Genomic DNA, 56,057 nt, shown 5'->3' with positions numbered 1-56,057 from the left:
TTCATTTAAGTAATCTTAAAATACTCTCTTTAACCATCTATTCATCGAGGATTATCACTCTATTGGTATGAATCCAAACCGAAATTTTTGTTTTTAGCTGTTAAAAAAATGTGGTTCAAGTTGGTTTTCCAGAAAATGAGAGCATATTGGCCCGTATATGTTTGGTTTTTCTTTTTTTTTGTCATAGGTATATATTTGTCTACTCCATGCTTTTTGATTATAAAACTAATTGTTTTGTAGAAAACAATATGGATTTCTATATTTCTATTTTTTTAAAAAAATATCTGATTATGAAATATCAAGGTAAAAATGAAAATAAAATATTAATTCGTTCTATTATATTTTCTATTGTTGGGTATATTCAGCTTATTGGGAGATGGAAAACCGGTGATCAACAGAAAAATTAACGGTTGAGATGATTGTTCAATAAACTATCTTGACGACAAAGACTTATCTACAACTTTATATAGGTTAAGGGAATTTGTATATTTAGTTCTAGTCATAATACACTCAAATTGAAATCTTAACAACAAAAGATACTGAATATGAAATATTTTAAAAGTTTGAAAAGATTTTGGATTCTGACTGCCAAAAAAAAGAGGAGTGTGTGAGAACAATGAACCCGATCGTCCTTGCCCGACCATCTTCTTTAGACGCGCACATTGTCATGCTACATCATACACCTAAATACTATTGTTATAATTTTTAACTATTATTGTTCCCCTCTAATATTTATTATATTATTTATTTACGTGTGACTCGGGATAATTAACCAGCATCTTAGGCGGAGAAAAATAAGTAGTAAGTACATTCAATATTGGATTAACTATATATATATATAATCTATTATAATTGCGAAAATGTTTAATGACTATAAGTTTTTTTATATAGAAATATGTTTCATCTATAAAACGATAGTTGTTTGTATTATATATTCATTTACAATACTGCCTTTATGAAAATAGATATATTCTTTTTTATATGAATATATAACTGAGTTTTGATTCAAGTAAATAAAATATGTGATAATTTTCTATATAGTTATATTCAAATTTGAGAGGATTGGTAATTTTCTAACTGATTGATTGAATAGTAATATTAATATTCATTTTTTATGAAGTAAAAATTGATTCTGGAAATAGATTTATGTTTGAGTTATGCTAAAAAAGATAAAAATAGTTAATATAAATGAATTTAAACAAAGCATTATGTCATATTAAGAATGGTCCGCAATTAATATTTTTAATATTTGTAATTTATTATATGATTATTTAAGAAATTTATAGTGTCTTATGAAATGTATTCATAATTTTATCATTTAAAACAAAACAAAAAGAAAGAAATTTAAAAATATAATCATTTACGTATCATATTTGACAACAAGAGAACAAGTTGTAATGATTCATAAAATATACATAAATATGATTGTAAGGTTAATAAGAGCAGAAACGACTGTAGATTGCATTTATTCATTTTTTCAGAAATTAAAAAATATTTACGAAAAGTTACTACGAATAGACACATATAAAATGTTACATTGAAAAGATGCGAACGAAAGGTTACGAATAAAAACGAACGAAATAACACAACTGCAATGTAATCTCATGGCAGTTAATCGTAAACATTTGTTTAATTTGATGTGTGTACTGTGTAGCATTGATTATTTATGTAATCATATGTGAAGTTAAAATTATTTTTTATAGTATATTTTTCAAATAAAATATAAAGAATTTTTTTAAAAATTGTATATTTTTGAAATTTTTATTAAATAGTTTAAAAATCTCAATAATTTAATAAATAAATTTAATTAAAGAATTTTTGTAATAATTATTTTACTAAAATAAGTTCTCCGCGATATCGCGGGGGCTCGATACCTAGTTCAAATAATAAAAAGCTTTATAGTTAAGAGTACTTTAGAGATTTCTCAAGTAGTAGAAAGCATATGAAAATAAACAAGAGATATGGCAAAATCATCTTCTAATTTTCTCCAATTTATATATACGTATTATCAACTATTAGCAAAATTCATATTTAAATGAATAATTATCTTGAAAACATTCTTTTGTTAATGCCAATTGTATTTTGGGTGACGAAAAACAGACATGTTAATATAATGAAGAAAATGGAAATATACATATATCATCAAACTCACTATTAAGTGTTTTACGAGAAAACGAGTATGGACTTCCTCTTTGGTATTTTAAAATAATAATAAATTGTAGAAACTCTTTGTGTATTGTGTACACGGTACACCATAAGAAATATAAGTTGGATAAGATTATTAAACAGGAGAGTAATACTGACTGATATGTGATAACATTGAAGACGACGTCGAACCTGCGCTTCTCGCCGACCAGACGACAAGACAACAGCTCTCACGTTTTTTATTTTCTTGACAAAATCGAAAACGAAGTTTAATTCTTAGAAAGAAAAAAAAAATAGAGCTTTTTTTTTGCCAAGTAGCATTTTTAATAAATTTAATATTTGTACTATATGGTTTCAGTAGCTTTATCTAGTATTTTTAATTTGGAATAATGTCATTGACGAAAATACCTTTGAGTTAACTAAAATGTTCCCAAGTATTATTCAAGGTAGCCTAACTTTTTTTTGTTTTGTTGGTTACAAATATCATAACATAGACACGCCTTGGCCGAGACGAAGATTACACGTCTTCCTACTATCAATTTCCCACTGAGAGATACGTAGATTCAAACATGTAAACGCAGATACAAATGAATAACACTATATCAATAAACTAAGGTCAGGACCGCTAACTATATAATTCATGTAAAACTTTTAAAAAAAAACAATAAAACACTCAATAATTCGATGAAAAGAGTTGACAACTTGTTAATCTAGTTGTATAGAAAGATTCCACAACCGTCACTTAAAAATTTCACACGGAATCCAATTTCAGCATAAAGAAACAAAAAGGTCCAATCATCAACAATGTTTTGTGTTTTTTTTTTTTTTTGATAGAAACATCAATAATATTCTAGAAATGCTTAAAAAAACACTTATGTTATTTTTCTATGATGTCTAGATCTGTGAAACAACACTAAGTTCATTTAGAATAAGGTTTTGCTATTTTGGTATCAATTGTCTTACCTTTGCTACACAGTTGATTATACGTTTTAGTTATGTTTCCATGAGTTTGAACTTTGTGTTTGCACTTCAGTATGATTGTTTTAGTATCCGTATTATTATCAGAACAGAAAAAAATAATCGTTTAGAAATCAACTATATCAGTGTTTGTATCAACTATCAAGATTTTGTGAATGATATCGTAGAATCAAAAAAGTATGGTCTTTATTATATGCTCTTCTTTGCCACTTTAAACAATCATAATGATGGATCGTATTTTAAAGATCGCTGACGGTGGTGATCTCTTATCTAAGTGGTTGCTTCTTACCTAATCAAAAAGATTAATTAGTGAAACATCATGATGCATGAATTATAAAATTTCGTTTTTTAATTACAAGTGATTGATTAATTTCACCCACTGGCCTATAGATTCCAATCAGACATTTATATACTTTCTCTTTTTTTTTTTTTTTTTTTCTTGATCATGTCATCACTTACTTTCTCTGAAAGTTGAAATTTTATATTAGAGATTTAACATTAAGTGAAAGAACACGTATACATTACATTACGTCCCTTCGTTTTGATTCGTTGTTAAAAAGTTGAAGACAAGAAGAATCTTGTAATCTATTTTCTAAGATTCAATCATATGATTGATCAAATGTACATAATTAAACTTAACCTCTCAGGTACCTAAACTTGATCATTTTTTTGTTGTTGTGAACGTTAATAATTTTGCTGTTTTTTTTGGCTATCCTTTGTGATTGTTAACGAGTGGAAATTTGCAGTGAAGATCATACCTTACATCTTATTAATAGAAATGAAGTATACTGAATATGATATTAGTTTATAATATTTTTTTAATACAGTTGTTCAAATTGGTATGTTGTCGTCTAAATATATTAGCTACTTGTGTTTAATATTTTCACATACTACGTGGTTAGATAATTTTTTTTAAAAATTGATCAATATTTTTAAAAGGACTTGGAATAAAAATATTGTAGGCGTGATTAGCAAATCAACATCATAATTAAGATACCTACATATGGGCTATATACTAAATTGAGCCCATGTGTCAGATTAAGAGGGAAAAAACTGAATGTCTAAATTTTACATGGAAGACTCCATACTTGATCGATTCTACAGAGTTTAACTTCTTGAATCATGCTATCATCATTTGTGGGTATTGCTTGATGATCAAACACTTATTTATACCAAATGTGATCTACTGACCTTTACCAATTGCATTGCATCCATGGAAAAGCCACAGCAGATGCAAACAGTGGAAAACAAATTAAAGATGCAATACCATTAATAATAACTCATTACCAGAAGCAAGTCTTTATGCAGTTAATGCATATGAACTTACAATTGTACCAAGTAATATAAAAAGCGGATAACACGAAGAAAAAAAAAAGGCCGGAGATTTATTTACTGAAAGTCATGTTTTAAGAAGGTACATCTCCATCAGGCATCTCCCAGTTGTCTTCTTCTTCATCCTTTTTCTTACTCTTAGTTGCTGCTGCTGCTTCTTCTCTTGATTCTTGAGTAAACCTTGCTTGAGGACGCCTGGAAAAAAAAAAAACCCACCAAGAAACATAAAAACCACATACAAATTTAAGATTCATCTCTTCAATATTTCAAATCCTCTAAAGCTAAGAAAGACAGTGAATGTTCTCAAGAACTAAGTACGAAAAAGTCTTCACAAGCTACAAAAAGACTATCTTTTAAAACTAATCATCAATACCTAATCTATTTCAACACATAAATCAATCACTGGAAAGCAGATATAGCAACGGGATTCTCACAGAACAAACATAACATACATATTTGCGACTAAAAACGTCTCTTTTTCAATCCTCTAAAGCTAAGATATCGTGTATAGTTCCTTTTCAATAAACTAAAGTATCAATCAATATTCTCAGAAGCTAATAAGAAACTATCATTGAAGTCAATCATCAACACTCAATCTCTGTTTCAACATATGAATCAATCACAAAACATGAACCACATTCAACTTTGAGACCATCTCTCTGCTATCTCACTCAATCCACTAAAGCTAGGCGACAGTGATGGTTTTTCAAGAACTGAGCATCAAATCTTCACAAGCTAACCATCAAGACCCTATCTATGTTCCTAACATATGAATCAATCTACTGTAAAGCTTATTCTAACAAAAATGAAGTTGTGAAACCTTTTCTTGTTACGCTTAGCAGCATCACGAGTCCTTCTCTTCTTCTCATCTTGTTTATTCTCAAAGTATCTCCTCCGTTTACATTCCTGTATAACACCAGTTCTCATCACTTCTCTCCTAAAACGATTCACAAGCCTCTCCTCTGACTCATTATCCTCAACAAACACTTGCACGTTGTATCCCGAAGAACTGAAGAAGAGCGTGTTCGAGTAAGCAAGCGAGGGACAAATCACGGAGGCAAGCTCAGAGGAAAGCGAAGATGCGGTGGAAGAAGACTCGTCGACCGCCATTGATTCGATGGCTAGATCATTTCTTCGCCTTTGGGAGATAGTCGGAGAAGGAAGAGTGATGTTCGGTGGCGGAGTAGGTTTGGTTTGTGATTTGAATGGTGAGATGAAGGAGATGAAGCTCGTGAGTGAGAACGAAGCCGCCATGATGATGGGAATTGGAAGAGATTGAATTGTGGATAAGATTCAATTCCCCCCAATTTCTAGGTTAGTGGAGGATCAATTACGGGTAAAGATACGAAAACCGGTTTGATATACGGGTCCGGGTATTTATATCCGAGTGTGATAAATGGACTGTTAATTATCTGGGCTAAATTGGTTTGATAAAGCCCATGATAAAGACCAAAAGTATTTCGAAAGTAAACCGAAACTAAAGGGAATCAAACCAAACTATACATAAAATTAACTGGTATTATCTGATTTTAACCGAGAATATAAAAAATTTGGTTCATTTCGGTAAAATCAAAATAAAATAACTGAATTGATCGAACTGATCTTTGATTCAGTTAATTTTGGTGGTATTGTTTGGTAACCAAAAAACAAAAAACCGAAAAACTGGCTTGGTTCGTGTTCGGTTCCAGTTAAATCAAACTCGCATAGTATTCAATATATATTATTATATTAACGTAAATTTGAGATGTAAAAAAGTAAAATATCAATATCTGCTTATTTTGAATAAAATATTTCATGTGGGAGGATAATGGTGACTATGTGAACTTACTCTCTACTATATCAAAATAAATTGCATTCTTTCAAAATTTATATTTGATTTTAAGGTGAAATAAAGGTGGTTTTGGTTTATTAATATAAGAAATCTACATGTTTTAAAAAAAATTAGATTTGAAAGTCTTAAGATTGACCGATAACGCAGTGGTGCAAAGAGAGTACGGGGTTTAATGGATCTGGAAATCCAAACAAAATTTATGTAGTGTTATTCAATTATTGATTTAAAAATATTTATCAAAAACTATATGTTATTGGTTATATACTTTATAAATACTAGTTAAAATCATATGATATTTGTTTAGTGATTTGTTTTTAGATTGAAAAATCCACAATCTGTTTTAAATAGATTTGAATGTGAAAATTAGAAAAATTCAAATCCAACGATAAAACATATTATTTTAAAATCTATATATTTTGATTTTCATAATAAATAATAATTTTCAAATTCTATGTGAATTTACAAATCAATAAATCAATAACACCCCTTACATGTAATATCTCAAATATAGTTAATAATTTGGTAGAATAACGTTTAAAACACTATTTCTGAAACTCTGATTAGGCAAAAAAAGATAAAAAAAAAACAATTAGATCTACTCTTTGGCGTTTGCTCTATTGATCTAAACACTCTCTCATTTCCTTTTTAATTTGTTCATCAGCCATGTACCATGAGTCTTTACATAATTATCATTAAAAAAAATTACCGCAAATTATCATTACTTCTTTTTTTACTAATATATGGGTATCTTTTAAATACTAGTTTTTGTAAACGTTGTTTAATAGTGCATCAAACCATTTTCACTATTTCTCTAAATCTATCAAAATAAATTGTAGGATTTAATTTTGTTATCTTATCCTTCACATAATTTATAATTAGAATTTTTAACTGTTAAATAATTAGCATTAAACTAGACTTCATATTAACTTAGATTAATCTAAACAACTTTTTTGTAAATATGGACAAAATTTTTTGTTCTTAACATTTTTAATATTTTAAAATTTTGTCTTAGAATTGTAAATAATAACATGTAAGATATGAAATTTTTTTTATTAAATGCAATATTAGCTTTAGCCTATATCAGTCCTGAATGGAAACAGAATATAAAGACATAGATAAAAATCTATTCAATTTTATATGTTATTTAATAATATGCTTATGTTGTATGGATTTTTTGATAAAGCCCGATATAAGTAAAGCGTTATTTTGGTTTTGGAATTTTTTTTTTCTTTTCAATATACACGATAAAGTTTTTCTCTAAACTGATTGGTCCAAACCGAACCGAGAGTTTTGATTCAAAATCAGTTTAAAAATTGGTTCAACTCGACAGGATTTTGAGTTATGTTCGGTTTAAGGTTAGTTCAGTTAGACTAACCAAACCGGTTTACCCATTTTTACCAAAAATATCAAAAATTATACAAAAAGAAACTAAAGGGATATAAACCAAAATATACACAAATCTGAATCAATATTATTCCATTTAACTGGTTTTACCTGATTTTTAACCGAAAAAATCTAAAATCTTGTTAAACTCGAATAATCAAAGTAAACTGAAAATCATATCAAACCGATAATTGAGTTGGTTAATCTTGGTGGTATCGTTTGATAACCAAAGAACCAGAAAAACTGTTCCGCACATAGTACAATAAAACTCGATAAATTAATAATATTAGGACCATGCAAATTTATTAATTTATGGAGGTATTAATTTATCTATAAATTAATAATTTATAGAGAAACTTTTTTAATTTAGTAACTTTTCATAAAAATATATAAAAATAAAATTTAATCATTATAACTAATATTTTAATAAAATCAATAATAAAAAATAACAATTATCATGTTTTGAAGATAACACTTATAGTTTTTGATATAGTAAAAAAAATAGAAATGAACTCTAACAAACAAACAATGTGTATATGTATACATATATTTTGATAATTTTATCTAATTATTAATTTATATGATTGATGGAACCATATATTTATAAAAGATTTTTAAAAAATATATTATTTTATTATATTCTTGAATAGTGTCTAAAATTACATTAACTCTACTTGGAACCGATGAAATATACTAATTTATAAAAATTATATATTTACCGAGTATTAATCTATAGAGATTTTACTATAATTTATAAATATAAAAATTGTTGATAAATGTGTGTCTGTTATAATATTCTGAATAAAATATTGAGTCCATTAGTGTATTAGACACTTTTTGAAAAGTAATTGGAGAAATAGGCACTTTTTGTTAGAAATTTGAAAAATAGGCACTTTTTTGCTTTTGTGAGATGGAGTATTTGTGAGAGAAAGTATAAGACAAAAACAAATAAAAAGACCAATATACCCATGACTATGTGTCATATAAATAGAGTTTTAGTGGTCCCAGTTTTAGAGGAAATGAGAGATAGAATATGACAAAAAAGAGAAAAATTCCAATATATTATATATATCTTCCAATAAGATTTTTTGTGTGTGTGGGATCCGATTTGAGGTATTGTATCAAAAATTAATGTTTCATGTTTCAATAAAATTGAGAAAATTCTCTCAAATAACATTAAATAATTTTTAAATATATTTAGCACCCTAAAAATTCTAAAAACATGGTCTAGTTTTAAAAATTTAATTTTAAAATTTAACCCTAAACGTTAGATACCAAAATCATACCCCTCAAAATTATACATTAAGGATAAAATAAAGAACCCAAACCTAAAACTTTTGAAATAATTTTTAAATATTGTAATGTGTCAAATAATGCTATTTTGGTATACCATTTAGGTTTGGTGTACCATCTAAGTTAAGTGTACAATATGTGTCTGGTGTACCATCTGAGTCTAGTATACCATCTACGTCTGGTGTACCATCTGGGTCTAGTGTACGATGTGGCTATGGTGTACGGTGTACCATCACTCTAGTGTACGATATGAGTTTGGTGTACCATCTAGGTCTAATGTACCGTCCGAATCTGGTGTACCATCTGGATCTGGTGTACCATCTGGATTTGGTTTACCTTTCAAGTTTAGGTTTGATTTACCATTCAAGTTTATGTTTAGTTTACCATTCAAGTTTGGTGTACCATCTGAGTTGGGTGTACCATCTGAGTTGGGTGTACCATCTGAGTTGGATGTACCATTTAGGTTTGGTATACCATCTGGGATTGATGTACCATCTAATTAAAAAAATTCACAATTAAACCATACACTCTAAATACTAAACTCTACCCCTTCAAAACTATATCCTTAATATAAAATATGGAACCCAAACCTAAAAAAATCTAAAAATTAATTTAAAATATTGTAATATGTCAAATAATGCTATTTTGGTGTACCATTTAGGTTTGGTGTACCATCTGCGTTGAGGTGTACCATCTGCGTTGGGGATGTACCAACTGAGTTTAGTATACCATCTGGGTTTGGTGTAAATAAATAAAATTCTACATCCTTAAAAAATATTTTTATGTGTTTGTGTTATTTTTAGAAAATAAAACTTTTGTAGTTTTCTGAAAAAAAAAACTTAAAACCTACCCATGTAGACTATATCCCAAATATAAAATTGGTATTTTTAAAATTAATATCAAAGTGTAGATTAATATTATAAATTAACCATTAAATTCTAAACACTAAACCCTACCCCTAAAGACTATACCCCAAATATAAAATTGTCAACCCAAACCTAACAAAATAAATTTTACATCTTTAAATATAACTTTTTTGTGTTTGTCGTATTTATGAAAAATAAAACTATTAAAACTTTTGTGTTTGTGTTATTTTTGGGAAAAAAAATTTGTGGTTTTTTGGGAAAAAAACTTAAAATGTGGTATTTTTAAGATTAATATCAAAGTGTAAATTAATATTATAAATTAACCATTAAATCCTAAACACTAAACTCTACCCCTAAAGACTATACTCTAAATTTAAAATTGTAAACCCAAACCTAACAAAATAAATTCTACATCCTTAAAAACAATTTTTTGTGTTTTTAATATTTTTGAAAATAAAACTTATGTGGTTTTTTGGAAAAAAAATTAAAATGTGGTATTTTAGAAAAAAAACTTAATTGTGGTATTTTGAGGAATTTCTATAATTATTTTGTATAAATTAATAACAAAATCAAGTTAAAAAGTTAAAGAGGAAAAAAAGAAAGATAAAGAAAAAAGTACGATTGTACAAATACTAATAGAGGGTAACAAATTTGTTTTGTTTTTATTTGTATATATAATTTCACACAAAAAATGGTATAAAAACAAAAAAGAGTATAAAAATATATTAGTAGAGGTCTGTCTAATAGAAATTTGTATTAGAGAAAGAAAGAGAAAAGTGTCTATTTCTCAAATATCTTCCTATAAATGCCTAGTTGTCAAATTATTGAATGAGAAAGTGCTTTCCTTTCTAATATTATCTAAAATATTTCATGTGGGAGGCGATAATGGTGACTGTCTACGTGAACTTCCTCTTTACCTAGTCTTTACTATATCAAAAGAAATTGCATTCTTACAAAATATATATTTTAAGGTTCGTAATAAAGGTGCTTTTGGTTTATTAGTTTAAAAAATTTATACGTGATTAAAAAAAATAGATTTGATGCAACTAACGAAGTCTTAAGATTGGCCGATAACGCAGTTGTCGATCTCCCATGAGTCTTTACATAAAATTATCAACACCTTTTATGATTTAAATGTGGAAATTCGTAAATCAATGTACTTTTTAAATATAAGTCTTTAGTAAAAGTTGTTTAACAGGTGCAGCAAGCCATTTTCATTATTTTCTATTAAATATAATCAAATATAAATTATAGCTGTTTCTTTTATTATTTTATCAGTACAACATATATATATATATATAATATAATATGATTGTATGTTTTTTTAATCGTTATATTAACTAGCTAGGTATACGCTTTTAAATCATTTTCATTTTTTTTGTTTTTTATATGAAATGTAAGTTTAAGTAGATGAGATAAGTGCCGTCGCAATATTTTTATAGTTTTATTTTTAATACTGCCTTCTTGTGTTGGATATCTAGTTATGGAAGAATTAATTTCGTAGACAGTCACCATTATCGCAATTGAGAACAAGATACATCCAACACAATAATATAGTAATTGCTAGTGAGAACAAGTCACGAAATGTATTTAAAACAAATTTTCTTACCAACATCAAATGGTATTGAAATTTTATATATATAACACATTTGGTAGCCTACCTGCACCGGATACGACTTGTGGGCATTTGGGTTGGGTTATTTTACATTTAATTTCTCTAGTGGACTAACTTTCAGAATTAGTTATATGATGATGTCGACTTCTCATTGTCATTATCCAAGTTTTCATGGTTAATAATTTTGTATGTATAATGATTCAGAAAATCATGTTTATGTAAAATATTCCATAGTACTACGTAGTAGGTCCTTTGGCTATCGTTCACGATTTGGGATATATAGTATAAGCAGATTCCTCACGGATCAGGTGTGAGAAAAGGAAAGAATGAGAAGAAGATGAAAGTACATCTTAAATCTATCGAAAAGACTGAGAAAGGAGAAAGGAGTCAGCCAACACGACAAAAGCATTCCAAACAAACGGGTCAAAACAGATCAAGGCCCAATAAGACTGTCAAAGTGATTTACAGACCCAAGTCCATTAGTGAGCCCATCAATACAAAACAAGCTTCTTCCTTCCAGAAGAGATTCCTGCACAAGAAGACTTGTATAAATGAGTGGTCGGACGGAATTGACCAACAGCATGAGTCAGAGAGAATGTTTCGATGAACTTCCATGAACCAATTGGTAGATGGTTGACGTATCGGTTGACCAAGTCTTTCTTTACGGTTCCGTGAATTTTCATTCCCTATAGGTAGATGATTTTTATAAAACTCGATATTGACCGTCTCATCAGCTAATATGAGCTCAAGTGTCTCTCCGGTGATGGCTGTATATTGGCGCCAATTATGCAGGACTTTGACCTGGATTCTCTAGGCGGTCTTGTAAGGACGAATGTCTCTTAGGAAAGCGAAAGATGCTACCATTTTGATTGTATAGTTTTAAGCTTTGTTTGATTTTGGATGTGTTTGGCTGTCGATGTTGTTGGTGAGGCACTATTTATATAGCTTGCCATTGGATTTGTTATGATTGCGTATCGAATTTTGAGAATATATGTGATCTTAGTTGTTTTGGAAGGTTTGATTTTGGTTTGGTAGAATTGAGTTTTTTACGTTCAATATTTATCATGTTTGCCAATTTAAATGTGATGATGAAGATTGTATATGATTGATTGATGATTTCGATTTGCTAATTTTGCAGAAAAATAGGAATGGAGTGGAAGGAAGTTAAAGAAAGTTGTTCCAATATATATTTTTTCGGGTATAGAACGATAGCTTTAGATATAATTAGATTTCAAAGTTTGGTAAGATAATTGACTGGAAAACTAATATGCTAGTTTAGCGGGGAAGAAGTTTATGCGACTTTATTCTCGGATGATTAGATTTCGAATTGGTTAACATAATTAACTGGAAAATTGATATGCGATTATAGTGGGACATACGATTGATTATTTAACATTTATTGATGTTTTAAAAAAAAAATTATTAATGATAATGACATAGCATTGTAAATAGTTATTAACTTGAAGCCTTCTTTCACAAAGTTGCCGTGAAAATGTTAATATAGATACCAGATTGCAAAATAATCATAAAATGCTTTAAAATAGGTTTAGTTAATAAATAGTAAAAGTTTTGATAATTTTCTTAACACGAAACCTAAAAATTTGATGTATATCATGTTGGAAACAATTAAAGAAACTAAATGCGATAGTTTTAAGACTTCAATTTCGGCTTTTGATTTAACCCATAAGAAACATAGGGAAATGTATAATATTTTTTTACCCTCGATATTATGATGTATATATGAATTAATCTTCCTTAGTTTGACAAAAAAAAAAAAAAAAATCATAGGAGGTTGCAAGGTTTGAGCAATAATAACTCTTTTTTTCTTCTTCTAAGAATGCATTAAACACATAGAAATATAGTTTAATGGGATTCGTAAGAACTTGGTTGCAAGTTAGTTCGACTTTTTCATACGAAGACTCTTCATAATGCAGACACATAAGACGAAGCCACTATGGCACTATCTACCTAAAAGCTAAACTAAATGACTCTAATGAAAGATAAACACAAATTACTTACACAAAAGTTTTATTATAGAAAAACAATATAGGGCGGTGTAGAATATTCCAATCTACAGTATATGCCTGCCTAATTTAATATGTTTTCCATACAATTAAAGCTTTTCTTTTTTAGATTAGAAAAATGTGACCACCATTTCTTTCTTTTAAATTTTCAAGAAGAAACTTTATAAGTTTTTGTCTCTTCTTAGATTTGAAAATTACTTTTCTTCGACGCACAGTCACACTTTAAAGATATTATAACCACAGTTGTATATTTATTAATCCTAGCTTTTTTTTGGCCTTTTCGAGTTTTTACCGGCGATTCTTGAAGATGAACCGAACATGGCTTTGTCGTTGCCTCAGAAAAAGAAAAAAGTATATATTAACAAATCGTATCCCTTTATTATTCCAATATATAAAGTAAGTTTTTCTTCTTTCTTTTTTTGATTCTGAAGAATTCTAAATTAAGCTTGAATCTCCCCAGCAACTGAGGGTGGGTACCTTTTCTCTCTTTCGTAAAAAAAAAGCTCTTTGATAATTATAATATTAAATAAAAGATTAATTTCTCTTTTAGGTATTTTAAATTTTAAATCTCTCGTCATCTCTTTTTGTATTTTTTCTGATTTGTTTTCTTATAATTTACAGATGGAGAATAAAAAGAAGAAGATAGCAACACAAGAGAGAAGAGAAGCTTTGGAAAAGAAAAACATTTCTAGGGTTTTTGTTTTACGTCTTCCCCTGTAAGTTTCTTTGATTCTCTCTAATCCTTCTCATCTTTGACTTTTTTCTTCATGTATATACTTTTTCTTTATTTATGTTTAGTGATGTACAAAACATATAACACCTACTCTTATTATCTGGGTTTTGGTATCTCTACTTGTTCTTCAAACATCTGCGTGTGTTTTCATTTTGCAGACCGTTGATTTTAGGGTTTGCAGGCTTTAATCCATAGTTGACTGTTTTAATTTAGTCAAATCTCTCTAATTGCTTGTTTAGAACTCTGATTAGCTAAAATAATTTTTTTTTCTTTTCTTAATTATCCTAGTTGACTGTTTCAATTCTTCTTGATTTGGATTTGATTAGTTAATGATTTCAGTTTCATACAAATCAATTTTTTCCGAACTTAATCCAAGATTATTCTTCTTCTTTTTTTCTGTTCCATCAATTGTTTTTTGGATCTTTGTTACTGAAACTTGGAAAGTGCTTTTACAATTGATTCTCTATCTGAATATGTTGATTCGGTTCTGTTTGATTCTGATTTAGTTTTGGGTTAATATATTCACAGAAGGGGAATTAATGTCAAAAGCGTACTAGCTGCTAGGCCGAGATATTACAAAAACTATGTTGATGCTAGGAGAAGATCATACCGGTATGATTCGGTCAAGTTCAAGCAGGTTTAGGCCGAAGAAGCTTCGGATTCATGGTTACGAGATACCTGATCTAAACGCAGAACCTTGTTTGGATTGGGATGGGGAAGAAACAGGGGAGTCCATCACTCAGGCTACCTGTTTCATCAAACCTCAGGATGCAGATTATTGTTTACTAAATGTTCCTCAGCTCTTTTACGAGCTAGAGGTCGAGATACTCGCGCGCGTGCCTCGTTTCGAGTATTGGAAACTTAAGTTACTTAATAAAGGGTTTTCTACTTTGCTAAAGACCGATGAGGTGTTCAAGGTGAGACGAGAGCGCGGTGTAGTTGAACCGTCTGTCTTTATGCTGTCGAGCGGCGACACGAGCTGGACTATGTTTGATAAGGACTTTGAGAATTTTCAGAAGCTTCCTGAACTTCCTTCTGACATTTGCTTCCTCAACGGCGATAAAGAATCGCTCTGTGCGGGAACTCATTTGATTGTCACTGGACAAGAATTGAGTAGCATTGCGCTGTGGCGGTATGAGTTGGAGACGAGCAGATGGTTCAAAGGTCCCGGGATGATCACGCCGCGGATCTTGTTTGCTTCTGCTACCTGTGGGACAGTTGTGTTTGTAGCTGGCGGGTGGAAAATAGACGGAAACGGGACTATGGAAGTCGTTAACAGTGTGGAGAAGTATGACTCCGAGACCAAAACGTGGACACTACTCCACGGAATGCATAAGCGGCGGAAGTTCTGCTCCGGCTGTTACCTACGCGGCAAGTTTTACGTTCTCGGAGGCCGGGATGAGAACGGTCAAAACCTAACTTGCGGAGAAAGTTACGACGAGAAGACAAACACATGGGAACTGATACCGGACATTCTCAAAGACATGTCTTTCTCTTCTGTTCAATCTCCACCGCTCATCGCCGTGGTTCGTGATGATCTTTACTCGTTGGAAACCTCCACAAACGAGCTTCGTGTTTATGATGCAAAGGCAAACGCATGGAAGAAGCTTGGAGATGTGCCTGTGAGAGCTAATTCTAATGGAGGATGGGGAGTAGCGTTTAAGTCGCTTGGAGACAAGCTGCTTGTGATTGGAGCATCAGCGGGTCCGTCTAGGGCCGAGACAATGTCCGTTTACACGTGTTGCCCGTCCGCTGATCCTGAGAACAAGCTACATTGGGAGGAGTCTAAACGCTGTTGTGGCGTGAGGCTCAATCATTTTATCCGAAACTGCTGTGTTATGATTGCTTAAGGGCTAACTTATGGTTTTTGTGTGTGTGTGTGTGTGTGTATGTGTGCGTGATTGAATAAAACGTTGTGGCATCTCAGACGCTGAAACTCTAATCGCTATTTATGGGGGTTATCATCTGATTCATCTTGAGGTTTTGGTGAACGCTTGTGATTGCTCATCTTGTGATATATCTTAAGACTTAAGCTGCTTTTGTAGGATTGTGTTAAAAATAAGAAAGGTTGTGATATCCGAATAATTCGAAAAAATCTAATCTTATCTAGTTCGACTGAGCTTGTTTATACATCGAAAATTTGGCAGTTATTAGTTCATGAATTTAGTTAATTTGTCGATTTTGAAATCCTCAGTAATTTTCAATTGGTATATGAATTTTAACAAATAAACTTCACATTCTATGAAATGTATCAGTTTTGAAATGGGTTAAATTGAAAAAAGAAAAAAACTCACGTTGAATAAAAAGAGCTTTGGAGAAGAAACTCATATGGTGTTTGGTTTTTTCTTGAAAATGGGTTAAATCTCTTAAAAACTAATTTTCCTAGTTTTAAGGAAATTAATAATCTTGAAAGGCTAAAGAAAAAAAAAATCAAAATCTAAAACTATATACTACCTCAAAAGCTTAATTGGTGTTAAGTTTCGAAAATATAACTTAAAAATTATCTGAGGTGATAAGTGGGAGAAATAAACGGATGTCAAAAAAAAAAAAAAAGGGAGGAATAAAGGATAAAAAAGATTTTTGTTTTTTTTAAATGGCAGAAAATGTGATATTTTTCTAAAAACAAAACTCTTCGTAAAGATGGAGCATTTTACACTATCATTCCCTGGATAGAATTTTTAAGCATTTCCAGTTTTGTGATGCAGAACACTTCTACTACTAATGTGCGATTGTATTGTATGCATTCAATTGTAATGTGAGCCTTAAAATTGGATCTAACAAAGCAAGTCAGCATCATTGTAACAAAACATATATTTAGAATGAATTCGCAAAATAAATCAGTATACATACAAAAAAAATTGAATTGTATATCTAAATATTTCCAAAGTTTATCTTCTTGCTAATGATGGTGATATATATTAAAAATAATAGCTAAATATTTAGAAATGAAGAATAACAAACAGATTTACAGACAATACGTAATCCAATATATGTGGAAAGTCTTGATAATAGATTTTTTATTTTTAAAGAAATATATAATTAAAGTCTATTTTTATTATTTTGCAAGATTTTAGGGATATTGAGGAGTGAATTTACAAACAATTAAACAAAAAAATTACGAAGATAAGTGATTTAAAATAGATTTTCATATTAATATATTTTGTAAAAAAACGTCAATAATATTGAAACATATCTGAGGAAACTACAGGTCGTTTTAAGACACGAATTTTTTTGAAATGACACGGAGTTTTTATAGGAAGACTGAGACAGTAAAATCCAAGATACACACAATGATGGGCCGCCTATGGCCCATTAAATATCTGATTGCTTAAGAAACTTCACGCCGTTTTGTATGTGCGCTATTACACTGTTTGATGTTTATATTAAGCTAGTGAGAGAGAGTAAAGGCGTCTGTGTGGGTCGGTGGTTCAGATAGATACAGAGCGCGAATTTGAATATCGTTTCTGGGTTTTTGGCCATTTTGGGGAAGAAGAAGAAGAAGAAGAAGAGAGGATAATAATGGCGGCAGGAAAGCGTCCGTCGCCGTTTTCTTCTCCGCTGTTGAGACCACCACCGGAGCTTCTGAATGTGAAGGAGGAATTAGAAACGGAGACGTCGTGCTGGAGGAAGGAGGTGGACGGGAACTTGAAGCGTCTCCAATCGCTGCTCTTCGGCGCCGACCAGTTTCTAGAGAAATCTGATTTCTCCTCCGCTCAGATCCTTGGGCTTCGCCTTCTAGGTTTTCTCGATTCTCGCTCCGTTACAGCCGCCGATCGTGATTTCATCGGTCCTATCCGCCGAGAAGTTGCTTCTAAGGTCGATTTAGCTTTGGAAGGCCTCGTTTCAGAGTCGGATTGGTACCTGAGAGTTACCCCATATTAGCTTGTTTAAATTTCGAAGTATTTTGGTTCGAATTTTAGTGTCTGAGCTTACTTGAGTATTATGAGCGTGGCTTGAATTGTTTGATTTTGGAATCTGAACTGTGAATTTGATAAAATCTGGGTAACCTTGTAGCTGAAATGTATATCTTAGTAGTGTTACTGTCCAATTTTTGGACTTTGTTCAATAGTTAGTAACTGAAATCCAAAGTTCTTTTGTATCTGATTGGGACACTTGAGATTTTTGGAGTACCCTTTTATGGTGTGTTTCTTGGTTTATTCAGGAAAGCGTTTGAGCTTGCAAAAACAGCTCCAGGCCCTATTTTTGGCAGCAAAGGTGAATTTGATGTGGAAAAGATTAAGCAGTCAAAACACTTTGGTTATCATCTCAGTCAATATAACGGAAATGGTGTTAAGGAGATGGTAATGTTCTTGTAAATAATTTTTTTCTTGGATGATCTTGCTCTTAGTGATGGAGTTTGGGAATGTAGCCATGTTACATATCCTTGCTTTCTGTTTATAATAGGCTTCTATAAGCCTTACTATGATGCTTTATCTAAGGACCATGTACTCTCTAACATAGAGGATTTCTTGTTTTCAGGAAGAGCGACACGATACAGATAAGTTGGTTTCCAAAGCACCAAAGTCAATGATGCAAGCCAAACTGACATCATTGTATGGAAACAGCATGGCTAAACCAGATAATCAACGCAGAACTTCCATGAACAATTTAGACCGTGCCTCTGATGAATGTGTCATTGTTGAGAGAAGTCATGGATTTGGTTTTGGAACAAAGCGCACTCATGCAGAAACCAGCAGCCTCGCAAATGATGGGGACATAAAGGCAGATGGAGCTGCTAATGGATTTGTATCCGCCAAAATAAAACTGGTAGATTTATCCATGACCATTATTTCTCTTAGAGTCATTTTGACTTTGCAGAGTCTAATCTTTTGAACTATGCTTTAATACCCTTCGCTAATGTTGGCTACTATATCTCTATTTTTAGGAAATGGATGCAAGGCAAAGGCGAGGATCAACCGAGTCACCTCTTTCTCCACAGAGTGACAAAAATGCTTTAGGTAGGGGATATGGTTCAAGATCGGGTGGATTAAGACGTGGATACCGTGGTAATTTTGTCCCTCCTGTTAAATCTAATGGGAATAATGTTGGAAACCTGACGTCTCGTATTGGTGGAAAGACCGACGATGCACTGGATGACTCAACCAGAACATGGTTAGTTGTGTAACTTTTAAAATTTTTGATTTAAGATCCTTATGAAAATGGAAAATACATGCACCCTTTTGATATCCCCACCTTCTACAATTAATAAGCTTATTTTATTTCTTATCACTAGCTCTTGATTTTCATATGTTATGCCTGTCTGTCTCTGCCCTTCTCTCACTAAGTTTCTATATTAAAAATTGCTTTTGAACTTATTTCAAATTGAAACACTATGGAAAGTGAATCAACAATAGTACATGCATGTTAATAGGACTAGAAAATGAATTCGTAAGTCTAGATTCACTTGGTTATGGTTCAACTCTGCTTAGGTGTAGTGTTTAGTTGCATATACGTTTATCAATTCAGATTCTGTGTATAAGCAAATTCCTGATGCCTTCTTTGTAATTGTAAGCATCTGCACTCATCTGATGGTTAGGCTCTAGTTCTTGTTTAGAATGCTACTTTACATAAGTTTCTAAAATTCAGTAGCTTTCTATGCCTGTAAGACTGAAAAGATTAATTTAAATTATGACATAACCTGCATGTTCATTTATTTATTATCCTGTTCTAGTTTGGAGATGCTCTGTGGCCCTGATGGTGAGCTTCCCGAGAAGTTGAGAAATTTGGAACCTCGTCTTATAGAGCATGTCAGCAACGAGATTATGGATGGAGACCCCAATGTCCGCTGGGATGATATTGGTACAGTAAGATGATAAATACATGTTCCAATGCAGATTGTATTATATCCCTGTTGTGTCTAGAGTTTTTCATCATAAGTTATTGGTGTGCAGCTGGTCTGGAGCATGCTAAAAAGTGTGTAACTGAGATGGTCATTTGGCCATTGTTGCGTCCTGACATTTTCAAAGGTTGTCGTTCACCTGGAAAAGGACTTCTTCTCTTTGGCCCACCAGTAGGTACCCTTGTCCAATTTGACATCGAAGATGAATTGTCACTCTGTCTGTGTTTTTAGATCTGTATATACTGCATTCCAGGGAACTGGTAAAACAATGATTGGAAAAGCTATTGCTGGAGAAGCAAAAGCAACTTTTTTCTATATATCAGCCAGTTCATTGACAAGCAAATGGGTTAGTTTCACTTCTTTGCTTACTTTCATAGGGCTATTCGTAAAATTAGGACAGCGATTATGTTCCTTTATGTCAGAACTTCTACATAGCAGGAAAACCCCTATCATTTTCTATATGTCACTGATTTGTTCCTGCTCAAGATGTCTATTGCATGTTTCTTCATTTGCTTATGGTTACCTGCAAATTTAACAATCAAACGACTGTAAATGCAGATTGGCGAAGGTGAAAAGTTAGTGAGGGCCCTTTTTGGAGTCGCAAGTTGCCGCCAGCCTGCAGTAATATTTGTCGATGAAATAGATTCTCTACTGTCTCAGGTTTGTTCTATTCACCTACAACTTTAAATGTCGTTAAACCTCACCGATCAATGTAGAACAAGGCCTTGAAAAAACTTACAAAGGGTGGTTCAGCAAAGGCATTTTCTGGCATGTATTACCATTTTAAGTTTCCTTATGTAACGTTCTATTAAAGAAACGAACTTTCACCCTTTGCCACAGCGTAAGTCAGATGGTGAACATGAATCGAGTAGAAGACTCAAGACACAATTCCTGATTGAAATGGAAGGTTTTGACAGTGGCAGCGAGCAAATTCTCCTTATAGGTAAAAGATGGGAACAGTTGGGTTTGAGTTATGTGGGTTCTGTGAGTTTAAAAACTTTAAGCTGCTTTTTGTAATTGTTTAATCAGGAGCAACAAATAGGCCCCAAGAGCTCGATGAAGCTGCACGAAGACGACTAACCAAGAGACTCTACATTCCTCTTCCTTCATCTGGTAAAAGAAGGATAAGCACACTTTTTCATGTCGTTCTCTGGTTTTCTTTGAATACACTGTCTTGACATGATTCTCTTTTCGAATTGAAGAAGCAAGAGCATGGATTATACAAAATCTCCTAAAGAAAGATGGGTTGTTTACGCTGTCGGATGATGATATGAACATCATATGCAGCCTAACTGAAGGTAATTTATCGTAGGAACTTCAGAAACACTATAAATTGTTGGCAAATCTGTGGAGTTTTGATCTTAAAGTCCGAAGAACACAACCCAAAAATGCAAATACACATTTTTCGGCCATAACCAAGCTAACCTTTCTTTAATTTTCACTGCAGGGTACTCGGGATCAGATATGAAGAACCTGGTGAAAGATGCAACTATGGGTCCACTAAGAGAAGCTCTCAAACGAGGCATAGATATAACTAACCTGACGAAAGATGACATGCGTCTTGTAACTCTTCAGGTAGATAGAATAAATATGCAGATTTTGTGGTATTATCATCCGTGAAACGAAAACTTTTTGTGTCTATCATTGAATCATATATATGGTCATTATGCAGGATTTTAAAGACGCATTGCAAGAAGTAAGGCCTTCTGTTTCTCAGAACGAACTCGGAATCTACGAAAATTGGAACAATCAGTTTGGTAGCTTAAGCCTCTAAGACTGAAATAGGTCAGTTATGCAGGATTTTGTCTTTTGGAATATACATTTGCGTTTATCTATCACAGTTATAAGATATACAACAATGCCTCTATGTAAATACGTTTTACAGTACCTATCTATACCCAAGAGTCCAGTCTCTAGTTTCGTTTTCGCTCCTTCCCCCTATTATTCCTGTCCAAGAATCAAAGAGAAACCTTAAAACGACCAACAAACGCACAAATGTGCGCTTATACGAAACTTACCCATACATGTTTGCTTTGTTTTTTCGTTTCCATTCAAAAATTTAGCAACATCACTAAACCTTTTGCACTGTGCTTATTCGATTTGTCCGTTTCAGGAGACTTCTGTACTCGAGACTCCTGGACCATTCATCAATCTCACGTGCACGGGGACCTGGTAATGGATGTGACAGTTGACTAGTTCGAGCATTTCTGTAGAAAGGAGAATATGTAAACAAACAAGATATGACTCTGAAGGAAGAGTAATCTAATTATTCGCCACCACTTTTAATTGTCTCTCACCTTATGTACCATCCCAAGGGGCTTGAAGAAGCTTTGTCATATGAACGTGCTTGTTCTAGAAATGCGTCAACATTTAGCTGATAAGTGATTGATGGACATCCTCCACCTAACTTCGTCAGAACGGATACAATACAACAACTTCTTGGATGTGCCATGAGAGAGATTATAAGCTGAAGTCATCGAAGAAGTAAAGTGTCAAAAGTTGAAGTAGTGCAGTGGATAAATACGAATTGGGTCTTGATTCACAACAACTACTCGGAGTTCTTTGTCTACTTTTGTGCATCAATGGATCACAAGAACAGAGAAATCAAAAGACTTCGTTTAGAGAATAACACCTCTTTTATTAATTGTCAAAACAACCAAATTGAGTGAGACGTTACAAGATGGATGGAGAGTATTTATTATCCTCTTCTTAAATCGCAAACCCTAGTTGTCGGAGCTTGGAGAACAAGCAACACCAAACCGACTTATTAAAACAATAATCATCGAGAAGTCCAACAATAATAAGAAAAGAAACGAAAACAAAGCCTATTAAGTAGAAAAAGTATTTATGTACAATTTAATTATATGAATGTTCAAATTTCATTGGTGGAAAACTCTTTAAACAAACATTGTTTTATATTACCATATATGTAAAAGTAGTATTTAGGGCATAAAGCGAAACTTCATCGTTTAGGGTTATTAATTTATTCTCAGACGGCTCTTCATTGGTTCTCCTAGCTTGTTGGTTGTTGTGTCGATTTCTCCGCCTCCAAGTCTGTTCGTTCTTCCTTGTCCGCTTCTGCACGACGGTTATCGCGGCGGGGCTGTGTCTTACCGACTGAGGTATCGGTGTTTTCTTATCTCTCTCTCCAAAAAGGCCTGATTAAGTAGTCCTTGGATTTCTATGTTCCTTTTACATATATTTAGGTCAAAACAGAGTTTAATGTTTTTTTATATCTTGTGTGTGGTTTTGTAGGAAAACAAATTAATATGACAAGTTCGACGCAGAATGATTTGCAAAACAAGTCAAGTAAAGCTCTTGTCAAGAAGATGGCACGTTTCTTTGCCAAAAACGGGATGAAGTACGAGAAGAGGTATGCGAACTACAATGCAAGATTCAACTTTCTGAGGAGCCCAGAAGATCCCTTTCACGGATATTACAAGCAGAAGCTTAGTGAATACCTTGCTCAGATACAAGAAACTGGAACTATTGTTGATGATTCTGGTGATGATGATGATGTAGCAACTAATACTAGTAGTACCCAAGTCGTTGTTGAGCCACCTCCCGGTATCACCAGAAACAACATCGAGTCGACGGCGCGTTACATTTCCAAAATGGGTTCGTTCGTTGAGAGCATGATGATGCAATCTTACGTAAAGGATGCAAGTTACAGCTTTCTGTGGATGTGTGATCCCTTTCACTCGTTTTACAAGCAGAAGCTTGCCGAGTACCGTTCTCAGAATCAACAAGACGGAGCTAATCCGTATGATGCTGCTGCTGCTGGTGCTGCTGCTGGTGCTGCTGCTTACCAGAGGATGCTTACCGATCAATCTCACCGCCGTCTCGATTACCCTGAACCCACTGATCTGCCAATTAGTATAGAGTTTAGTCTCCTTAAGGGGATGAATGGCAATGAGTTTAGAACTATGAAGCTCACAGCGCAGTTTGGCGCTTGGTTTGGTAACGATTTCTGGCTGGGGTTCAAGAACAGAGCTGGTTTTGAGTTTACGAACCCAACTCATAGCAGGTTCCCACGTTTCAGTCGGTTTGTTCTGGAGTATTCGCGAGTATTCATTCCCCCCAAAGGTTTGAAAGAAAAGGTGAGCAAGAATGACGCGTATTTGGCGGCCATTCATGATGGCTTCTTCCGTCTTATTCAGTCTGATGATCTCCAAGAGATGGAATGGCAACTTGGAAAGGTCAAGTCTATGATTGCTTGGCATGCTTCTCTCGACCAAGATTTTGATTTTTCTAATTACAACAAGGAAAAGCAAGAGCAGCTGAGACAAAAGAGACAAAAGTTTGACAAGCCTGCAGGCCTTGTTCCAGAAGACCAGTTTCTTGCTCAACACCCGGTAGTGTTTTCTTCTTCTTGCTCTTTACATGTCTTCTTTTTCCCTTTTTTTTTTGAAAACTGTAAATTTTCATTAAACATAAAGTTTACTGAAGCTACAACATCCTTATATCGTAATCATCCCTTGCCTCAAAAAAATAAAAAACAAGGAAGGAGAACAGTGGTAACTATAATGGAAATCCTACGCATATTTAAGCCAAACAAGAAGAAGGTTTTTGAAATTTTTCCTCTTTTGCTTAGCTAAGATAGCATCCCTGATTTGTCTGTCCAGCCCCTTGAAGATAGTCCGAGCATCTAAGGAGGTGTTGATGTGGTACCTGTTGTTACGCTCCATCCAAATGGCATAGAGGGTAGCTTGTGCTGCGAGTCTACGGAGGTGTCTTGGTGCGGTTTTGTCTTTTAAATCGAGCCAAGCCGAGAACGCATCTCATGTGTGGAAGGAGAAGGGCCTTATAACTGAGCCTTCTTGTTACTATCATCCATATGTTTTCACTGACGCCACAACGTAGAAAGATATGGTCACGGGTTTCCTGCATCAATCCACAGATACAACAGTTGGGGTCTACTTGTAGTCCCCAGGACATCAACCTTGATCTTGTTAGTAGTCTATCAAGTTGGATTAGCCAGAAGATGAAAGCATGTCTTGGGATCGCGCCTTTAAACCACACCTGATTGGTCGCAACACTTCCCACATTTTGGTGGTAGAGAACTCTGAGAGATCCTCTGCGCCTATCCGCGAGGAGAAAGAGTCTTGATCAGTGGCAAGAAACGGAGAAGTAACTGTGGTCAGGTAGATTTGAAGAGCCTCTGCTTGATATGATCTTGCAGGTCTGAGAGACCAACCCGTTGGGGAGGCTGCCTGCACCGGTTTGTGATGGTCCCGTTCTGCCAAAGAAATCAATAAGTGGACCAAATGGGGACCAATTATCGTACCAGAAGCTGATTTGGGAACCATTTCCCAAGTGTGATATGAGGAAAGTTCGTGCAATGTGACGGAGGTTGAGCATGGCCTTCCATGTTCCTGAACGTTGATGGTCGCTCTCTAGTCCCCAGAAGCTTCCATCTTTTATTTTATTGTTGCGGAGCCAGAGAGCCCACAGTGAGTCACTTGCATTGAACAGTCTCCATATAAGCTTGAGGCATATCATTTTGTTCCATTGGGATAGACAACGTAGCCCCAGTCCCCCTTCAGCTTTAGGAAGACAGAGATGCCTCCATGCGACCTTAACAGAGCCTCTCTTGTTGATATCACCTGACCAAAGGAAATTCATGCATAGGTTTTCGATTTTCTTGATGCAGCCTTTTGGCAAGATGAATGCTGACATCCAAAAGTTGATAGTTCCATAAATCACAAATGAGATTAATTGAAGTCGACCTGCGTATGAAAGAGCACAGGAGGACCATGAGGAGAACCGCTTGGAGAGATTGTCAAGGAGGGGTCTGTATTCTGCCAGTCGAAGCTTCCAGTGCATTAGAGGTAGACCGAAATATCTTACTGGAAGTGAACCAATGTTGAAGCCAATAGAAGCCATCCGGTCGGTTTCAACTTGGTTCACTCCTGCCAAGAAAAGATCAGTCTTGCTCGTGTTCATTGTTAGGCCAGAGATACGGGAGAATTCCTGGAGAACCGCTGCTATATTGGTGAGAGAGTTAACCTGACCATCGAAGAACACCATGATGTCGTCTCCAAAGGCCAGATGGGTGACTTGGGGGCTTTGAGCGTGTGGGTGGAAGCCAATAGAGTTAGAATTGTAGCTTTTCTTCAGCAGTTGCGAGAGCCCTTCCATTGCCAAGACAAACAAGTATGGCGACAGGGGATCCCCTTGCCTCAAGCCCTTTGCACCTCGAAACAGACCACAAAATTCACCATTTACGCAAGCTGAGAAGTTGGTTGTGGTTATACACTGCTTGATCAAAGAGATGAAGTGAGCAGGAAAGTCCATTACTTTAAGAATACCAATGATGTATCCCCAATGAACCGAGTCAAAACCCTTAGTGAGGTCGATCTTGAGCATGCCTCTCGATGAGAAGTTCTTAAGTTTATATCCTTGGACAAGCTCAATAGCCAACAAAACATTTTCCACCAGAAGTCGTCCCGGAATAAATGCGGATTGATCATTGGAGATCATATCCGGGAGGATTTGCTTCAGCGTGTTGGCCAAGATTTTCGACACAATCTTGTAGAGGGTGTTACAGCAGGCGATAGGACGGAACTCTGTGACCCGTTAAGCATTTGGCACTTTGGGAATGAGAGTGATGATCGTGGCATTCCATTGCTTAAGCATTTTCCCATTGCTAAAGAACTCCAATACTGCTTCTACTACAGACTGGCCAACAGTTTCCCAATGCGCTGTGAAGAACTCGACACAATATCCATCAGGCCAAGGGGCTTTATTTTTTGGCAGCGAGAACACAACTTGTTTGATCTCCAATGGAGTGACAGGATTGTTGAGGATGTCCACTGCAGATTGAGAGCATCGTTGTGGTACCAACTCCACTAGATCAGACAAAGATGTATTGAAAGATTGGTTCTGTTCACCAAGAAGCCGCTTGTAGAAGTCCACCACCATTGTCTGATTGCCCTGAGTAGAATCCACCACCTGATCATTATTATCCAGAAGGAAGATAATTTCATTGAAACCTTGTCTCGTGATAATAGCACGGTGGAAAAATCTTGAGTTTTTGTCACCATCCTCAAGCCAGCAAATACGTGATTTTTGTCTAAGATAGGACTCCTCTGCTGTAGCAAGTAGACACCATTCACTGTGTGCTTCTTTCTCCTCCATGATCGCGTGAGATGATGGATTGCTGAGGAGTTCTTGTTGACATTTAAGCAGATTATCATACGCCACTTGAACCCGCTTCTCAATGCCAGAGTAGTTCTCTTTGCTGAATTCCCTTATCACCGATTTGAGCTCTTTAAGACGTTTGGAAATTCTGAACATTTTGGTCCCATCAAAGGAGAGAGCATTCCACCATAATTTGATAAGAGGGCCGAAGTCTGGATGCTGGTTGAGCAGAGTCAAGAATTTGAATGGTTATTTCCTTTTGGGTTTCTCGGTGTCTAGAAACAAGCAGCATGGACAGTGGTCCGAGAAAGCAGGTTCTCCAAAGACAGCAAGAGAGGAGAGGAAAGCCGAAGCCCACTCATCATTGACTACGATACGGTCCAACTTTTTAGCTACAAGCCCACTGGTGTGCTTGTTTGTCCACGTGAAAGTATTGCCACAGTAGGGAAGATCTGCAAGCGATGAGTTGGTGAGACACTGGTTTAGGTCTCGCATACCACTAGGGAATGAGTTCACGTCCTGCACAGAGTGCTCATGAGGCAGGAGTATTTGGTTGAAATCCCCAAGTACCGTCCAAGGGAGACTTGAGAATGATGAATCAGCTGCCATGTCAATGATCTCGGCCCATAATTCTTTCCTAGCAGAGCTGCAGGTCGAGGAGGCGTAGACCATGGAAACCACTAATTGCTGAGAGACAAAAGGTAATTTTACGAGGCAAGTGATCATCTGCAAGGATTTACTAACGATGGAAACCTGAACCGAAGGATGCCAAACAATCCAGATTTTGCCAAGGTCCGAGAACTCATAGTTATTAGCAAAATGCCATCCAGGAAAAACACGGGATACTATAGCGTGTGATTTCACCGGATTAACGCGGGTCTGTATAACACCACCAAAAATTGGTTGGTTTTTCCTCAACCATTTCCGAAAACTTCTCCGCTTTACTGGGTCATTAAACCCTCTTACATTCCAACAAAAAATATCCATAAAGGATATGGGGTTTTAGAGGTTTAAGGGACCTCCAGCCCGAGCCTTACGCAGTTGTTGCCTCTGCATCCTCTTGGAGACCACCTTCAAAAATCGATCTGACTCGGCTTCTGGATTGTCATCCTCACCTGAGAGGCTATCTGAGCTAGTATCTGAGTGTTCCACTGCGCCTTCAGCGGAATGTGGAGGTGAGTGAGAGAAGAGGTTGTCCATAAGATCAAGGCAGAGTTTACCATCATCGAATCCCATCGTACAAGTGTGAGAGGAATTGGAAGGTATAGAAGAGCTCACTAGTCTGCGAATTGGGGACTGCCATTACTTGACGTGCCAAGCTTTGAGTGGGAACCACTGATTTGTTAACTGGCTTCCAGACTTGAGTAGATGACTGTGGCTTGGTGGGGCCTATAATAGGCAACTGGCTAGCGATCAGCTGTTTTCCTTGAGCTTTGTCTTTTTTAGCCCGAGGGCACTCAACAGTGGGATGCTTAGCGGAGCCACAGGCCGAACATGTAACTGGAGCTTTAGAGCAACGTGAAACCGTGTGTCCCACTTGTTTGCAATGGCTACAAAGTGATGGCAACCAGGGGCTAGATACTTGGATGCGCTTGATTAGGCCCGATTCAAATCTTGCATTGACCGCCTCTGGGAGAGGTTTCCGTGGGTCTATGACTGTGTACACCTTTGCTACCTCTACATTAATTAGCTTCTCAGTGTGCGGATGGAGGCAGACTGGGTGACCAACCAACCCTGCGATATGCTCCAGACCTTCACGGTTGAAGAACTGTAGGGGAACGCCGACAAACTCCAGCCATATTGGGACCATAGAGAGTTCAGGTTTCGAAAGTTGGACCTCGGAGGACCATTTGGCTACAAACATGGACTGCCCATCAATTTGCCAAAGGCATTGGCTCAGGATTCGTCTCCTAGCATTCGGACAAGGAACTCTGAAAAGGAAGGAGTTACCTTCCATCTTCGATACCGTGATGTCTTTCTTTTGCCGACTCCAGATCCCGTTGACAATTGCCTGGACGACACCCCGTGAAGGCGAATCCTCATAGAACTGGCCTAAAATGAAGCTGTCCCACGCCTTTTTGTTCTTTTCGATCACGGAGTTGGGAATGGTCACACAAGCCTCACCGGAGTCTAGAGTGAAAGGGGTTCCCTTCTTTTCGAGTTTAACCAAAGATCCAACAACCAGGTTCCTCCAAGGAGCATCCGGAGTCTTGAGCCTATCGTCAGCTTTTTGGGGAACAACAGTGTTCGCCATTGCGGGGGAAAAAGGGGGCGCATCCCCGACAGTGCTCTCCACTGATTTACCAGGTAATTGTGCCAGGGTGTTGGCAACATTAGCCGGATCTGTTGAATTAAGGTTTCCGATTTCAGCCGCCGCCACCTCAGGGGGAGCTAGACTGCTTACATCGGAGGATTTGGTTTGGTTAGCCAAGGTCTGAGGAACCTCATGTAACATCCCAGAAGTATTTGGTAGCGGCGAAGGACCAGCTGAAATCGAAATAACAGGCGGTGAGGATGGGGTTTCTTTAGGTGGTGGAGGGGCGACACCAGTGGGGTGACCGCGAGGAGGTGTTTTCTTGGGCTTCTTTTTGGCCAAGATGGCCGGAGGGAGCCGACGCCGAGATCGGCAAAGATGAAGGGAGAAGGAAAGGGATCGCGTTTTTGCCTTGGGAGATCTAGGGAGGAGCGCGTGGGACGGTTTTTTACTCAATAGTTCATAACGTCTGAAGTTATTAGTGTCTAATAGTTGTACATTTATTTTTGCAGGGTTGGTGTACAATCATGGTTAAACTTGCCAATATTGATGGTTGTAACCTAGTTGTCATTGAGAAAACAGTGCAGTCTTTATCCGAAAGCGTGGCGAGTTTCAAGGAGAAAATAGCTGAGAAGGTCCGAATCCCACCAGAGAAATAGATGTTATTCAGTAAAGCCGGGTTGTTACTGGAGAACAACAGGTCACTTGCACATTACAATGTAGGAGCAGGAGAAACCCTAACTCTGTCCTTGTGTCGGTGTGGGTTCTATAAGAACAAGCCTTGTACTGGTGGCCCTTGTCGATGCTGGGATAGGCTCGCCGAAGCATTAGTGGAGAGGGAGGCACATGCTCGCCAGCAATTACATTTAGAGCCTCTTAATCCTAGTTTAATTTGATGTTTTGGCTCTGTAAAAGACGTCTTTAATTAATTTATGTGTGATACTTAAAGTTTAGCTTCTCCTCTATGTAATAATAAGCTACTTAACTAAATTATCTCGACTTTGATTGGTTTCTCTTTTATATTCTATGCAACTACTACTATCAAGGTTTTAACAATTTGAGAAGACTCCGCAAGTTCAAGTAGCTGTCGATAACTTACCAAATCTAGTTTAGTTCACCATCTTGATTTACTGTGATGCATAAATGAAGGATAAAACTGGTTGAGCAATGTCATGCAAAGACCGAGGACGGAAGAATTTGATGAACACATTAAAGATTGTATTAAAATGGAAAAACCAGTTTGGTAGCTAAAGCCTCTAAGACTGAGATAGGTGAGTTATACAAACAACTATTTATCTTTGTGCTAAGGCCCTTTTGTTTTTCTGGAATATACATTTGCGTTTATCTATCACACAAGTTATAAGATATACAACAATGCCACTATACAAATACAAGAGTTTTACAGTACCTATTTAGACCCAAGAGTCCCCAGTCTCTAGTTTCTTTTTTTTGCTCCTTCCGTATTGTTCCTGTCCAAGAATTAAAATAGAAACCATAAAACGACTAGCCAAAGCAAAAACTCAGGGTTCATATACAAAAGCGCGCTTATATGAAACTTACCTATACATGTTTGCTTTGTTTTTTCTTTTCCATTCAAAAATTTAGCAACATCACTAAACCTTGTGCACTGTGCTTATTCGATTTGCTCGTTTCAAGAGACTTCTGTACTCGAGACTCCTAGACCATTCATCAATCTCACGTGCACGGAGAACTGGTAATGGATGTGACAGTTGACTAGTCTGAGCATTTCTGTAGAAAGTAAAATATGCAAACAAACAACTAGTGAATCTGAAGGAAGAATAATCTAATTTTTCGCAATCACTTTTGTACATAGTTTTAATTGTCTCTCACCTTATGTACCATCCCAAGGGGCTTGAAGAAGCTTTGTCATATGAACGGGCTTGTTCTAGAAATGCGTCCACATTTAGCTGATCAGCGATTGATGGACATCCTCCAGCTAACTTCATCAGAACGGATACAACAACCTCTTGGATGTGCCATGAGAGAAATTATAAGAAACATCACTAGGTATTTTACATATAACTTGAAACATTCTTATTTGTTTTCTTCTTTGGTTTTTTAGAATTGGTACCTTTGGATCTTGGGCGACAAGAAGTGCTGCACGATCACAAGTCAGCTCTGCTGAACGGAGCCAACGAAGTAACTGCTCTTCCAAGGTTCGAGCTATCGTTTGCCCAAAAGCTACAAACAAGAGAATTCAACTAAGCAACCATAACGTTCTTAACAAACATGCCTGCTGCAAACTGAAATATCTGTGAGTTCCTTTTACTCGGTTAACATAGTTGCAAATGTAGAAGAGTTGTGTTACCACCTACCAGGAACTGTATAAGCCCCAAGAGTAAGAATATTTGCAAATGTAAGCCACACGCCGTGATCACACTTCAGATGGCCTAGTTCATGGGCCAAGACAGCCTAGTATTTAAAGTAAAACTGTCAGATTTTGGTACAATTAACTGATAATGTGACACTAAAGCTCTGTTTTGTCAATATCTAGTGTCTACGGTTAGGTTCAAAACTGTGGTTCCCAATCAAAAAGCATAGAACTTGTAAACAAGAAAAAAGAGTAGGAACCTGTAGCTCCTCGCGTGTCAGAAGCTCGATCAAGCTGGTATGGACGACAATAAACGGCTTCTTACCACTTATTGCCAGTGTATACGCATTAGGAACAGGACTTTGTCGGACATAGAGATCAGGAGCCTCTATGTTCAAAATCTCAGCAGCCTCGACCAACAAACCGTGAAGATCAGAGAGCTGAGACATCAAAACGTTAAGTTGATACACGAATATATAAACATCACAAGACACTGATCCACACACAACCTACTAACCTGATTCTTGGAAACAAGAACAGAAGTCCCAATGTTCTCAAGAAGCATAATCTGTTCAGTCATTGATCCTACAACATTCCCAGAGTCAAATAAAATCAAAAATCATCTCATCATCAAACCCTTTTATGCCAAGTAACAAGAAAGAAGGAGCCACTTGTGACAAAAAAAAAAAAATCACCTAAAAGAGCTTTGCCGAACTCGTTCAACCCAGGTATAGCCCTTAGTAACAACGTGTTCTGCAAAACAAATGACACACAAGAGATTCGTATCACATTCACATCATCATCAAAGATTGATATCAACGAATCACAATTCTAAAGTTTCCACTTTTAAAGGACCTGCTTATCGAGAGGATGCCTGAAATCATCAGCATCGAGATCTTTGAACAAGAGAGGAGGCACAGTTCTGCAAACCGGAACCCTAACCCTAAATCTTCCAACTTTCACCGCACGGGAACCAGTAAAGCTCACTGAACGGCGACCAGAGCTAAATCCCACCTTCTTGGATGGTCTATATCCTAAACGACGAGACAATTCGCCGCTCTGGTTGTTACAGAGGAACAAGACCGGAGCTGACACTGAAACCGCCATGAGAGAAAGAGAGGTGCGTAAGTTAACAGTTTGGGGTGCTATTCTACGCCGGTGAGGAAGAGAGGAGGATAGGAATAATAACAATATAAGTTTTGCGGTTGCGTTTCGGAGACGAAAAGCGTTTGCCGTCCACAACCGTAGTTTTAATGGCTGAGCATTTGACGCGCCTTCGTTGACCGTAGCTTTTTTGAGTTTTTCTCTACATCCTTCTCATACGGCGTCACTTTTGTTTTCACGTTTTTTCACTCCTGGGCCCTAATTTAATGGGCTTTACGTATAGTATATATAAATATTTAATTTTGCATAAAATTCTCGAAAATAGAAGGACCATAAAAAAGTCTGAACTAAATCCAAAAAAATAAAACGGGAAAAATCAATAGTGTATATACGTGCAAATTATATTGACCAAGTTTACTTGAGTTAAGATTTTTTACTGATACAGAAATCTCCACATTTTTTAAGTATATGAGATGGTATTCGTATTGACAAACAAGAATCAGTTGTTGATCAAATGAATGATGATGCAAAATGCTTTTATTAAAATCTATATATATATATATATATATATTAAATAAAAAAAATTAAGAGCTGGTAAAAATGGTGAATTGAAAAAGAAAGTGAATAGAGATAAATGAGCTAGTGGTACAAATGTTGATCTCCTCCTCCATATTTTCAATTATTATTACACTGGTTAATTATATATTTATATGCATGTTCTGCTTGTCAAAAGTGGCAAAGCCCTAATCAATGAAGATCACTTGTGAACCAAACTAACATTAAAAATGTCAAATATCTTACTAGTTGAAATTTAGTATCTTAAAGAAGGTCGTAAATTTTGGACTAGAACTGTATAAACTGTAAAATGAGATTATCAAATTTTATCAACCCATTAGTTTACTCATTTGGATATGGACATATTTTGTGCATCTTATCATGAAAAATGATCCAAGAACACCCATTTTAAGAGAAACCACTCTTTGACTCTTTTTATATATGCTAAAGTAAAACAACATGCATTAAAGATTCAAATTTATTCACGACAGAAGAGAAGCAACTAAGACTTAAAATGGAACAAAGTCACATAAAACACGAAGCAAAACACATTTATTGGAAACACTAGCTAGACACCAGAAGAAAACACACACATCCCCAAACATTATCTTTTAATTAGGAGGAAACACTCCAAATTGCTCCAGTGCAAAACAGATTATGTTACTCGTTATCGTCCTCTTTTTGGATTCGGATATCTCAACGCCATGTATGGTTGGCGCAATATCTGAGACGAACTTCTCCACATCAGTTTCAGTTGTCCCTCCTTTGTAGAAAGTGTCGTCGAGACACTTGTCCCTTGCAGAATTGTAGCTCTTGTAATAAATGTAAAGCTCCGGGTCTTCTGCTGGAGTGATTGGATTATTTGTCTAGAAAGGAAGCATTTCTAGACATTACATATATATATATGTTTTGACTTTGGTACAATATTATTTGAGACCTTGTAGCCCTAGTAGACTTGATTCCAATTGGGACGAACATCAATAGTTTAATATAAATTACAAGCTGCTTCTTTGTTAAGAGAAAATCAAAACTAAACTGAACTAGTACTCATTAAAAAAAAACAATAGCCAATTTAGGCCATATGTATTAGGGGACACCTTGGGTGTTCTAAATCTTTTTAAAATCCAAAATATAGAGAATAGTGGGTGAAAAACATGTTGTTGGTTCTTGATGTAGAACTGATTTTGGGCCAGTTTTTGGGTGACGTGGCAACTCGTGAATGGATACAATTTTTTGCAAATGAAAAAACATTTATTTGTTTGGAGGAAGTTTTGTTTGTTTTTATTTATTTATATCTTTAATGTTTTTTTTGTTTCATAAAAATTTGGTATTGTATTTTGAATTTTAGTATAGGTTTTTTAAGTTTGCAATTTAAATGTTATTTTTTAAAGTTTTTAAAATTGTAGTATGTTTGTTTGTTTTTTTTGATTTATATCTTTAATGTTTTTTTGTTTCATAAAAATTTGGTATTATATTTTGAATTTTAGTATAAGTTTTTTAAGTTTGCAATTTAAATGTTATTTTTTAAAATTGTAATATGTTTAAGATTATTATATTATTAAATCTTATGATCTTAAACATGTTCTTCCAATAACCAACTTTTTAATAAAAAAATCTAAACTAATGATCTTAAATTATTTTCATAATATTTTTACTTTAAGAACATACAAAAATGTTCTCCCAATGCAAATGGCTGCATTTAAGACAACAAGAATGGGAAGGGGTACATGTCAGCTTTAGTCAACTCTCAACTGAGACGATCGAGTACATTTCTAACATCAAACTTATCGTGACCCAAAAGAAAACATCCAATGTTACTAAAGGTGATCATCTATATACTTATAAATTAAGGGTGAATGTCACTCAAACCCACTTTGGGAGTGAGTTCTGTCACAAAAACACACTTTCCACTCATGCTATACTTTTCCAAGTTTTTTGCCTATGTGTCCACTTTCTTTTTACATTTTTGCCCTTACTAACAATTTACCTCTCTTCTTAAAAGTTACCTTACTTACCTATCTTTGTTCTCCACCGTTGGATGTATTCTCCTTGTTAGATTTGAAGATTGTTTGTGGATAGGAGACATAAGTTGAATGTAGGGTTTGTGTTCCCGTGAACGAAACATGGCTGCGCAGGTAGGGTTTACGTTGTGTGGATAGGGTCGTATTAATGCAACTCTGTTTGATGTTCGTGGATGGGTTTGATATCTTCCTTTGATTTGTGATGCAGGTTGAAGATCCGAGTTTTTGTGTGGTAATATCCGGTAGCTGGAGCTGTTCTGACGACGGCGTTTGGGGATTCAAAGTTGACAATAAACTTCTCTCTCGTGTTGTTCCACTGTCTTCGACCACAACGTTAGGAGAGTTAGAAGTTTCTGTCGTTGGTGAATTCGGATTGGTGGAGAAGAAGGCTAATCTGAGTTACTGCATACCAACGTTTATGGATTTGACGACGGGGGTGAGGACGCCTCCGGTGGTTGTGACAACGAATTTAGGACTTCAGTATTATATTCAGATGCTTAGTCAGAACTGTGGGTTGAATTTATTTGTAACATTTGAGGATGTTAAGAAGAGAGGAATAGGTAAGGACGCTGAGGTTTCCGATTGGGGAGAGGTTAGTCGGAAGAGACGTAGTTCGTGTTCTTCGTTTGGGCTTAGTAACAGCGGTAGTGAAGAAGGGTTTATAGGGGAAGCCTCAACAGCCGGTTTGAAGCCATTTTCTTTTGAAACAAGCCATGTCGATGAAGATTTTATCGCTGAGTTGGCAGAAATAGAGGGAAAGCTAAAGGGCAGTAAGGGTGTAGAAGATGGGGTTGGTCGTGGGATGACAAGTACCCAATTAGGTTGTGTTGAAAAAATTGACGGTTTGGAAGATAGTTTTGAAGATGTAGATGAAGAAGAAGAATCTGTTTTAGCCGATGTAGCTGTGAGCCCAAGGAGCTATGATAAAGAGTTTTGGGGGAATTTCATTGGCGATCAGTTTGGTCGGGTGAACGTGGTGGAGGTTATGTGTAACACAAATTCCTGTTTTGATCACACTGTCTTAGTTAACGGAGCTGTTCCTTTCAAAGAGGAGAATAAAGTGAGGACAACTGGTGGTCTGGAGCAGTTTGGCGAATTTGTTGATGTAACCACGTGGACAGGTGCTCGTGGTCAGGGAGTTTCAACTACACTGGATGGTCGCAGGCTAGAAGATATAGATGACGAGGAGTTTGAAATTCCTCCTCTGTTTGACGACACAGATTATGTTAGTTCTGAAATACCGGATTTTGATTATGAGGATGATGGGAAAGGTATCTATAAGGGTAAGGTTTTTGCCAATAAAAAGGATTGCCAGATAGCTTTAGCTATATACGCCATCAAGAACAGGTTTCATTTCACGCAGACAACGACCAAGAAAGAGTCGTTTGTAGTTAGTTGTTCTGGAGATAGGTGTGACTGGAGGGTACTAGCTTGTGAAATGAAAGAATCCGGGTACTATGTGATCAGGAAAGCTAATCTAGAACACACATGCCCCATAGAGACTAGGTCCAATTACCAAAAGAAAGCGACCTCCAAGGTGATTGCAGCAGTGTACAAGTCGAAGTTCAGTGATCCTACTAAAGGACCGGCACCTTTGGATCTCCAGCAGATGGTATTAGAAGAATTGAGGGTCGATGCGTCCTACCGCAAATGTCATAGGGCAAAGGGGAAGGCTTTGGAAGCAATATTTGGTCCTGATGATGAGTCTTACGAGGATCTTCCCTGTTATCTCCATGTTTTAAAAGAAGCGAATCCTAGTACTATAACCGATATTAAAACTGAAGTGGTTGAAGATGGTAGAGAAAGGTTTTTGTATATGTTTTTGGCTTTTGGGGCTTCCATAGAAGGTTTTAAGAATCTTATGAGTGTTATTGTTGTGGATGGGACTCATTTGAATGGGAAGTATAATGGAGTTCTTTTGACCGCTAGTGGACAAGATGCTAATTTCCAGGTGTTTCCGCTTGCTTTTGCTGTTGTGGACAGTGAGAACGAAGACTCATGGACTTGGTTTTTTGAGAAATTAGAACGAATCGTTGCTGATAGTAAGAGCCTGACCATAATTTCAGATAGGTGCCCGTCCATATACACCGCGAAGAAGAGGGTGTTTCCTTTGTCACATCATGGAGCTTGCATAGTACATCTAGCCCGGAATGTTAATGCGAAGTTTCATAGTAAAGGACTTGCAAAACTTGTGACAAAAGCAGCGTTTGCCTATAAGGTAACCGGTTACCTTGAAATCTACAGACAAATCAAAGCTAAAAACGCCAAATGTGCTGCTTTTCTGGATAAAATTGGAGCTGATCATTGGAGCAGGGCTTATTTTCAAGGGAACCGTTACAATTTGATGACATCCAACATTGCAGAGTCTTTAAACCATGTGTTAGGAAAGGGTAGATCCTGTCATATTATTGAACTACTTAAGTACATTCGTGCGATGTTAAGTAGGTGGTTTAGTGCGAGGCGCAAGAAAGCTGAGACGCATGTAGGGTTGGCTACGCCTGAGGTAGATAAACAGATGCAGAAGAGCGTGGTTGGTGTTTGTGGTAGCAAAGTAGGCAGTCTATCTAGTTGGAGTTATGAAGTGGTTGGTTTATTGAATGGAAAGCATCATGTTTTGCTTGATATGAAGCAGTGTTCTTGTAAGCAGTACGATAGGCTGAAAATACCATGCGGGCATGCATTGATAGCAGCAGATACGCACGGGATCCCTTATGGGACTTTGGTGGGTGACTGTTACAAGACCGAAACATGGAGAAGGACTTACGAAGGGATAATTAATCCTGAAATTGGTGATGCTGAAGTTCCTGTTGAAATAAAGAACCGTGTTTTATACCCTCCTAAGGCGCGACGTCCCGCTGAGCGTCCAAAGGAGAGTAAGATTCCTTCAATTGGTGAATTTCGTGTATGTGGGCTTAATTTGTGAGAAATTCTTTTTTAAAATGTGGAGTGTTGATATCCACATAAACATTTGAGTAACGTGCCACGTTTTTGTGGATATGTTATGTTGTTTGCAGAGTAATGGACTCGTGAAAACAAAAGTGAATCGTTGTGGTAGGTGCAAAGAGATTGGACACAATCAAACTAGTTGTTCGAACCCGTTGCCATGAGGATGAAGGTAGACAGCCTGGCGGTAGATTGGGAGAGCTTTTTTTTTTGGGTTATTCTTGGGGTGAAGCTATCCGGATTAGGAGCGGATAGTAGTCAATTGGAAGTGTCCAGATATGTTGTTTTTTGTGGATGTAATTGGGAACACTGATGCTTACATTGCTACCTTAGAAAATACATAAGGTATCCATTCCATCTTGTTTTAATGGATATGGTTTGATTTAGGGTAGTCTTTAACGCTTTTTTTTGGTGTACTCTATTGGATTGTAATCGAAAAGAAAGGTTAGTAACCACGTTGTTAGTTTGTTATGGTTTGATGTGTATTTAAAAGTAAAATATTATGAGGTTAGGATTTCAGAATCCACGGTTTAGTATCCATGTGGATTATATTATGCGGAAACGCAGACGTGATATAATCCATGTGGATATTAAAAATGTGGAGAATAACAGAGCATAATGCATGTGGATATTTAAACGTGTATATTATGTAGATCAAAATAGACATGTTAATGTATCCATATGGATTTATTAATGTGGATACTGTCATTAACATGATAGTTTGGTGTACATGATAGTCGGTTGTCATTTACTTTAATCTGTCATTCAGTTTTATGTTAAGATACATACTGTAAGGGTTAGCCGAACCAAAAAATAAGATTATTTAAGATTTGTATCCCTAACCAAAATAATAGCAAGTGGGATTGAAGTAGAAACGTTGTCGTATTCTAATACACCATAAATGAGTCCGAAACGTTGTATTGTTTCCATCCCCGATATTTCATTGTTTCGATTGAATCTGTCTGTGTGCATTCAATAGTCTTATGTGCCTGTTCGATCATGACCCCTATAAAACTCTTCTCATTGTCGACCGAAACTCCTGCAAGCAACCGTATCATTTCAAGAGTGCAGCGATGGCCGGAGAGGGTACAACAGCACGTCCTAAACGCTTCGCAGAGGAGCCAATCGCAGGAGCCAGTTCGAGCAAACGCCCCAAAAGGGATGATGATTTCGAATGGGAAGGGGAGGTTCTGGAGGCCATGCGAGCCGCACTGACTAAGACACGTGAGGTGACCGAGGCGGAGACTAAGGATCACTACTTGGCAATAATTCATATGATGGAGGAACATTTTAATAAAAAGGAAGAGAAAGCAGCCCTCCTTCATCAAGTGGAAACAATCGATGCAAAAATCCATCAACTTAATGAAATCCTGTCTCTAGAAATTGAAGATCTTGTGGGAAAGTTGCAGAGTCTTGAGGAGTTGCGAGAAGTGGCGGACGCCGATTACGCAGGGTGTTGGGTTCCTCCTCCAATCGATTTGTCGAAAGTTGAAGCGTAATTGAAAGTTTATTAGATTTATTTTTTTTGTTTTTTAGTTGTTTTTTTTTCTATTTTCGGACTCTGTAAACTACGTTCTTTCTCCCAACCTCCGCACTATTTCTAACCTTGTTCTACGTTTTTAATTTTTCTATATTCCATTTTATTCTCAATCGTTAAAGTCAAGGTGAAGTTTACGGTTTGGATACTATAAGAATCGTATACAAGTGTACACGTTTAAATTATAACTCTGAGAAACGTATCCATGTGGACACGAATATATGTTAATTAGGGCTCTCCACAACAGATGCAAATTATTGGGATATCTGTAGACACGTAATTAAGGTTTAATTATTCCGGTGGATATTTAAATGTGGATAACAGTAAATAATAATCCATGTGGATATTAAAACGTTTGTCGAGTAAGCGAAGGTGCCTTCTATTTGGATACCGGGTCAACAATTCTAGATTTTAAAATCAATAATGATAGAAGAGAATTATTTGCAAGTAACGATTGGTGTCAGATTAGGGGAGTTTCAAAATTTGACGCTTAGCGGCGGAAAGGATGAGGACATGCCGGTTCATCTGTGAATTGATGCGTGCTAGTGTTTGGTCGTGCACAACAGGGGCATCTAGACATTTAGAAAAGAAGCAGAATTATTTTGAGTGTCGCATTGACCACCCCAAAAGATCTTTCGACTTATCTATTTGGACCCTAGAGAGACATTCCTGGGAATAAACAGCTTTCAAACCTTGTTTTCCAGAGAGTAGCAAGTTCTTCAAGGCCTCCACACAATCTTCACCCAGAATTGAATGTACTTTGTCTAGTAAGTCGGTGGGCATGTGAAAGTCTCAAATTGGACTCGACCTTGTTGTTTTGTTTAGCTAATAATTACGTTTACTTAAGACTTGTTGATTGTATCCACATAGCCTATAACCACATGGTCAACTGTCAACCCCATGTGGTCTGTCGTTTTGGAGATATGGGTTGTATACAGCAACCGTTGTACGCTAATTTTTTTAGGCAGTTTACTAGTAGGTATTCAATCAATTTAGATAATATAGTGTTGTTCCTTTGTTAATTACTATGCACGTATTTATTAGCTACATGTACCTAATATAATGAATGTTTTGAACACATGGATACTTTGTTGTGGATTCTGATGTTTAGGCAAGTATATAGGGAACCATGAAAAATATATCCATGTGGTTAATAAATAGTGGATAGTAATGTCGCCCCAATGTACATCGGTTACGGTTTTTTCAGTAGGAAGTAGTTTAAGTAATCATTATCGATGTGGATTCGGTTGAATTAGGAGTATCAGCTTTATAAGGAGCAGGTGAGGTCTCGCAAACAGAGCACAAAGAAAAGGAGAACATGGATCCAACATACTACACCGCCGAGGAGGCTGCTAAACGTTTGATTAGCCGTAGACAAAACCCAGGCCCTGTCGGTGCTTTGACAATGAATTGTGACCAGAAAAATGAAGAGGAGTCAATCAGCGATGCTATTGAGAAACTAAAGTTACAGGTTCGTTTTCTTACATATACTGTTATAGATCTCGGAACCAATATGTTATGTGTGACCCTTTTCTTTGGATTTTTTTGTAGCTAACTCCGCGAAGAGATCTTCACATCCCAGCCCCTATACTTGCCAAAATCGTGAGTTTGGTATCTGATGATGGCCCGATGGCGCTGAAAAACTGGATACTTGCTGGTCGCGAGGGAATAGTAGCTGTTTTTTCCACAGAGACGCTTTCGTCGGTAAAGTTGAATCGAGATCCATTGTTTGTGACATGGTCTAGGCCTTCGCATGTCTTCTATGGTTTCTTTGTAAGGTGTCTAAACCAGAAGAATCCGTATGCTTTGTATGTGAGAAGCTTGTTCTTAGCGTTTCAATGTCTTCAATTGAATGAGGCAATTGAATTGGTCGGTACGGTGAAGAGTCTGTACCCAGTGGCAGAACTATTGTGGATAATATTGAGCAGCTGCGCTGGCAATCTAAATATGGATGTGTACTGGGAGTTTAAGAAGAAGTATGGATTTAGTGAAGCAGGCACACTCGCGGACTCTTTGATGTACCACATCTACTCTATCGGACCTCGAAGAAAAAGCACATACCAGAAGGCATGGTATTTTGAAGATTTTCCCGAGTGTTTGTGGGAACACAAAGCTCTTAAAGAAGCGAACGGGGAGAGATGCATGGAGTGTATCTACTTTTACCTAGCTAAAGATATTGTGTATTTATCCTAAGTTATTCTAGTCTGGGTGAATTTATGTGGCTACTTTAAGTAAACTCATTTTATTGATGATAAATCTAGAAGTTTGGTTGAAAATTTACGAGTAGACCTGTTCAAACGCATACTTTTCTATGTATTAGTAAGTGTTAGAGTTTTGTTTATCAGGTGTGTACACATTTGAATGTGGTTGGTCGGACAATTGAACATAAATAAAGAAGATAAGTTACACATAGTCCGTGGTTTACTACTTTGTGGATACAAATAGCATTAATCGTTTTGTTGTGTGTGCGCGTTGTTGCTATCCACGTGGTTTTTAATCGGGTATTGCTATCCACACCCTAGTTATTATGTGTACATGAACATCGATATTTTCTTATACCGTTTCGAATTCCTAGGTGTCGTTCCGATATCTGGAGGTTATTTATGGCATTGAAACGTTGGCGCCTCTTGTCTTCAGGTTCTCTGAATATGTTCCTTTCTCCCTATTAAAGCGGTGAGACGTTCCCTTCTCTTCCATCATCTCAACTATAAATAAACTCTCAGTTCCATCGATTTATTCCATTAAAGGGTCGATCTATGGCGGGAGAGAGTTCAAGGAAACGTTCAAAACCAATGTCTGAGTGGGAAGACGAAGCAACACGCTCGTTGACCGTTGCCGGGGAGGGTTCCAGCAAACGTCCAGTACGGGAAGCTGACTTCGAATGGGAGGAGGAAGCTCTTTTGGCCGTTAGCGAAGCCTTCAGTCAGACCAGAGCCGTGGCTAAGGCCGAGGCGGCTGAGCGCTTCAAAGATATTCTTCATATGATTAAAGATCATATGAAGAAGAAGGAAGAGTGTATCGGCCTGAAGCATAAAGTCGATTTAATTGACGCCAAACTCTCCCTACTGAATGAAGTAGTGGCACAACAACTTGTGGACTTGGAGGCAGAGCACAAGAAGTTAGAGGCGATGAGAGTTGCTGCGGACCACGACGCAAAGCAGTGTGGTGTTCCTACTCCGATTGATTGGTCGGAAATCGCAGAGTGATGGAAGGGATTTCACGTCTAAGAAGCTTCTTAAGTAGGGTTTGCTGTTTTTTTTTTTTTTGTTGAAAGGTTAAGGTTAGGGTTTGCTGTTTTGTACGACATTTTGCTATGAGTATTATATTTTGCTACGGGTAAGACTTTTTGTCTGTATTTACTAAGTATTGTTAAACCTATTATGCTGTTGTTTCCAACCTTTATTTTTGGGTTAAAGTTGTTTGGAACTTTTAATCTTAACAGTTTGTGGAATATTGTGTAAACGATGTAAACTCAACGACGTATGATCTTTGTTATTGTAATCCACATATTTAGTATCCAAGTGGACAGAAAGCCATTTCTTATCTAGCCGACGGATAATGTTCAAAACGAGAAAGCAACCTTTGCTTGCAATTAACCCGTTAATATAGCCGCCTACAATTACCCAGTGGGTCGAAACCTTTGTCTTTTTAGGAAATCTATGTTGAGGTAGAGTAAACCTGCAGTAGCTTGTGGATAGGTTTGCTGTGGATATGTGTGTAGATACTCTTTTTTGAGTCGAGTGGACATCATTAGATTGTCGGGTGAATTCAGAAAATTCAAATGCTAAAAGTAGAATTCATATTAGAGTAGCAAATCTTAAGCAGATCTTATAGGACAGGAGTTTTAGTGGATTTAAAAGCAACATACAAACATTTTATCTAAGACAGAAGCACTATATCTCTGGATAGATAGTAGAAGATACAGTCGATACACCTTTCCCCATTGAATTCCCCGAACGCTGTGTGTTTAGCACCGCAACTTGGCACATCTTCAAAGCGCCAAGTATTAGAATAAGTCCCCCATCGCTTTGGCCGCATGATCAAGATGTGGTACATTAGAGAGTCAGCCATCCTATCAACATCACCAAAACGATACTTTTTTTTGTAGTTCCAGTAACAATCCGAATCCAGCGTCCCTTCGCAGCTCTTCAACATAATCCACAACAGCTCAGCAACTGGGTACAAATGTTTAATGGTACTCACCAAAGAGACCGCCTCTTTTAGATCACAACATTGGAAAGCTAAGAATAAACTTTTCACATACAAAGCGTAAGGATTTTTAGCGTATAAACACCACCCAAAAAATCATAGTACACAGAATCCGGTCTTGACCACTTAACGAATTTGGAATGGCGATCCAACCTAACCGATGAAAGTGTGTCCAACGATTGAACTGCTACTCTACCTGCACGCCCTGCGACAAGCCAGTTCCTCAAATGTTTGATGCCATCCTGAGCTACGCAGCTGACAATTTTCGCCAGAATTGGTGCTGGGAAGTGTAGATCTTTACGTGTTGGAATCTTTAATAGCGACAAGTAAAAATTTTAAATTTACCAGTGCTTAAAAATCTAACTGGATTCGTACTGTAGAAAGAATGAAACAAACCTCAGGATTCAGGCGAACAAGAGGTTGGGTGGTTGGTTCTTCCGCTGGTTGGCGTTCAGTCACCGGTGTCAGTGCACTGTGCGGGCGAGGGAAATGTCTTTTAGGTAAAATTCGGCCATGTCCGCAATTTCCCTGAGAGCAGTTCTCACAGACGATTTTGTACGTTGGAATCATTTTCAGCTATCTCATAACAGATAGATACTCTGGTTATGTAGAATCAGAAATCGAAGACACTAACACGTATCCCTAAATAGTAATTGCGAGAACCTAACCACGCGGATGTTTCTAGGGGGATCTTTATTCGTAAGCATCTTAGTGGATAGTAGATAATGTTAAATTCTGCATGATTAGGAAGAAACAACTTTAATATTAAAAAATGGGCTAAGTACAGTCATCCACGTGGACAGTATATTTTTTACATAAAAGTTCTTATCCATTATTTGTTACAAGAGTAATGGTTGTGGGGTAATTATTGCAGTTGTTGTAGAGATCTTTAAAAGCTGAGCCATAGACGGAGTAGTCTCTGGAAGAGAACAGTGAGCCTACGGTTGTAGGCGCAAAAATGTTACATCACGACAGTGCTTTTGAAGGAGCATTTAATGTTTAACAGAGCAGACAGTTAGGAGAGAGAGAGAATACTGAAAACATGTTTAAAGTTCTGACAAATCTTTGAAAAATGGTAGTAGATGGATTTATCCAGCGGAATACGCCACTTCCCGTGAACGCTTTATCCACATGGTTGTAACAACATAAAAGTTGGAAAGTTACAATTACAAAGTTCGTATCCATGTGGACGATGTAGTGTGTGCCAAACAGATTCTTATGTTTTACGTTAAGGTTGTAATATGGTTGGTGGCTGTGGACTGTTATGAGATGTTGTTGTGGTCTGGAAATGTAATCAATCCCTTATTTTTTCTCTAATTTTTTTTTAGTGGATTGTGTGTTTATTTGTTTTATGAACTTCTCGACAAGTTATTTCTAAAATGTTGGCCATCTGATGAGTGTAAAATAGGGTAACGGGTGCCAATTGTACGAGTCCACATGGATATGTATGTAACTGTATCCAAATATATATGTCCACATGGACTGTTGTCATGTACGTGTATCCATTTGGTGATTGCTTAATAGGGACGGAAAACAATGTTATAAATTGTTTGGATGTGGTGAGGAAGAACGTGAATTAGAGAGATCGAAATTTAAAACGAGTACATAAAGACATGACACTACTCATCGTTGAATTTCACTTTCATCTTCAACCAATCAATTGGAGGAGGAACCAATTCTCGCATATCCTCCAGTCTCTAGAGTTCACCAAAGTAATCTTCAAATTCCTGACACAAAATTTCATTGAGTTGGGAGTTTTTTAGGGTTTTTTAGGGTTCAATTGGTGGATTGTGTGTTTATTTGTTTTATGAAATTCTCGACAAGTTATTTCTAAAATGTTGGCCATCTGATGAGTGTAGAATAGGGTAACGGGTGCCAATTGTACGAGTCCACATGGATATGTATGTAACTGTATCCAAATATATATGTCCACATGGACTGTTGTCATGTACGTGTATCCATTTGGTGCTAGCTTAATAGGGACGGAAAACAATGTTATAAATTGTTTGGATGTGGTGAGGAAGAACGTGGATTAGAGAGATCGAAATTTAAAACGAGTACATAAATCTACACTCTGGAATCAACACAGTGGGGGAGCTGATCGTAGTGGTTAATGTAAAAAATGTATTATCAGGTTAACCATAGCAACATATATTTTCCGGTGTAAATTAAGTTTGAGTGAAAACTGCTAACTATTTAAGTAGTGAGAGATATCCACCGATGTCTGATCACGTGGATATACGTGGCTAAATGATATGGTTATGGGTGTATGTTATGGATTAATACTAAGCCGGAAATAGATAGTGTACATGAGCTGAGCAATCGTACTTGTCATGTGGTCAGACATCGGTGGATACCGGGGATAACTGTGAGGGGTTATTGTAGGTAACATGTCCATTTGGATATAGGGGATAACTGTGAGGGGTTATTGAAGGTAACGATATCCTAACGTAGATAGGCATACGGACAGAGAAGTTCAAGGATACAGGTCGCTAAAAGTACGGCATGATACAAACATATAGAGAGAAACCTAACAGAGGGTGCGAATAAAAGTTTTGAAACTAGTTGGAGTAGATGGGTGCGACATATTCCTTATAGATGTCCAACGCGTATTGTGACCTGATATCATTGACGATTTGGTCGGTGATCTGAGACATGAGTTCCAGACCAAACCCAGTTGCGACGATCTCTAGCAACTTCATGGCAAGGGGACCACAATCACCACATCTCTCATTGACGTAAATGTCCTGTACCCTCGACCAAGTGAATGGAGTGCAGCCATGATCTTGAGTTGGAGGCGGTGTGCAAAGTTTTGAAATAAGGTATGGTAGCTGCTCTGTGAACGGGGCTATGAAGGTGGCAACCTTAGCGTCGTCGTATAGACTGACATTAGGATCGAGGATTTCTATGCTCCAATTGGAGAGGTTAATGACTAAGCCAACCCAGTGAGAATTGTCCCAAATCATCGGAATATATATTGTGTTCCAATCCACAAACCACTCTGAAGGAGAACCATAGGTTTTACGTTTTAGCTTATTGTCCCACTTGACTCTGGCCTTCACTTTTGCTTGACAGAAGGAAGGATACTTCCCCTGTAAGTAGTTCCCAAGCCAGGGTGAGAGGAAGAGAGAGCGTTCAATGAGTAGGAACTTTTGCAGCTTTTTTTGTAGAAAATCCACTAAAACCTCCATATGCTGTGAGAAGAGGGTGAAAACAATGTGTAAGTATAGATTAACTAAAAACGATTTCAGATTTTGGTAGATAGTAAATACTTACCAATGTACTAACCCAATTCTGAGGCTTCGCTAACTGTTTGAAAAACAAGTTGTCAACTGGGTATCCACATTTTGTTATGTGTACCCTGGAGGTTTTGAAAATGGTATCCACGGTTAGGTCAGTGGTCCGATATTGTTAGAATAAAAAATGGCATAGGGTGTGTAGAAAGTTACGTGTTTGGACATGATTTCAGAGATTTTTTCATGAGGGATGCTAAATCTTTGTCGACAATGAGTAGTAGGTCAGGCAGTTGGGACGGTGAATGTGTAGGAATCCGCAAAACAGCCGAGATAAGGGTCTCTTTGGTCCCGAGAGAACACCCTTTTGTGTAGGTTTGCCTGGCGAAGAATCACTGACATCAACAAGGTCTGTGGGCGTAGCATTGCTCTGTGAGGTGATGAAGATTTCATTTTCAGCAAACTATTAGGCAGCAAAAAACTAGGCAGGGATTCGATGGAAAGTAGAGAAGGATGGAATACCTCGGTGGCTTCGCTGTCGGATTCGTTTGGTTGTATGGGGGACTCACGGCCATCATCCTAATAAAGCAAGTTGGGGTCCCAAAGAAATAACTATGAGGTAAAAGTTAACAAAATGATTTTGAAGTAGTATTTGTCTGACGTACCTCATCGGCACAAGCTCTATCTATGTCAACATTGGTGTCCTGCAAGAAAAAGGCAACGAAATGATGATGCATATCCATGTGGATACATTAAAGTTGTGATTAAACAACTAGTCTAAGTGAGGTGTCCATGTGGATAGGATATTCATGATAGGAAATATTAATAAACGGAATTGCTTACCTCAATTAACGTTAGTCGAGTGGCTTCCAACACATTATCAGCATCAATTTTCTGCGTGAAGGTTAGCAAGTGTTTGAGTAGTGAGATATAGTTGAGGTTAGAGACTTACTCGGAAAGTATATTAGTTTGGTAAAAAGATACCTCAATATTGTCAGAAGGTGTACCGTCAAGGACAGGACTAGGAGCAGGCAATTGAGGATTGACATTAGAGTTCCCAATAAATCCCTGTAACAAGCTGGTGTAAGGTTGTAGGGGTTGTGGAGATGCATTAGCAGCGGAGTTAACTCCGTTTTGATCAATATCTGTCGCAGCCTGTATATTGAAAATGTATCCACATGGACAGTGTAAGTTTGTAAAGTTTTGGAAATTGGGGTGAATGTTGATATTGTAAATGTATCCACATGGACAGTGTAAGTTTGTAAACTGGGGTAAATGTTGAAAAAGGAAAAATATGGGATATGTACCGATTGGTCATCCAAGGGAACAGGTTTGGTGACGGTGTCATATACCGGGGATTGCTGTTTACCAAAAAGTAGTTTAATTAACAAAAAGGAAGCTACTCGAAGTTTAATATAAAAGGTACAAGTGTGTCTAACCTTAGTCTCGGTGTCATAAATGGGATTGAGGCAAGAGTTCGGACATCCTGAATCACATCTTTCATAGGGGACGAGCAGTTTCCAACGGAATGTTCCTGTATAATTTGACTAAGATGAATACCAATGCATTCAGACTAGCTACAAGATGATGGAAAACAACAACATACCGTTGTCCCAAACGGGTGGACATATTGTTCCCAGTCGTGTTGGTTAAGAAGGATATCGTCAGGAGACGTGACTGCTTTGGTCGGAGATTGTTGAGGAGTTGGGGGTGACGTCCCGACCGTAACATTCTCTGCCGCATTCTCCGGACAGTTAAACTCATCGACTGCGACAGGGGCCGGTGGTGATTCCTTGACAGTAGAGGGAGAGACGGATGCTGGCCTCCTAATGGTGCGCCTTAGCGGTAGTCTTAACCGCCTACGGAATCGAAGGGAGTTAATCTGCTGCTGTTTTCCTGTTCTCAGATTGCAGCTTTTTAAACTTACTATCTGACGCATCCCTAATAGAATTAAGATCTTTCTCTACAACAGCTTTGAAATCAGCGAAACCATTATCCTCAGTATTGGAGAAGATAACACGGGGCCTCTTAGAACTCGAGCATTTGGACTTGGGAGAAGGTTGATTGACACGAAGTTTGGAAGAAATCTCTTTCCGCCTAGGAATAATGTGCTTCCTGTGAAGCCCTTTGCCCTTCTTATCAGGTAGAGTTATTAAAGGCAAAGAACAATCACCCCCTGGCCATTCCTTTTTGGTGAAGATATGTCCTGCCTGAATGAGACTTTCCATATAAGCAATCCTTTTGTCTTTAATCTCATCGTCCCACTCTCCCCAACCAGATTCAACAATCCCTTCGTGTTGGACAGCTTCCAAAAACGGAGAAACTAATAGCTGCGGTTGGGATAGTCAAAATGTCATAATGTGTGTATCCACGTGGATAATGTAATCCAAGTTAATAATGTGTATATAAGACAACTTACATCTGGATAATGCTCAACACTTATGACGTCTGTCAAAGGTAAATTATTCTTTGGTAGGCCAACTGAACACCATTCCAGGAAAGTGCGGCTGTCACCAGCACCTGGTACCTTGTCTCGTAATCCAGAAATGTTACGATATGCGAGCAGTTGAAGCGCAAGAGGGAAGCCATGCAAACGGAAGGACTTCTGTTGTAACTTCTCCGTGAAACTCTTCACGGAGTCCGTTGGTTGAACCTTGCCCTGCCGTTTAAGTCTTTTAGCCACTGGTATGGATTGCGGTTTGAGATCAGGTCTCATAGTGGAAATAGTCTTCAAGAAGGATTCTCTGCCCCAAGGAAATGCTAGGAACGAGTCGATGTCTTCAAGCATCTCAACATACTTCAAAGTTGGTCGGCTCGTTTGGCTGGAGGCAATGAGTACACCATCGACTATGAGTAGCAACGCTAGACGAAGCTTCCGATCCAAATCCTTGATAGTAGGGTCTTCAAAAATAGTGGACACATCACCCAGGGTCGCCTTGCGATCTCTACCAATCAACGTGTCCCAGTAACATTCATCATGAGGTTCGAGAGCAGGGTCGTCTTCGGGGTCGTAATCTTCCGGAAATTCGTCACATTGAAGGCCAGTGACAACACCAAATTCAACTAAAGAAAACCTCAAAGGGTATCCACCGAATACAGTCCACAATTCGTATTTTTTTTTGGACAGAACCTGCCTACATAGCAAAGCGTGGAGTAATTTGCAGGAGATAGGAGACTCACCAATACGAAGCCGGAATAGAGAACCCAGACTTGAGCTAAGAATCGTATCGAATTGGGGAGTGCCTTTGAGAACATTGTGGACTGTCGTCAGGATATCAGGTCGTGAGTAAACATTCAACCTAGCGTCGGGGAAACGGTCAGTTGCAAACAGACGGAGAGGGAGCCGATCATCCCAATCTGCAGATTTTTCTCCAGAAGTATCACCAACAGTTGCCGCTGACGGTTCATCCGTCGAAAATTTGGAGACGCGACGACGGGGCTCTGCCATGTCCGAAGGCAGTTAACGGCGGCAAGTTAATCGGAAAACGGAACAAATGGAGCTAATGGAACAAACGGAACAAATTAAGGAGAGGTAGGAAACAAGGGATTCGAAACTCGTGAAATGCAAAATTAGGGTTGAAGAGAATTGGGGATGTCGGGTTTGGGGGGGGGGAATTGGGGTTTTGTGTTTTTTACGGTTGTAAAAAATAAATGTACTGATTGGAAAAAAAATTGAGATCGGTAAGAAAGTGAGATCGGTAAGTAAAAATAAATTGACTGAAGAGAGTTTTGAGGGGTAAGATGTAATTTTACAGGTAGAAAGTATAGGAAGAGTGGAAAGTGGGTGTGGGTGGTATTTGTTTGTAAAAAAGTGGGTGTGGGTGTCATTTGCTCATAAATTAATTAGATAACTTTTTGTAATTATTATTTAGTTAGTTAAACTAGTTTCCGAGCCATCTAGTCCATTAACATTCATGAGTCGGCCCAAAGGCCAAGCCAATGAAGCACATGCTTGTGGCCCTATAGAAAATTCTATACTCTATAGCCGATTTTCGGTCTTTTTTTTCAAAAAATTTGTCTAGTCTAGTGGTATTAATCTTGCATTGCGTGTATCCTAGCTTGGGTTCGACTTTTACAAGCGTCAAAACAGCCTTTTATTTTATTTTTCTTTGTTTTGGCCTTTAAAATCGTAGAGCCGGCTCTGTAACATTACATGCATGGGAGAGCGAGAGTCGGAGAGACTAAATTGCATATGAAGATTTTCAATCTCATTTGTATTATTGAAATTAAGTATTTGCAATCGGTGGCAACGGAGATATTGGTCAATGGTCACAGTTTTTATTTTTTTTCACTCAGATGTCTGTCTTTTATGATAATACAAGTCTTTAGCACATATATACGTTATACGTGTGTAACTTCATTATTAGCATGCATGCATGAGTTGTGAGACATGTTTACAAATTACAATTAAGATTGATCAGCCAACTTCATTATTAGCATGCATGCATGAGTGGTGAGACATGTTTTACAAGTAAGATATTGATCAGCCAAAAAAGTTATAGAATAAATATATTTATAGAATAAAAATCACCATCTCGTACATATTCCATATATAACCATAAAAATTGAAACAACAATGTTCTTGAGTCAATTTTAAAATCGACCAAATCAAATTTACTTATGGAAATTAAATTCAGAAAATAGGACCCATAAAAGGCTTTAAATACATCCAGAACAAAATTACCGCTATCCATTTCTAGATGATTAAGTGCAAATACTTTCAACTAGGCCACTATCTTCGTTTTCTATGTTTATGCATGTAGTTTCACTTAAATCGATAGCTTTGCTCATTAAAAATCCCAACATATGTTGCAAATGGATGATGTGTAATCCCAATAATTAATGTATATCTCACTAGTTGACTTTTTAGTTTTTCAAGAAAATCGTAAATTTTGGACTAGAAGTCTAGAACTATCTGTAAAATGAGATGATTTCGGATTTGATGAACCCATTAGAGTTACTCATTCGCATTGAACATTATTTAAATGCTAGTGGATTCTGTGAAAATGTCGACACCCTCCTCCATACTTTTTAAAAGTTAATACTGCTTGAATTTATCTTTTTAAGATGTCGTAGAAATATGGAGTAGCTCAAGCTAACTGTAAAATGAATATGATCAGAGATCATAACTGATTGCTGCCTTATTAGTTTGATTCTCATATTTAGCGTGTACCAAACTACGAATTGAATTTGGGATTTAATTACCATATTCATATGATAAGTCTCATGGTCATATTAGTATGAGCTTCATTTAATGTATCAGTTACAAAAAGGGACGATGGTGTTCGACTATGTAGAAAAGACTGATCCCCTACGGCCGCTTTTCTTGAAGAATGGTTTGGATCGGAAAGTTTGAGCACGTTGAGTAATCCATGCTTTTAAGTGTGAACTTGGGAACTCTCAAGATTCGAGCCGTGCTCTACCCATGCCTCATCATGAACTACATTTCATGGATTCATATAGAAGAGCGTTAATTTGTTTCATCTGTAGGATATAACCATCGTGGTGAAAAATAAAAAGCCCTATGTATTCGTGAGAGAATATCTGCAACAATTGCCCATGGTTAAGGCCAACCCGTCACGAATCTTTCTTTTATTTTTAACATAAATTAATTTTATATTTTCCAATATGTAGAATGGTAGGGGAACTTGATAGAATTCGTGATTTTCGTACGTCAGCTTTTCTTGATAGGGTTGGGGACTGACCATTCTTTGAGCCATACTCTGCTATATATATAGAGTACATATATCCATGAATCAAAAGTGAACTTGGGGAAGCCTGTAGATTCGATCCGTACTCTATGACACATATCTCATCATGAACTGCATACTATGGATTATAATAGAATAGGGGTTCTCAATCTTCTTAACCCATATAATTAACACTAATTGCCTTTATTTCGTGTGTACCATTAAACCCACTGTGGTGACAAATAAAACGCCCTATATGTTCGTTGGAAAATATCTAACACAACGGCGCATACTTTTCTGACCCACAAAACTTTTTAAAAACACATGTTTAAGCCAAATTTAATCATATAATTTGTTTGTTTTTTTCAATATCAAAATCCTGTCACGATCGTTTTATAAGCAGTATTTTAAAATCAATACATACCACTCTATTCAGCACATGTTTTACGTGTAACCTTTCCATTAGAGCATCATTACTGAGAGTTTCTCTCATCGATACTCTTGTAATTGGGGCCCAAAAGTCTAATTAAAAAAAATCCATTTTTCAGTCCATTAATAAGAGAAGTGATTTTATGGGAAGGAATTAAGCAACGCAGTAAGCAACGCGACGTGGCCTGTTATGATACGTAGATGGGTAAATATAAAAGATTTTTTTTTTTTTTTTTTGCCCTTTTCTTCTTTCTCTCTTTCCCGATCCTCTCTCTTCTCTCAATCCAAAAGGCGATGGAAGCCGATTCATCTTGAAACCAGAAAAATCAATCGATTCACCTCGTTTTCCATGGCCGATGCTGTCAGTGCTCTTGAGATCGTAAGTCTTTCTTCTTTCCTCTATTCGCCGCAATCGCCGATTCATATGAAACTCGAGGGTTGTTGGTGTTAGGTCGACGGTGGTTGCGGCGAGGATGTTGGCCAGAATCTCGCAATCTAACACCGTGGGAACCGAAGCCATCCCGTTCGGATCGTTGGAGTGGATCACTTACGCCAGAATTATGAATTACGCCAGGATTACGAGTGCAAATATATATTTTTCAAGTAACGCATTGTCTTGGTTTCTAAAGATAGTTTTTGCCCATACAAAATTATCCTCATTGAAATTGAGATACGTACATTGTGGATAACAAAGATTAATTCACCATACACGTACGTATTTTAAGTATTTGAGATGATAATAAAAAGACGGAACGTAGATATTCGTATTGACGAACAAGAATCAATAAAAATGGATGATGCAATGCTTTTACTGACATAATTTTGTATATAATTAAAAAAAAAAAACAGCTGGTAAAAAATGGTGGATTGAAAAAGAAAGTGAATAGGAATAAATGAGCTAGTGGTACAATACAAATGCCAATCTCCTCCTCTATTTTTAAGTATGATTACATTGGTTATATGCATGTTCTACTTGTTAAAAGTGGCAAAGCCCTAATCTAAAATTAAAAATGTCGATATCTCACTAGTTGGATCTTAGTCGTTTCTTTAAAAAAAATTCGTAAATTTGGACTAGGACTAACTGTAAACTGAGATGAGCAGATTTCATCAACTCAGCCTGATTGGTTTGATTCTCATGATCGATTGAATTTGGGATCACCATAAAATATTTCATATCCTACTATATTAATCGAGAAGTACAAATATGAAAATAACTTTAAAATGTATAAAAAAAATTTATTTGCTCATAATTATAATATTAAAATTACTATTTTATATTTCACAAAATAATGATGCAAATACAACAAATAAACAATATAAAACTATAATAATACGTAAAAAAATAAAATACTATAATATTTTAAAATAATTATTATTCAAATAGACTAATAGATTTATTTATAACAATTAAAAATAAATATTATCTCAAACAAAATAATTTTTTTAATAAACAGTAATTTTTATTATTATATTATAAATTTTTTTACGACCAACCTACCACTATACAGTCTATACTTGACAAAGTGAGGGATTGGTTAATTTAGTTCATGTAATTTATTTGCTCAAGTGTGTTAATTTAAGTTCTCCATCAATTCTTTCTTCTTATCGTCGGAAGTATCAGCCATCTGGATGGTTGGTAAGAGATTAGCAACCAAATCTTTAATCTCACTTTCTGCTGCGACACCTTGGAAGAAAGTCCTCTCGAGGATGTGTTTTTTGGCAGAGTTGTAGCCTTTTGTAGTAAGGATGAAGGGGATGATCCTCCTTGGGATCGTAAGCATCAAGATTGTCAACATGGGCGGCCTCCTGGTCGGTCATTCCCGCTGCTACAACCGGCGGAGCACGAGAAGATGAAGATTTACTACCACTCGAGAAAAGGCGTCGGAGACTCATTATTTCTATTTTTATCTCTCTCTCTCAATCTCTAAGTGTGTTCGTTGTGGTAGTGTGGTAAAGAGGGTCTATGGTGTCATTTTATTCATCAGCTAATTTTATTCAAAGCACATACTAATTAAACAGTAGAAATTAAAACCTTCAAGAACTAAAACACACCACTCCTTGTAGGTTTCATAAGCAGCACAGTGCGGAATATAATAGTGAAATCAGGCCTTGACGGTGTCTCCTGCGACACCACCATTAGCCTTTGCTTGCTTCTCCTTGTAGTTATTGACTGCGGACTTGATGGCGTCTTCTGCAAGCATACTGCAATGTAGCTTGACGGGTGGCAACCGAAGATGCTTTGCGATTTGCCTGACAAAAAAATTTACAGCAAGTGAGTGAGAGAGTTCCAAAACATTTGACTCGTCCATCAAAATTCTATCACCTTAAAACATTCAACCTACCTAACCAATCATATCACCAGACCTGGGATATTATTGACTCATCCATTCACCTTAATTAAAAACATTCATTCAATCTACCTAAAACTAATACCGAGCTGGTGGTAGATCTTTGTTAATGTCTAAGAGACATGAATAGAAAATGGTATAAATTTTAGCAGGGGACTTACGCGTTCTTGATAGTCAAAACATCCTCTACCGTTTTGCCCTTGATCCATTCGGAAGCTGA

At 36.7% G+C, this 56,057-nt stretch overlaps 7 protein-coding genes across 9 annotated transcripts; 4 read left to right on the top strand and 3 right to left on the bottom strand.

Moving 5' to 3' along the window:
- Positions 1-4,373: 4,373 nt before the first annotated feature.
- Positions 4,374-5,808, bottom strand: LOC104779942 (small ribosomal subunit protein bS21c). Its single transcript, XM_010504374.3, has 2 exons — positions 5,276-5,808; positions 4,374-4,650 (listed from the first exon to the last, which is right to left on the bottom strand). The coding sequence occupies exons 1-2, from the start codon at positions 5,707-5,709 to the stop codon at positions 4,530-4,532; spliced, it is 555 nt and encodes a 184-aa protein (XP_010502676.1). The 5' UTR covers positions 5,710-5,808; the 3' UTR covers positions 4,374-4,529.
- Positions 5,809-13,589: 7,781 nt separating this feature from the next.
- On the top strand, positions 13,590-16,387 carry LOC104779940 (F-box/kelch-repeat protein At3g27150). Of its 2 annotated transcripts, none has more exons than XM_087509955.1 (3): positions 13,590-13,863; positions 14,089-14,183; positions 14,729-16,387. In XM_087509955.1, the coding sequence occupies exon 3, from the start codon at positions 14,785-14,787 to the stop codon at positions 16,048-16,050; it is 1,266 nt and encodes a 421-aa protein (XP_087366081.1). In that variant the 5' UTR covers positions 13,590-13,863; positions 14,089-14,183; positions 14,729-14,784; the 3' UTR covers positions 16,051-16,387. The 2 variants fall into 2 exon arrangements, with proteins under 2 accessions (XP_087366081.1, XP_010502675.1); XM_010504373.2 differs by having other exon boundaries at positions 13,854-13,936.
- A 1,155-nt stretch (positions 16,388-17,542) lies between these two features.
- On the top strand, positions 17,543-22,398 carry LOC104779939 (ATPase family AAA domain-containing protein FIGL1-like). Its single transcript, XM_087509953.1, has 14 exons — positions 17,543-18,057; positions 18,363-18,501; positions 18,680-18,967; positions 19,086-19,312; positions 19,872-19,999; positions 20,092-20,210; positions 20,293-20,385; positions 20,598-20,699; positions 20,880-20,982; positions 21,069-21,152; positions 21,242-21,337; positions 21,487-21,614; positions 21,712-21,824; positions 22,153-22,398. The coding sequence occupies exons 1-13, from the start codon at positions 17,720-17,722 to the stop codon at positions 21,811-21,813; spliced, it is 1,947 nt and encodes a 648-aa protein (XP_087366079.1). The 5' UTR covers positions 17,543-17,719; the 3' UTR covers positions 21,814-21,824; positions 22,153-22,398.
- A 612-nt stretch (positions 22,399-23,010) lies between these two features.
- Positions 23,011-30,502, top strand: LOC109132445 (putative splicing factor 3A subunit 1). Its single transcript, XM_087509954.1, has 3 exons — positions 23,011-23,161; positions 23,295-24,394; positions 29,949-30,502. Exons 2-3 carry the CDS (start codon positions 23,309-23,311, stop codon positions 30,093-30,095), a joined length of 1,233 nt encoding a protein of 410 aa, XP_087366080.1. The 5' UTR covers positions 23,011-23,161; positions 23,295-23,308; the 3' UTR covers positions 30,096-30,502.
- On the bottom strand, positions 28,405-29,637 carry LOC147945461 (uncharacterized). The gene has a single exon (XM_087511324.1). The coding sequence runs from the start codon at positions 29,635-29,637 to the stop codon at positions 28,405-28,407; it is 1,233 nt and encodes a 410-aa protein (XP_087367450.1).
- A 130-nt stretch (positions 30,503-30,632) lies between the features above and the next one.
- On the bottom strand, positions 30,633-33,132 carry LOC104779938 (plastoglobule-localized metallopeptidase 48, chloroplastic). Of its 2 annotated transcripts, none has more exons than XM_010504371.3 (9): positions 32,624-33,132; positions 32,464-32,521; positions 32,286-32,353; positions 32,029-32,208; positions 31,773-31,869; positions 31,529-31,638; positions 31,288-31,421; positions 30,997-31,185; positions 30,633-30,905 (listed from the first exon to the last, which is right to left on the bottom strand). In XM_010504371.3, exons 1-8 carry the CDS (start codon positions 32,873-32,875, stop codon positions 31,050-31,052), a joined length of 1,035 nt encoding a protein of 344 aa, XP_010502673.1. In that variant the 5' UTR covers positions 32,876-33,132; the 3' UTR covers positions 30,633-30,905; positions 30,997-31,049. The 2 variants fall into 2 exon arrangements, with proteins under 2 accessions (XP_010502673.1, XP_087366078.1); XM_087509952.1 differs by having other exon boundaries at positions 31,529-31,690; positions 32,624-33,070.
- A 2,418-nt stretch (positions 33,133-35,550) lies between these two features.
- On the top strand, positions 35,551-38,555 carry LOC147945460 (uncharacterized). The gene is made up of 3 exons (XM_087509262.1): positions 35,551-35,562; positions 35,657-38,350; positions 38,463-38,555. The coding sequence occupies exons 1-3, from the start codon at positions 35,551-35,553 to the stop codon at positions 38,553-38,555; spliced, it is 2,799 nt and encodes a 932-aa protein (XP_087365388.1).
- Positions 38,556-56,057: the final 17,502 nt, after the last annotated feature.

This window comes from Camelina sativa, chromosome 4 (genome assembly GCF_030686135.1).
Source record: "Camelina sativa cultivar CO46 ecotype springtype chromosome 4, ASM3068613v1".
Taxonomy (NCBI): domain Eukaryota; kingdom Viridiplantae; phylum Streptophyta; class Magnoliopsida; order Brassicales; family Brassicaceae; genus Camelina; species Camelina sativa.
This window is presented reverse-complemented; position numbering and strand designations above follow the sequence as displayed.

Excerpts from the sequence above, each read along its gene's own strand:
- LOC104779942 (XM_010504374.3), bottom strand. The coding sequence starts at position 5,709 with ATGGCGGCTTCGTTCTCACTCACGAGCTTCATCTCCTTCATCTCACCA. Across the intron at positions 4,651-5,275 it reads GCTAAGCGTAACAAGAAAAG|GCGTCCTCAAGCAAGGTTTA; the intron begins GTTTCACAACTT and ends TTTTTTTTCCAG.
- LOC104779940 (XM_087509955.1), top strand. The coding sequence starts at position 14,785 with ATGTTGATGCTAGGAGAAGATCATACCGGTATGATTCGGTCAAGTTCA.
- LOC104779939 (XM_087509953.1), top strand. The coding sequence starts at position 17,720 with ATGGCGGCAGGAAAGCGTCCGTCGCCGTTTTCTTCTCCGCTGTTGAGA. Across the intron at positions 20,000-20,091 it reads TGTCCGCTGGGATGATATTG|CTGGTCTGGAGCATGCTAAA; the intron begins GTACAGTAAGAT and ends ATTGGTGTGCAG. Across the intron at positions 21,153-21,241 it reads CATTCCTCTTCCTTCATCTG|AAGCAAGAGCATGGATTATA; the intron begins GTAAAAGAAGGA and ends TTCGAATTGAAG.
- LOC109132445 (XM_087509954.1), top strand. The coding sequence starts at position 23,309 with ATGACAAGTTCGACGCAGAATGATTTGCAAAACAAGTCAAGTAAAGCT. Across the intron at positions 24,395-29,948 it reads AGTTTCTTGCTCAACACCCG|GGTTGGTGTACAATCATGGT; the intron begins GTAGTGTTTTCT and ends TTATTTTTGCAG.
- LOC147945461 (XM_087511324.1), bottom strand. The coding sequence starts at position 29,637 with ATGTTACATGAGGTTCCTCAGACCTTGGCTAACCAAACCAAATCCTCC.
- LOC104779938 (XM_010504371.3), bottom strand. The coding sequence starts at position 32,875 with ATGGCGGTTTCAGTGTCAGCTCCGGTCTTGTTCCTCTGTAACAACCAG. Across the intron at positions 31,870-32,028 it reads TGACACGCGAGGAGCTACAG|GCTGTCTTGGCCCATGAACT; the intron begins GTTCCTACTCTT and ends TTTAAATACTAG. Across the intron at positions 31,186-31,287 it reads CCCTTGGGATGGTACATAAG|AAATGCTCAGACTAGTCAAC; the intron begins GTGAGAGACAAT and ends TACTTTCTACAG.
- LOC147945460 (XM_087509262.1), top strand. Across the intron at positions 38,351-38,462 it reads CTTCAATTGGTGAATTTCGT|AGTAATGGACTCGTGAAAAC; the intron begins GTATGTGGGCTT and ends TGTTGTTTGCAG.